Source organism: Phyllobates terribilis, unplaced genomic scaffold (assembly GCF_046119375.1).
Source record: "Phyllobates terribilis strain yellow unplaced genomic scaffold, ASM4611937v1 Scaffold_2__4_contigs__length_985480577, whole genome shotgun sequence".
Classification (NCBI taxonomy): domain Eukaryota; kingdom Metazoa; phylum Chordata; class Amphibia; order Anura; family Dendrobatidae; genus Phyllobates; species Phyllobates terribilis.
This window is the reverse complement of record NW_027362762.1, coordinates 154,059,793-154,131,881: the sequence shown is the minus strand read 5'-3', so window position 1 is coordinate 154,131,881 and position 72,089 is coordinate 154,059,793.

Here is a 72,089-nt window from a genome sequence, read left to right as displayed (position 1 = left end):
TTACTCTCAAGGTCTGTGAATTTCCTCTCACTATTAATGGTGTTCACCATGAGAAATTGGATTTGGTAGTGTTGAATAACTTGCCTTCTCCAGTAATATTGGGATTGCCCTGGTTAAAATTTCACAATCCTGTACTGGATTGGTCTACCAGTGAAATTAAATCCTGGAGCCATAAATGTTATGACAAGTGTTGTAATGGGCGTATTGCAGCTTTGGATAGGGGAGAATTGCCTGTTCCTATTCAGGATTTTTGGAGAGTTTTTTCTGAGAAGGATTCGCAGGTTTTGCCTCCCCATAGAGACTATGATTGTTCTATTGAATTTGTCCCTGGAGCGACTCTTCCTAAAAGTCGTTTATTTAACCTTACTATTCCTGAGAGGAAGGCTTTGGAGGAATACATACAGACAAGTTTGGCCGCCGGTCACATTAGGCCCTCTAAGTCTCCTGTGTCGGTTGGATTTTTTTTTGTAAAAAAAAAAGGACGGCGGTTTACGTCCTTGTCTGGATTTTCGTGAGATTAACAAAATTACTGTACGCATTCCTTACCCACTGCCATTGATTACTGATCTGTTTAACCAGTTAATGGGGGCCAAGTGGTTCTCTAAAATGGACCTTAAGGGGGCATACAATCTGTTGCGCATGAAGGAGGGTGACGAATGGAAGACTGCTTTTAACACTCCTGTGGGTCATTTTGAGAATCTGGTTATGCCTTTTGGTCTTACTAATGCTCCTGCATTTTTTCAGAATCTGATTAATGACATCCTTAGACCTTTGATCGGTAAAAATGTGGTTGTGTATTTGGATGACATTTTGATTTATTCGCCAGATCTGGAGTCTCATTGGCGGAGCGTGCGTGAGGTATTACAGTTATTAATGGACAATTCGCTTTTTGCTAAGCTGGAGAAATGTGAGTTCGCTGTACAGAGAATTAGTTTTTTGGGCTACATTATCTCCAGCAAAGGTTTTGAGATGGATCCGGTTAAGGTTCAGGCTGTGCAGGAATGGCCTAGGCCTATTGGTTTGAAATCGATACAGAGGTTTTTGGGTTTCGCCAATTACTACAGAAAATTCATAAAAAATTTTTCTAGTATTGTCAAACCTCTGACTGATCTCACCAGGAAAGGTGCTGATGCGGTTCAGTGGTCTTCTGAGGCCATTGAAGCTTTTGTGTATCTCAAGGAGAGGTTCACCTCTGCTCCCATCCTTATGCAGCCTGATGTTACTAGGCCGTTTTTGGTTGAGGTTGATGCTTCCTCTGTGGGGGTTGGCGCAGTATTGTCTCAGGATAACGGGGATGGATTACATCCCTGTGCCTTTTTTTCAAAAAAATTTTCGGAGACTGAACTGAATTACGATATTGGTAATCGGGAATTATTGGCTATTAAACTCGCATTTGAACACTGGCGCCACTTCTTGGAAGGTGCGGAATTTCCCGTTCAGGTTCTTACGGATCATAAAAATCTGATATATCTTGATGCTGCCAAGCGCCTGAATGCCCGTCAGGCTAGGTGGGCACTGTTTTTCTCGCGGTTTAATTTCTCCGTTACTTACATCCCTGGTACTAAGAATGTTAAGGCGGATGCCTTGTCTCGCAGTTTTTCTCCCATAGTCGGTGCTGAGAAAGAGGAGAACATTTTACAAGAAGGTGTTGTGATAGCTGCTTTGGACTCCGTTTTGGAAAATGAGATTCTTAAAGCACAGGAGAATGCCCCTTCTAACACTCCTCATTTGAGGTTGTTTGTGCCTGGGACCTTTAGGAGAGATTTGTTTGTTGAGTGTCACGAATCTCGGTTGGCAGGTCATCCCGGAATCTCTGAGACCAAGAGACTGGTGGGTCGCAGTTTTTGGTGGCCTGGATGGCAGAAGGAAGTCATTAAGTGGGTGCGTCAATGTACTATATGTGCTAGATCTAAGTCCTCACATACTCCTGCTGCGGGGTTGCTTTGTCCTTTGGAGGTTCCCAGTGCTCCTTGGACACATTTGGCTATGGACTTTATAACTGACCTTCCCCCCTCTGAGGGTTTTACTGTCATCTGGGTGGTCGTGGACCGTTTTAGCAAGATGTGTCACCTGGTTCCTTTCGTCAAACTGCCCTGCGCTAAAACTCTCGCTAAGGCCTTTGTCAAGGAAATTGTCAGACTTCATGGCGTTCCTACTGACATTGTTTCTGATAGGGGTCCTCAGTTCGTGGCTCGTTTTTGGCGTGCCTTTTGTGATAGGTTGGGAGTTCATTTGTCGTTCTCGTCCGGATATCATCCTGAATCTAATGGCCAGACAGAAAGGAAAAACCAGGATGTTGAGCAGTTCTTGCGTTGTTTTGTGGCAGACAATCAAGAGGGGTGGTCTGAGTTTCTGCCACTTGCTGAATTTGCTCTGAACAATCATACATCTTCTGCTGGTTGTTCGCCTTTTTTTTGTTGTTCTGGGAGACATCCGTCGTTTGGGTCGTTCTCCAAGTTGGGATCTGCCGTGCCTGAGGAGGAGAATTTTTCCGGTGATTTGGAGAGAGTTTGGACGGATGTGTGTGGTAATCTTCAGGAGGCCAACAGAAAATCTAAAGACTACTTTGATAGGAAACGACAGGAGGTTTTATTCGCTGTTGGTGACATGGTTTGGTTGTCCTCTAGGAATCTGCGGTTGAGGATTCCTTCAAAGAAATTGGGTCCCAAGTTTGTAGGGCCCTTTAAGGTGCTTCAGGTTGTCAACCAATCTGCTGTTAGGTTGGAGGTTCCTACCTCCTGGAGAATTAATCCGGTATTTCATGTCTCTCTGTTGAAAAAAGCTGTTGTATCGGATTGTGACGCCTCTGCCTCTGTTCCTCCGGTGGTGGAGGACGGGGAATATGAAATTTCTCGCATCCTTAACTCTAGACGGTATAGAGGTAGTTTGCAGTATCTTGTGGCCTGGAAAGGTTTCGGTCCCGAGGATAACTCTTGGGTGAGGTCGGATGATGTTTCCGCGTCCAGACTTATCAGAGCGTTTCACAGGAGATTTCCTGATAAGCCTGGTCCTAGGGGATCCGGAGGATCCTCTTAGAAGGGGGGGTACTGTTAGAACCTTGCTCTTAGGTCTTTTTTCCTTTGCTGGTCACATGACCTTGTTGGCCTATTTAATCCTGCTCCGCCCTTCTGGCTTTGCTGGACTTCATTGTATATCTACTTTCTAGCTAGCCTGTGCTCTGTGTCTTGCTCTGTTAGTTTGCTTTGTCTACTGACCTCTATGTTCTATATATTTTGTTTGTTCGTCTGTCTGCTACTATTTCTGTTAGGAGGTGTCCCATATTCCTCCCAGTCCTTAGTACTTGTAGGGATTCCTTCCCCACATCTATAGGTCTCCGTACAGACTAGCTTAGGACTTTAGCAGGTCTGATCGCAGGATCAGGTCCCCTGTTACATCGTAGGGATTAAGCTGAGTTCTATCGTAGGGACAGATCTCCTCTCTTTCCTTAGCTCTGGTAGCAGAACATAACAAGAACATAGTTGTTGATCAATAATAAAAATAATCCTCTAAAATACAACTTGCCTAATAATTCTGCACAAAGTGTAGTTGGGGTTAGAGAAAATGTGTAAAATCTTATTTTTTTTTCTTTTTCTTAAGCACCACTCCAGCATTTTTTTTTTATTGCACCGCTGGAGTTGTGCTTTAAATGTATTGTAAGTCCTCTGCCCCATGTCTCATACTCATCTGCCGTCACCTCCATCCGTTTCCAGCATCGCTCCCTTCGGTCTCCAGTGACCAGCTCACATCTCCAATGTCTGCTGGAGCACGTCAGAGGTCACTTTTTAATATAAGTCTATAAAAGCCATGTTCTGGCCTTGTTCTGGCTCTCATAGACTTGTATTGAGAGCGTGTGACGTTGCTTTTGACTTCCGGCCAGTCAGAAGCTATTGTCACAAGATGGCGTTGCTGGACCGTAGTGACACCGAAAAAACTATGAAGACGCTGGAGGGTGAGTATATAATCGGGGGTAGGGGACTGAGATTTAAAGCGCCACTCCAGCACTGAAAGAAAAACAAAACGCTTGGGTGGTGCTATGATTTGACACTTTTTTTTATATTTGAGACGGTCTCCTATAGGTTTTATGACTCTTACAGAATACGTGATGAGAGGTGCGGCGCTGTGGAAGAGCGCAGTGCAGCAACAGTGCAGTCTTTATCATTTCAGTTGCTGCCTATGCAGGACGCAGCAGTCGAGATGAGTATCTGACCTGCTGTTGTGCATCGACAGTGTCAAAGTTTGTGGCACCCTGCTACTACAGGTACCTCAGGACCCAAACGGGTGCACGAATGGACTTCTCCACAAGAGGCACTCACTACATGCAGACACCTCCACCCTTCCACCGCAGACCACCAGAGGGAGCCTGTTAGGGATATATAAACTGGGGGGTGGAGTCAGTCAGTTAGTCAGTCAGAGAGCAGTGAAGACGCAGTACGTCTGCTGCTGTTCTGAGGGCCCCGAGTGTGGCCGAGGTAAGGAGAGAGAAGAGAGGAGTTAAGGGGGCAGAGGAGTGTCTGAAGCTCACCCCAAGACACAAGCTGGACACCGGGTCCGCGCCTACAGGGTTCTCTACACCCAGTAGGAACAACCGGCATACCAGGAGGCTTCCAGACCCCTGGTCATCCTGAAGCGACCATCAATTACAGGACTAGGAACCACGAAGGCCCCGGCGTCCAGGGATAGTGGTTGCCAGAGAAAAGTCCTACTACCAAGTAGATCGGGCGAGAGAGCAAAACAACATAGAAGCTAGGCCAAGTTCCAGGCTGGCCAGAAGCTTAGAGAAAGGAAGACACGGACCAGGAGGCCTACAACCCGCTCACTGAGGAGAGTTCTGAAGTGCACCCTTCCTATTAAGTATCCTGGACCCTACCTGCCATTACACCAATAAAGGTACAGAAGCGAATCCCCTGTGTGCGTGTCCGTCATTCCCCCTGACCCGACCAGGCCACCTCTCACCTGCATCCCTTCCATCAACCCTGCCCCAGGGGCCCGCTCCGCCTGTGGGGAGCAGAAACATCCCAGCTGCCATCCCATCACCCCCGGAGGTCTGCAGCAGCGCCGGTATTCATTACCGGGAACCACAGGTGGTGTCACGAGACAAACTGTTAACAAAAAAACCCTTTTTAAAGAGTGACCCCAGAGGACGGGCCCGGGAGCTGACGCGCCCCCTGGGCCATGGGGTACTCTGCAGCCGGGCCTCTTATGGGTGCCGGTATGGGGAATATCACGGTGGCTGGCCCGTTTTATAGGGGATTTGGAAAGTTCGTGACGCCACCTGTGGAATGCGGCTAGAAGGTGCCGCCGCTGCGAAGCAGTCCTCTGGAGCTGTTGTTACGGCAGCAAGGATGGTGTGGTTCTCCACATGTAGAGCTAGCTCAAGGGCAGTGTAGGGGTAGATGGTGGATGCTGGGGAGAGACGGCAGGATGGTCCCGGCGGAAAGACGGGGGTAAGCTTCAGTACCTTTACTGGTGATGATGCAGGCACGGTCCAGGGTACTCCGGACGAAGGGCGCACTTTTGGACTCTCCTGAGTGAGCGGGTATAGGGCCTCCTGATCCATGGCTTTACTCGCTAAGCTTCTGGCCTGCCTGGAACTAGGCCTAGCTTGGTACTGTCTCTCTCCTTGCACCTGCTGACCTTCTGGTAGGGCCTTCTTTTGGAGATCACTCTCCCTGGATGCTGGGGCCTCCGTGACTCCTAGCCCTGATACTGTAGTCAGCATTTGGTAAACCTGGGACCTGTAGTCCTCCAGGGGTTCCGGTGGTCCCTACTGGGTATAAATGTCCCTGTAGGCGCGGACCCGGTGTCTGGTATATATCTCGGGGAGAGCCTGGTATGCTCCTCTGCCCCCTCGCTACTTCTTCCTTCTCCTCTTGCCTTCGGCCACAATCAAGGCCCTCACACGTGCTGTAGGCCTTAGCTCGCCTAAGCACAGCAGCCAGAGCGCTGCCTCTTCGCTGCTCTCTGAGCGTCAGCACGCTCCCTGCTCACTCTCACTGAGCTAACTTCTCACTGTCTGAGCTGCCTGGCTCCACCCTCCCTATATATATCCCTAACAGGCTCCCTCTGCTGGTCTGAGGTGGTAGGGTGACGGTGTGTGAATATGCGAGGGCCTCTTGTGGAGAAGTCCATCCATGCACCCTTCTGGGTTCTGTGGCACCAATGCGCAGCATGGCGCCACAGAGCCGACTGCCGTGACATCCTACAAAGAAGGTAAAGGCCCGGGTACCGAGTCCCCCATATCCGCCTGGGCAAGTCAAGTTCACTTTATCATAATGAGAGCTTTGTTACCACTGTCTATGCTGCTGCACACTGTGGTGCCAACCCTAGATGTCAAAGCATTCTCTGGCTGATTTAATCATCTAGTTTGCCGGCTGCTGGGCAGGCACTCACTACGATACACCACCGTTCCAAGACTAAGTGGAAGTGGAGGCAGTCGGCAAAAATGTTTCACCCCCATAGAATTTGTCACCCAGGACAATTGCCTCCATGTGGCCTCCCCCACTGTACGTCATTGATGGAAAGCAGTGTCACCCATTTTAAAAACAAGGAGTATTTGACATGTGGTGTCAAGTTCCAATAATTGAAAAAGTATTTTAATGTTTATTATTGTGTTCTACTGCTGAGTTTTTACATGATCTGTCACACCAAATGTAAAGTTAAAGGGGTGGTCCGAAGACCAATTAATTTTGCTCCTAACTCCCTATCTATTTATTCCCATAATCTAAGTTATTTTCTAATATACTTGCTTTAAAAATTTCCTACTGTTCCCTAACTACACTTGTCTAACAGCTATTGTAGTTTTATTTTCTATTTCCAGTCTGATGACTATTTGTTTCACTATCATCAGTGCATGCTCCCTGAAGCAAAGCATCATCAGTGACACTCGTTTCAGGGTCAGTGCTGTCCCTGCTCTGTCCCTGCTCTGTCCCTGCTCTGTCCCTGCTCTGTCCCTGCTCTGTCCCTGCTCTGTCCCTGCTCTGTCCCTGCTCTGTCCCTGCTCTGTCCCTGCTCTGTCTTTTATGTGCACAGTATCTGCTCTGTTGTTTTAGGATTAGTTATAAGCCGGCAACAGCAAGGTGTCACTATAGCCGGCAGAGACCACTGACGTCATCTGAGGGGGCAGAAATAGTCTCCTGGACCACCGGGTATAGTGACGCCGCTCTGCTGCTGGCTTATTACTATTCATGAACCGACAACAGAGTGGACGCTGTGCACAGGTGAGACTGCGCAGGGACAGAGTAGGGACAGCGCTGTGCACAGGGGAGACAGGGCAGTGACAGAGTAGGGACAGCGCTGTGCACAGGGGAGACAGCGCAGGGACAGAGTAGGGACAGCGCTGTGCACAGGGGAGACAGCGCAGGGACAGAGTAGGGACAGCGCTGTGCACAGGGGAGACAGGGCAGTGACAGAGTAGGGACAGCGCTGTGCACAGGTGAGACTGCGCAGGGACAGAGTAGGGACAGCGCTGTGCACAGGGGAGACAGGGCAGTGACAGAGTAGGGACAGCGCTGTGCACAGGGGAGACAGCGCAGGGACAGAGTAGGGATAGTGCTGTGCACAGGGGAGACAGGGCAGGGACAGCGCTGTGCACACTTGAGACAGCGCAGGGACAGAGGAGGGAGAATGCTGTGCACAGGTGAGACAGGGCAGGGACAGAGTAGGGACAGTGCTGTGCACAGGGGAGACAGTGCATGGACAGAGTAGGGACAGCGCTGTGCACAGGTGAGACAGCGCAGGGACAGAGGAGGGACAGTGCTGTGCACAGGTGAGACAGCGCAGGGACAGAGTAGGGACAGTGCTGTGCACAGGTGAGACAGGGCAGGGACAGAGTAAGGACAGCGCTGTGCACAGGCGAGACAGCGCAGGGGCAGAGTAGGGACAGTGCTGTGCACAGACAAGACAGCGCAGGGACAGTGCTGTGTGTGGCTCCCCTGACGGTTCGGTCGCCACAAGGGGGGATACTGCAGCCTGTCAGCAGGTGTAGTGTCTCCTCACCCAGGTAAGGAAGATGCACTGGTCAGGACCCTGAATCTACATTCAACACTTCAAGTTAGGGGAACCATGTAGTCTGTGAAGGGTAGAACACAGTTTTAGTTTGCACACATAGTTTCATATATAATACCCAGCCATCTTAAGCACAAGGTTCTTTGATTGTGGTCTTTGCAGCTGACAGTGGCCTTGTGTAGGAGCCTGCAGTGTGCTGAAGATGCACGGTCCTCGTGCTCTGACCTTGACACGAGGAGCGGGTATGAGTTAACAGTGTCTCTATCCCGGTCAAGTTCCCTTGCTTAAGAAGGTCTGGAGCGTTAGTGACAGCTCCACAAGCAAAGGGATCCCAGGGAGCACGGACGGAGCGGCGTACGCCACCTGTACTCTCCATTCTGGCCCTGCCAGAGGGACTCCTGCTGCAAGAGGGGTACCGGCCCCCGACATCTGACTTTGCAACTTCACGTCTCTGTCAGAGAAGCCCGGTAGGCTACAGTGGATCCCGTCGGGTGACAGGCGGAGCGGAATTGCCGCCTTACCCTATATCTGTTCATAGTCCAGAGGGAGACCCAGCCTTTGCACGCACACACACAGGAGAGGTTCAAAGGGGACTGTTGGGAACACTCGGAGGGTCCTGATCGAAGTACCTGAATTCCTTGGGTGCGCTGAACCCTCATCCCTGGTGGCCGCAGTGATCCGTGAGGAGCAGGGAGAAGCCTTGCCGCTGCTTAAAAGAACTGTGAGTAAAAGACCTGGAAGACTATCCCTATGGCCTCTGGTTCCTTCATTTCTGCACTGCACCACACAGCACCTGAGTGACCAGGACTACTCTCCCCATCCTCCTGTCACATCTGCCCTGAGGCCCAGCTCCGCCTGTGGGGAGTTTTAACATCGCCTGCTGCCACAACATCCAGCCTCAGAGGACTGCTAGCAGCGCTGGTGGCGCATCACCAGACACCACAGGTGGCGTAGTCGATAATACCACTCAACCCTGATAGCCCATTACTTTTTAATGTGACGGCCCTGGGCACGGAACGGGTCCAGGCCACGACTGCCTCCCCAACATCTGACCCGGCTCAGAGTACCCCATTTCCCAGGGAGGGCTGTGAGCGTCACACTGTGCACAGGTGAGACAGGGCAGGGACAGAGTAGGGACAGTGCTGTGCACAGGTGAGACAGGTCAGGGACAGAGTAGGGACAGTACTGTGCACAGGGCAGACAGCGCAGGGACAGAGTAGGGACAGTGCTGTGCACAGGGGAGACAGCGCAGGGACAGAGTAGGGACAGTGCTGTGCACAGGTGAGACAGCGCAGGGACAGAGTAGGGACAGTGCTGTGCACAGGGGAGATAGCGCAGGGACAGAGTAGGGACAGTGCTGTGCACAGGTGAGACAGTGCAGCAACAGAGCAGGTACAGTGCTGTGCACAGCCGAGACAGCGGAGGGACAGAGTAGGGACAGGGACAGCACAGCCCCTGAAACGAGGGAGTATGGGCTGCAGCAGTGACGGCTGCTTCTGCCCCTGATGACCCTTCGTTTGAGTATCCCAGCATGCACTTGTAGTATGACGTGCCCCCCTGGGCCGTGGGGTACTCGGTAACGGGGCTGGTCGGTGCTGGGGGTGTCACGGTAACAGTGACCCGGTCCGTGACCCAGGGCGGTCAATAAAAGGGGAATAAAGAAAAGGGAATAAAGTTTTTATATATAATGTTCGTGACGCCACCTGTGGTATGCGGCTATATGGAGCCGCTGCTGCGGTGCAGATCCTCTGGAGCTGAAGGTGACGCAGCAGAGTTGATTCAGCTCTCCACAGGCAGAGCTTGGCTCCAGGGCAGTAAGTGATGGTTAATGAGGAAGATGTTGCTGTGCAGTGTAGTGCAGGTTATGGTGCAGATAATAATTCTAGGACACAGTGGAGTTCAGTCTTCAGATTTACTCACAGTTGTTGGACTCCAGGTTCCCAGTACCAGGGTAACCTCCCACGCCGTCCAGTGTTTACCAAGGCAGGGGTTCAGCAAACCCCCAGGTGTTTCAGGAATACATAACGGTACCCCATTCTGTGTGCCTTCCTTGGTCGTCTTCCTGCGCTGGCTCTCACCCTCCTGCCCTGCGCCTCGCAACCAGTGTCCCAAGTCGGATTTTAGCGGGCAACCTGCAGTCCCCTGAATCCTATGCGGCTACCTTTTTAGCGATTTAGTTGCGGTTGTGAGCAGCTGCACCCTGAAAGTACAGAAGCCTCCGGTTTCTAGCTCAGCCTTGTAGTTCTCCACTAGTTAGGGGCCGTTCCCCTTTGCGGCCTGATCCCTCCACGATCCTGTAGATTCGGGCGCACAGGTGGCTTCCCCACTCGCCGTGCCCCTGGGATCCCCTCACTTCTGGAGCCTTCCCTCTGCTCTCGTCCTCTTCCAGCCTGTCCTCCTGGGCCTCTCACTTTAGGCCCGCTTCTCTCTCCTTTCCTCCTGAGCAGCACTCGTCAAGAGCGCCTGCTCCCAACACTCTCCTCTGAGTGTCTCCTCAGACTGGACTGTCTCCCTTAAGATGGTTCCCTCTTTATACTCCTACTGAAGTGCTCCCCTGTACTGCTTCCTCCACCCACACCCACTACATGGTTCTCCCTCTCTCGGTTCCCCCGACTTCCAACCAGGGACAGGGCTCAGCATAAATGCCAGTGCATCTTGCTCCGCCTACTGGTCTGGAAGGGTGTAGTGTTGGATGCTGGTGGGTGGGTCCCGGGCAGTACTCCGTCCTTACCTGAGAGTGGGGTACCACACCTCTGGGTGAGATGCAGTACCTCTGTGGCGACTGAACCCGCAGGGGCTCCACAGATACTCAAATAAATAGCCATCAGACAGGAAATAGACAAAAAATACAATAGCTGTTATACAGTGTAGTTAGGGAACAGTAGGGAATTTTTAAAGTGAGTATATTAGAAAATAGCTTAGATTATGACACTAAATAGATAGGGAGTTAGGAGCAAAATGACTTTGCCTTTGGACCACCCCTTTAAAGAAAGAGGAAGAAAGCTGTTTTAAGACCCTTTTATACTGGCTGACGATTGGGGACCCACCTGTCATGAGAACACTTGCTCCCAATTGCTGCCCAGTGTAATAAACATCTCCTGCACTCACCCAACAAACAAGCAAATGATAATTCATGAACTCGAATATACTGTGTAAAGATAGGTGGCCTGACAACAATGTCGGGAGAGGGCACGAATGACATGATCATTGATAGATGATAATGGTCATTAAAGATCACTGATCAAAGTTCTATATGGTCGATTACAAACCACTTCACTCTTCGGTGAGTCTTCAATTTTATGCTTCCATTTTTTTTCTCACTTTCTTCCATGAGCCATATTTTTTTAAATTTTTCTGCCAACATATCTGTATCAGGGCTATGTTATTTTGTGGGATGAGTTGTAGTTTTCAAATGCTACTTTTTATTTTGCTATACAATGTACTGGAAAATGTGAAACTGCATAAAAAAAGTGATTCTGCCGTTTTTTGGGAGGTGGTGGTGGGGGAGTGTTTTTACAGTATTCATTGTGCAGTAAAAATTACTTGCCAATATGATTATCCAGGACAGTATGATTACAGTGATACCAAACATGTTTAATGTGTTTTCTTTAGTTTTGTTTTTATTTTTTTTTCAGAAATCATTAGTACACATGAAAATAAGAAACTTTATAATATATCTTATAAGTGAAATCTGCTTCTTTCTCCTCTTTCACCAATCATTAAAATTTTCAAGGATAAAATCTGTATTCGGTAAAAGACAGATTGTTACATTGCTGAGATAGCAGATGGGAGTTACTGATAAGATTCTGTGTAGAAGGAAGGAGGAGCTGGAGGCAGATTTTCACCCATCTCCTCATCAGAAAATATATGTCAAAATAGGCACAACTTAACAGAAAAATCTGATGCAAAACAAAAATCAATCTTAAAAGGGGAAAAACTAGACAATATAAGAGCATATGAAATAATAATTGATCGCAGTCATTAATCCCCTTCACGCTGAAGCCAGTTTTCACCTTCCTGATCAAGCCAAATCTTCAACTGTGTCCCTTTTTGTGGTTATAACTCAGGAATGATTCTACATATCACAGTGAATTCCGAATTTCCAAAAATTTACAAAACCTATATTTTTTAGGGACTTCTTCAATTTTGACATTTCACAGCAGTAACCAAGGAAAATGGAGACCAGAATTTGTTATGCAATTTCTGATGTTCGGGCACACTTCAGGGCTCTGAAAGGAAGGAGCGTTAGGCTATGTGCCCACGATGCAGAAATGCTCCGGATTTTTCCTGAGCGTTTCTGCATCTCCCTGGCAGAAAAAACGCATGCGGATTGTACATGCGGATTGTACATGCGTTTTTCCTGCCATGGACATGCGGATGTAAAGCGTTCTTCACATGCATTTCCGCATGCGGGTGGACAAGCGCTTTCCAAGCGATTTTAGTATCACTTGGAAAGTGCTTGTCAACTTGGTCACACTATATAAATCCATGCATACGGCATGGATTTTTATAGTGTGACCCCAAAGAATGGTTAAAAATAAAAAAATAAATCTATACTTACCTTCCGATGGCCCCCGGAGTCTTGCTTCGCTCCGTCCTGGCTGCCGGCAGATTGCGGTACACTGAAGGACCTGCCGTCACATGACTATGACGTCAGCACAGGTCCTTCAGTCCATCGCGAGCTGCCGGCATGGGAGGACGAGCGCAGCGGGGGCCATCAGAAGGTAAATATAACATTTTATTTTATTCTTTTTTTCACAGGTTCTATGGTACCCGGGTCCGGAGGAGAGTCTCCTGTCCTCCACACCCGGGTACCATCTGCACATTGGAACGCATGGAATGAGCATCTGCATATACAGTGATGCATAATCCATGCGTTCCAATGCAAGTCAATGGCGGCGAACACGCAGCGCTTCCGCAAAATTAATGGACATGCTGCGTTTTTTTCCGCAATGATAATCCGCAGTGGAAATTTCCGCAGCATGTGCACAGCACATGCGGATTATCATTGGGGAACATGGCAGGCCTTCTACCATGCGTTTTTTAAGCGTTTCTGCAGCGTTTTTGCCGCTGCGGAAACGCTTAAAAAACGCATCGTGGGCACACAGCCTTATTTAACTTTTGCCGTGTAATTTTAACTGGGATAGATTGCATGTTACATTTGAAGAGCCCCAGAGGTGCAAAATGGCAGAAACCTCCCAAAAATTACTCTGTTTTGGAAGATAGAGCCCTCAAGGAATTCATCTAGTAGGCTAGTATGCATCATGAACTCGGAGGTGATTCACTGAATCTTATAACACTGTGCGCTATACTGACCACTTCCGTCTGGGTTTTCACAGGGTTTCATCATGTGGTATAATTTATTAGACGGCTTTATTCTTTGGGTTATTTTTTGCTTTTGTTTTTTGCAATAAAATAATTTTTTGCACTGCCATGGTCTGAGAGTTATAACTTCTCTTTCTTTTTATACTCAGCGCTGTATGGGGGATTGCACTTTGCTGAATGAGTTGAAGTTTTTATTGGTACAATTTTGGGGTTCATAATATTTTTTAATTGATTTCTACAGTATTCCCATTTTTGGACGGCAGAATGAACAAAAACAGCAATTTAGGAATTGTTTTTACATAATGCGGCAAAATTGAGAACACTGCTTTTATTGTTCAGGTCAATATGATTACAGCGATACCAGATTTACAGTATATATAGTGTGACATGCAGAAGTAGTGCTGTTGCTTTAAATGCATTCAACAACTATTAGAAGTAACACAAGCACAGGAGACAGGAAGTGTTGTGCTCCAGAAGCATCCAGCAACTAGAGGGGTTAACAGAGTCACAGGAGAAGGGGAGTGTTTTAGCAGAGCCCCAGGGGGATTGTGGGGAAGTTGTTTACTGTCTGGCTGGAGCCGAAGAGAAAGGTGGTGTGTGTTCTGTATCTCACAGAAGCGCCCCTGCAAGTGAAAAGGATTCAAGTCAGGAGTGAAGCTAAGCACAGGTCAGGTAGAGTTCCTGAACTAACAGTGCAGAGTATTGTCAGGCAGAAAGATAAGGACTGGAAGAAATGGTGTCACAGGGATCATCTCCCTCAGCAAACCCTCCCCCCTCCTCCATCTCACTGTGCTCTAAGGAATGTTATGTTCATTAATGTGCCTTTGCATTATAACTGTGCTGTCCTGTACTACTGGGAAGACTGTGAACTGCTGTGCTACTAAGGAAACTGTACTGTTTGTCACTGAAGCATATTGCTCATAAGACTTAACTTGCACTGGCTGTGCGGCTTCTTATTAAATGCTACTGTTCTACCGTTTATGAGGACTCTTGTCAAGTGTGTCTGGTCAGCAAGTGAAACAACCTACGTGTTTGTGCCTGAGGGTCAATACCCCTGTGTGCCTGAGAGAAGCTGCAGCACCTGGTCTATGGTCGCCCTGAGTAATGGTTCTCCCAGGATTCCAAAGAATTCATGTAACCTGTCTCGCCCCTATCTGAACCTAGTGGCGTGCGTGTAACAATAAGCTTTTAGGTTTTTTGCTTCTTTTACTCACTAAAACCATATTTTCCAGAAAAGCATTTACTTTTGCATCAAAATATTCTGAGACAAATATCTGCTCACTGCATTTCATGGTTTTAGACCTAGCAGAGAACATGTTAGACCTTGTTAGCGGTAGGACCTAACAGGCTACCATGCTAGGCATACTCAGAGGTCATTGTACCATCTCTAAGTGCCATGACAATCCTCTGCTCCCTGTGATCCTATCACCCAATGAGGTGAGGGAGGGAGTCCCTCACTCTCACAACCCTCTAGATGCCGCAATTAATAGCAATCACGGCATCCAGAGGGTTATACAGCTTGGGGGGTGCTGGCACCAGACTTGGCTGTTACAGGAGGAACTCTGCTATCCGTAAACTGAGCTCCCACAGTGATCGCGACGGGCACTGCTCCTATGCTCACATATTTACAGGACAAACTAATATGTCCATTTGCAGGAACTACTCAGAAAATAAGACATACTAGTATTATATGCAAGATGACTTCACACTGGTGCCATTTTCCATTTTTTCGTTTTAGTTTTTTCCTCCCCTTCTTCCAAGAGCCATAACTTTTTTTATATTTTCGTCAATGTGACTGATTGAGGGCTTGATTTTTTACGGGACGAGTTGTACTTTTGAATGACACCACTGATTTTACCATATAGTGTACTGGAAAATGGCAAAAAAATTCCAAGTGCATTGAAATTGCAAAAAAAAAGTGCAATTCCACAATTTCTTATTTACCATGTTCAGGATATGGTAAAACTGACCTGGTAATATGATCCCAAAGGCAAATTCGAGTATGCAGATACCAAACATGTATAGTTTATTTTCTATTTAAGTAGTGAAAAAATTCTGAAATTTTAATGAAAAAAGTTTTTGCATTCATTATCATTTTCCGAGACCCATAGTGTTTCCTTTTTCCTGGATCTGGGGCTGGATGAGTGCTTATTTTTTGCACCCTGACATTTTTATTGATAACATTTTGGGGTAGATATGATGTTTTGATCACCTGTTATTGCTTTTTTTTGCAACGTTGTGGCGCCCAAAAAAAGGTTTGACTTTTTTTCTCGTTACATTGTTTACCTATCTGATTAATTTATGTTATATTTTGATCGATTGGACTTTTACGAACTCAGCGATATCAAATATGTGTATATATTTTTTTTCAATGAGGCAAAAGGGGGGGTGATTAGAACTTGTTTATTTTTATTATTTTTTTCATATTTTTTAAAAAATTTTTTACTTTATTGAATAGTCCCCTTAGGAGACTTGAAGCTGCGATCATCCAATCGCTTGTGCTATACATAGTAGTGCTTTAACACTGATATGTATAACTGAAATGACGATCTTCTATGAACGCCGGCCATGAGCCGACATTCACATGAGGATCGTAATGACAGGCACGGGGTTCTTCTGCAGAGACCCGGCTGTCATGACATCTCATCGGCGCCCCCATTTATGCGACAGGAGCGTCGATGGCTGGGATTAATGAGGAGTGTTAAATCCCGCTGTCAGAGATTAACACCAGGATTTAACTGTTTAATTAGCAGTTGTGGGTTGAGCTCCGATCTACCCACGGCTGGTAAAGGCACATGACAGCTGTCATATGCAGGGAAAGAAGCAGGCTCAGCGTCGGAGCCTGCATCAAAGTCAGGGACACGACATATGATGTAAATAGGTCATATGTCGTGAAAGGGTTAAATGGACTGTTTAGACACACATGATCGTTCTGTATACATAGAAATGTTTACCCAGGAAAATGTGCTGTCAAGAAAGATGATTTTTAAGCATACTCATAAATAATCTCACCCAATGACCAAGCATTTTGCTCCTTGGTTGGTTGATTGGCTGCCTGTTTAGACTGGCCATTAATTGGGAAATGAGCGTTCCTAGAGATGATTGCTTCTATCGGTCTAATAGACCCATAGAAAACAACTCAGCGCCCCTTGACTCCATCAGTGGATATTTAGAGGAGAAAAGAAGACATGGTAGTGACTTCTAGCAATGTTGATGCTCAGAAAAGTCCACTATTATTTTTTACTCAACTCTTTTATGTGGTTGCAAACGACAAAACCTCTTCGGGATATACCATTGAATCTTATTAATTGCAGTGGCAGCAAAAAAACGGACCTTTATCCAGAATTATATATAGATTTCACATAGAAACTGATATCATAAGTGTTTACTTATAGAGAGTTCACGTCTTGATATATCAAGTAAAACTCCTGCGTTAGTACTTTTAAGTGGAACTGACACACTGGAGTAAGAGATTTTTTCCTGCAGAGATGACGATGTTAGAGACGGCAATATGCCTGAAGGTCAATGTGAAAGGTTTTGCGTTACGGATCTAAACAGGGAAAATCAATCAAGATATTGACTTGGAGCGAGAGAAAAGCGGATAAGTGTAATGTGAGAATGAAGACAGACTTATGCTATATCAGGCACATCTTCCAGTGCACACACAGCACCCTGGCAAGCAAATTGAGAAAATGTTATGTATTATCGAGGTAATTGGCTCCCTTGGAAAGATTCAATAACCCTTATAGTAACAGTTTTCATTCGTGCAACCTGTTCAAAATAAAGTGATTACGGACCCATTTACATTCTCCTGGATCCATGCTGGGCTGATCATTATGTTTACTGCTTCATTTCCAATTACGTCATTCATAACTTCATCAAAATAGTACAATATTGATGGGAAACATCCAGCGAAATGAAAATTGCTGACACTGGGACTCCATGGAAAACACATGCTGCTATTATTGATAATGGTACTACAAAGCTACTGGATGGGATTGCATGCAAGGGAAAAATAAGGAAATTATCCTTAGGAAACACTTCCAAGCTTTAATATATTTATTTGTATAATATGTCTGTTCCGATAGGGCACATTACTACTGAAGGGGGGCAACTGGACTTGATGACCTGGGAACGCAGAGTTTGCACCCCAGATCTATAGAAAGCAACTACATGCCCACATTCATTAGTCGGTTAGTATTCTTTTGGGCACTTTTTGCAGTACTATTTGGGCATTGTATGGTTATTTGTACTCATCATAAGGAAGTTAGTAATGACATCCTAATGTCCAGTGGACTGAATCAATGTGAGGAAGGATGAATCCCACTGACGGAGCAGCAAATAATATTTTGATTGAGGAGCGTTCTAGCCGATCGCGCTCACTCAGTTGAAAGTGGCCTGTGCTTTCCACACGAAGGTTCAGAGTGAGGTCACTATGATGCTACGGTTCGGAGCATGGACCTGACGCGCCCCTGGGCCTGTGTCGCGCTGCGTTGCGCACGCGGGAGCTTACCCGGAGCCGGATCTCTTGAGGGTTGTAGTCTCGTGGCGGTGACCCGGTCCGTGCCCAGGGAGTCAAACTGAGCGGCGATGTAACAGCGGTAGATGCAGGACGACTACGCCACCCGTTGAATGCAGCTATGGAGCTGCCGCTGCAGGACAGTCCGCTGAGGCCGGTGGATGGATGGTGCAGCGTAGATGGTATAACCCCCAACGGGAGGGGTATGGCCTCAGGGCAGCAGATGTGGATGATGGGGGTAGCAGGAACCACTCAGAGACGGTGTGGTGTAATTCAGGGTCTTTACTGGTAACAACGATAGACCCTCCCGGAGTACTTGCTGGTGAACGGGGCCTGGTCAGTCCTTGAGCAGATGGGATCTCCCCTGGCCAGGCGGAGTTGTAGGCCTCCCAAACTGACTGTACTCTTCTGGCTACCTTGCTAGAAGCGGATATAAGTAGCCCACGTCCCTGAGTGTACCGTGTGGTGCTCACCCGTATGGCCGGTGACTCGGGGCCTTCTAATGGCTTCCGCTCCACGATGGCGGTGCTGGTCCCACGCGTGTGACCGTGCCTTCGGGTTTCTGGGCCTGAGGACCTGAAATCCCCTGCCGGTCGGCTTCTGCTGCTGGGTAAGAGTTAGTCCCCACAGCCTCGGACGCCGGGTCCGGTAAGAAAGCTTCTCAGTCAGGGCGAGCTCTGCAGCTGCCAGCCCCTGACTCGTAGTAGTATTGCTTCTGCTGTTTCTTGTCTCTACTCTCCTTGACTGCTAACCCTGCTTCAGCCCCGGGTTTATATAGGGGAAGTTCTTCCCCTCCCAAGACTGGGCAGGAGGTGTGGCATGCACAGGATCCCTGACCAAAGGACCTCCCACCTGCTCTCAGACATAACATTACATTACTGTGGAAACCAGACCCCTGGGGTGCCACATTCCCCCCTAGTAAAATTTAGTACTCCGGGACTAAACACATTTTAGAAAAACATAACAAGATATAACAATAACAATACAATAAGAAACACATAAAGGTGGTCACGGCATGTCCGTAACCGGGTGCAGTCTTTGAAGAAAGCAAGGTGTCCATTTCACCAAAACAGGGAGACGTAACCAGGTAGGGGTCTGTCCTACCCCGAGTCCTTAACAGTCTCTAGTCCATCCTGGGTTACGCTCCAACTAATTGTACAAGGATTCCCGGTAGATCCACCAAGGATTCCTAAAAATAACTGGAAACACAAAATTATACACAAGCAACAATACACAGATAAACATAAATAAAACAATTTATACACTTCAAATCCTCCAGCGTGCGGGTAACTGGCCTCTAGTGGCCCTAGTGGACCTACGGAGCTGACTGTCTGGCCCTGAACTACAGGGTGTAGGAGCTGTCAAGGGTAAACTGGGCAGCTGTCTACCGGCTCTTTGTCTCACTAGGGGTACGGCAGGCTCACTATAAGCAGAGGGTTGATCCTCCTGTTCTGCTTGTGTGGAGTCTTCTGCCTCCTGGACCGGCTGTTCTTCCAGCTCTACCTGTTGCTCCGTAGGTGCTTGAGATGCTGGTTGGAGGAAGGTGAGTACGGGTACCACAACTGCACCATTGACTTGAGTCCAAGACCGAGGGAAGTCCCCGAGCACAGTACTAACCATATCTTCCCTTTCCTCTACGGGTCGATGGTCTTCTTGTTCCTCTTCAGGGTTCCCCAGTTGTTCGGGACACTTCTTCAGGTGGTCCCGGGATACAATGGCTGTGGTTTCCCCTCCGTCTTTACTGATGGTACAAACCTTCGGGTTCTCGTGGCTTGAGGGCAGTACGGTGTACGGGTCCTTCTCCCACTGGTCGTCCAACTTGTGGAGCCGTCTCTTCCTCTTCAAGACCTGCTCTCCGGGTACCAGGGGAACAGCGGGAGCATACTGGTTGTAAGTTTTCTCTTGTCTTTCCCTAGCCTGACAGAGACTTCGCTCCACGCTCTCCTGTACTCTCCGGTACTGCTGCTGCCTCTCTGTGTCCCAGTCTGTTTCTGGTGAAGTGTCCTCGGGTGTCAGGACTCCCATTTCCAGGTCAACAGGTAACTTACCAGGTCTTGCCCTCATTAGGTAAGCCGGGGTACAGTTGGTGGAACCTACCGGGATGTGGTTGTATAGGTCCACCAGATCGGGCAACTTCTCAGGCCACAGACTGCGTTCTTCCAGGGGCAACGTTTTTAGAAGATCCATTACCACCTGGTTCATTTTCTCACAAAGTCCATTAGTTTGCGGATGGTAGGGTGTCGTCCTTATCTTCCGGCAGCCATACAGATTGCAGAATTCCTGGAAGACCTCCGCTTCAAAGGCAGGTCCCTGGTCCGTCAGCACTTGGTCCGGGTACCCGTGTGGACGGCAAAAGTGCTGCTGGAAGGCTCTAGCTGCTGTTTGAGCCATTAAGTCCTTGACGGGGACGACAACCAGAAACCGGGAGTAATGATCCACGATGGTTAACGCGTAGACGTAGCCACTTCTGCTTGGGGTCAGTTTTACATGATCCAAGGCTACCAGTTCCAACGGTTGCCGGGTGACGATGGACTGCAGGGGAGTCTTCTGGCTGGCACGGTCCTTCCTTCTCAGGTTGCACGGGCCACAGTCTCTGCACCACTTCTCGATGGTTCCCCTAATGCCTACCCAGTGGAACCGCTCGCGCAGCAGGAACTCCAGCTTCTTCCACCCGAAGTGTCCAGCTCCGTCGTGGTATGCCTCCATCACCATGGCTGCGTCTCTTCGTGGCACCACTACTTGCCAGAGTAATTCATGCGTCCGGGAGTTAACCATTCTGCGGCACAACTTCCCTTTGTAAAGGAACAGTCGACTCTTCTCTGCCCATAGTTGTTTGGCTTCCTCCGGAGCGTCTGGTTCAAGGCGAGCCTCCGGCCGAGTCAGCATCTCCTTCACCAGTCGGACGGCAGGGTTGCTGTCTTGCGTTTCCGCCCAGTTGTAGTGGGGTAAGGGGTTCAACGTAGCAGCCTGCTTACTCCTTACCCGGTGGGAATACTGGATAGTCCCATGACGGTGGAACGCAGGGAGTTCAACTTCTTCCAGTCCCTCCGGATCTTCTCCTCCGTCCGGCAGGTTGGGCATCCTGGACAGGGCGTCCGCGTTGGTATTGGAGCGCCCTGCCCGGTATTTGATTGTGAACTCGTAGTTGGACAGACGGGCCATCCACCTCTGCTCCAGGGCACCGAGTCTTGCCGTGTCCAGGTGTGTCAACGGGTTGTTATCCGTGTACACGGTGAACCGGGAAGAAGCGAGGTAATGCTTAAAGCGCTCGGTGACTGCCCATACTACGGCCAGGAACTCTAGCTTAAATGAGCTGTAATTCTCGGGGTTCCTTTCGGTGGGTCGCAGTTTTCGGCTGGCGTAGGCGATTACTCGTTCCTTCCCCTGCTGGATCTGGGACAGTACGGCTCCTAGCCCGATGTTACTGGCGTCGGTGTAGAGGATAAAGGGCTGGCTATAATCCGGGTACGCCAGGATTTCGTCCCCCGTGAGGGCCATCTTCAGCTGGCGGAAGGACTCTTCTTCCAGCTCTTCCCATTTGAAGGGCGGCTTCTGGTTCTTGGCCTTCCGGGACTGGCCTATCAGGAGGTCCTGCATAGGTGCTGCCTTTTTGGTGAAACCGGGAATAAACCTTCGGTAGTAGCCTACCAACCCGAGGAACTGCCGCACTTCTTTTACGCTGGAGGGGCTTGGCCATTCCTTAATTGCGGTGATCTTATCAGGGTCGGGAGCCACTCCGTCAGCGCTCACCACGTGTCCCAGGTACTGCACCTTTGGTTTCAGGAGGTGACACTTGGAGGGTTTCACCTTTAGGCCGTAACTTGCCAGAGCTTCGAACACTTCCGCCAGGTGTTTCAGGTGGTCCTCATACGTCTTGGAATATACGATGACATCGTCCAGGTACAACAGGACCGTCTCGAAGTTTCTGTGGCCCAGACAACACTCCATTAGTCGTTGGAAGGTTCCCGGTGCGTTGCAGAGTCCGAACGGCATGCAGGTGAACTCGCTAAGTCCCATCGGGGTGGTGAATGCGATCTTCTCCTGGTCCGCCTCTGCTACAGGAACCTGCCAGTACCCGCTAGTGAGATCCAAGGTAGAGAAGAAGTTAGCAGATCTTAAAGCAGCCAATGACTCCTCTATCCTTGGTAAGGGGTACGCATCCTTGTGTGTGATACGATTGATTTTCCGGTAATCTACACACATCCTCATGGTGTTGTCTTTCTTTCGGACTAAGACTAGTGGAGCTGCCCAGGGGCTACAGCTATCCCTGATCACCCCAGCCTCCTTCATGTCTCTAAGCATCCCCTTGGCGTGTTGGTAGTGGGCAGGGGGTACGGGTCGATACCTCTCTTTTATAGGAGGATGGTCTCCCGTGGGGATGTGGTGTTCTACCCCCTTGACTCGCCCGAAGTCTAACTGGTGTTTACTGAACACTCTCTCGTACTCCTGAACCACCCGATAGACTCCTTGTTTCTGGTGTGCGGGAGTGGAGTCAGTACCCAGATGTAGTTGCTGACACCAGTCCTCCATGTTTTTCTTAGAGCCGTTACCTTCCTCCGGGTGAGATGGAGGCAAGGGTTCCACAGATTGTATAGAATTTTGGTTAATGGTATATAATTTGGCTAGCGTGGCATACCGGGGCAGGTACACTTCCCTCTCCCCGATATTTAATATGCGAACGGGCACCCTCCCATGGCGTACATCAACCACCCCCCGTGCTGTCAAAATGGTGGGCCTACTGTCCGAGTAAACTGGTTCTACCATTGCCTGGTAATCTCTACCTCTCAGACCAATAGCTGCCCGGCACCAAATCATCATTTCACTTTTTGGGGGCATGGCAATAGGAAAAGGGTCACACATTCTTACGCTACCAATCTCACCGCCGGAGAGTTCCACCTGTTGCCGTCGCATCAGTGCCCGGATCTCTTTCTGGAGCACCCGCTGCTCGCCGGAGCTGGCGTTCTTGGCAACCTGCTGTAAAAGGAAAATCACCTCTGCAAGACAATTTTCAATTACATTAGTTCCTAGAGTTATTTTTGGGTGACTCTCATGTTTGTCAATATCTACAATGATCAGTCCCTGTGCTGCCAGTTCGACTCTACAGATTTTGATGGTCACCTCTTTAAATCCGATCTGTGGCATGGGCTGGCCATTGCTGGCGATGATACTCAAGTCGTCGTCAGGGTAGCGGGTAATATCCGAGTCATTCCAGTACTGCTTAAAGAGCACGTACGGGATGGTGGTGACCTGTGACCCGGTGTCTAGTAGGGCACTCATGGGAATGCCATCCAGTACCACAGGCAAGACTGGACGTCCTCCCACATATCTGTCGCGCCAGTTCGATGGGCCTGGTGATCTTTTTCCTGGGGGTTGGCCCTCTACCCCAGGTTGTGCCCGTTTAAAGAACAGTACCTTGCCATATGTCCAGGTTGATTGCAGCGGCGGCAGATGGGTCGTCCGTCCTCGCTGTATCGGTCACTGGGTCTTCCTCTGGCCGGTGGGGTCCTCCTTGGTCGACGCCACGGGATGTCCTCCGGTCCGGATGCCAGCTGGATCTTCCCTGGGGTGGAAGCCTGTAAAGACTGCACAGTTCGGGTTAGCGCAGCATCGCTCTTAGCTAGCTCTTGGACCTGATGGTGTAGGTCTGGAGCCGGGTCATTGTCTAAAGCCTGCGCATCAGCTCCCACAGGCCCTGCCGACAAGGGCGCCGCCTCCTGGTGGTAAGTGATAGCAGGGCGCTTGTGGGTCACAACGCCACCCGGTGCCGGTTCTCGGAGCACCCGGATGGCTCTGTCCTTGAACTGTGCAAAGCCCAGATGGGGATCCTGTAAGGCCATTGCCCGCAACTGGGTTCGGTGGGTATTACAATACAGTCCCTCTATAAACTGTTCGGTCAACAGCCTGTCCTCGTTTCCCACTCCATCAGGGTCGGTCTGCTTAATGGCCCTCAGGGCCTCTTGTAGGTTTAGTGCATAGTCCCTTATACTCTCATGCGCTCGCTGCTTGCACCCGTAGAATCTAAGCTTAATCTCGGCTGAGGTGCGGGTATCAAAGGTGTCCTTCAGCCGGGTTAGTATCCCTGCGACAGTCTTCCTCCCAGGTGGCCAGGATTTTACTTCCCTTTTGGCTGCCCCGGTTAGTTGGGCCACCAGGATGCTCACTTTTTGCTCTTCTATGAGGGGGTACACCTGGAAGAGGCTATCCAGCTTTTCTCTAAAGTCATGCAGGGTATGTGACTCCCCTGAGTACTGGGGTAGCCAAGCTGCTCCCAGGATATAGGGCATGGTGAAGGGCATAACTGCAGCAGCGGTAGCGCTGGCGGGGGTTGAGGCAGTGAAGCTCTCCTCCGTATCCGACATCTTCCTCCCCCCTAGTGGACCGTGGCCTACCTTGCGATGATCCTCTTCCGTAGGCCGCGGCTCCGCAGTGGATCGTCAGGGTTGAGGACCTTCCGTCGCGCTCCTGTGACGTCGGCGTCTGCTGGGCTCCTTCCAGGACCTTACGCAACGTCCGGACGTGAGGCGGGGCTTCAGTTCTCGCGCGCTTTCGGAGTCCACGCCCCTCTTCTTCCCGCGCGGCGTCCTCAAGATGGCGTCCAATGGCGGGAAAACTCCACGGATGGCGGGAAGAAGGCAGAAGATGGCGCCGGATGGCGGGAAACTTCACCGATGGCGGGAAGAAGGCTGAAGATGGCGCCGGATGGCGGGAATCTTCACCACAGGTAAGTTTGAAAAGTCTCTTTTTCAGGCACGCAGTACCCGGTGGTTGCGGGCACGAAATCCTGCCGACTACGCCAAAGTTGACGCGCCCCTGGGCCTGTGTCGCGCTGCGTTGCGCACGCGGGAGCTTACCCGGAGCCGGATCTCTTGAGGGTTGTAGTCTCGTGGCGGTGACCCGGTCCATGCCCAGGGAGTCAAACTGAGCGGCGATGTAACAGCGGTAGATGCAGGACGACTACGCCACCCGTTGAATGCAGCTATGGAGCTGCCGCTGCAGGACAGTCCGCTGAGGCCGGTGGATGGATGGTGCAGCGTAGATGGTATAACCCCCAGCGGGAGGGGTATGGCCTCAGGGCAGCAGATGTGGATGATGGGGGTAGCAGGAACCACTCAGAGACGGTGCGGTGTAATTCAGGGTCTTTACTGGTAACAACGATAGACCCTCCCGGAGTACTTGCTGGTGAACGGGGCCTGGTCAGTCCTTGAGCAGATGGGATCTCCCCTGGCCAGGCGGAGTTGTAGGCCTCCCAAACTGACTGTACTCTTCTGGCTACCTTGCTAGAAGCGGATATAAGTAGCCCACGTCCCTGAGTGTACCGTGTGGTGCTCACCCGTATGGCCGGTGACTCGGGGCCTTCTAATGGCTTCCGCTCCACGATGGCGGTGCTGGTCCCACGCGTGTGACCGTGCCTTCGGGTTTCTGGGCCTGAGGACCTGAAATCCCCTGCCGGTCGGCTTCTGCTGCTGGGTAAGAGTTAGTCCCCACAGCCTCGGACGCCGGGTCCGGTAAGAAAGCTTCTCAGTCAGGGCGAGCTCTGCAGCTGCCAGCCCCTGACTCGTAGTAGTATTGCTTCTGCTGTTTCTTGTCTCTACTCTCCTTGACTGCTAACCCTGCTTCAGCCCCGGGTTTATATAGGGGAAGTTCTTCCCCTCCCAAGACTGGGCAGGAGGTGTGGCATGCACAGGATCCCTGACCAAAGGACCTCCCACCTGCTCTCAGACATAACATTACATTACTGTGGAAACCAGACCCCTGGGGTGCCACAGACCAATATTCTTTACTACTCTTTTCGGAAAACATGGTTTCCTTCCTCAGGGATGGCTATGGCCCATGTAATGTTGTCTTGTATAGCAAGCTTCCTTTTACCCTCTTGAAGCTGGTACTTATTCATTTCAAAGGCAAATAATTTGATTTCATTATTCAAGCATTTTGGTGCCAATTATTGATGAGCGAACTCTAACTTAAAAGTTCAGGATTTGTACCAGACAGTGTCCGGTGCTAAACGTCGAACACCGAACTTTGCTCCGGACTTCTGGGAGGAGTCAGAGTTCCGGGGGAAGTCCATTGGAGAGAGAGATGGTGAGAAAGAAAACTTTACAGCTCAAAAGTTCGGGTTCCCATTGTTTTCAATGGGGTTTGGGTTCTGGTTCAAGTTCGGGTACAGTTCTGGAACCCGAACTGAACTTTGGAATAAAGTTCGGGTCAGGTACCAGAACCCGGATTTCCACTGGTCTGCTCATCACTAGTGCCAAGGTATCCATTGCAAATACTCTCAGTATATGACATTTTTTTTTTATAAATAATAAGTTTGAGGGACACCCTTTGTCCGGACATTATGCAAGCAAACATTGAGAACAATTTGTTGATTCAGTATTTTGAGGGTATACAGATTGTGAAAAAGGACTGGCATGGTGGAGATTACATAAAACAAATGTTATATACCAAGAGTAGATGGATATTTGAATGGATGCCTTAGGACCAAAAGGCTTGAATAATGAAGGAATCTTGCTATAAAAGACAACATTACATGGACCATAGTCATTACTCCTAAAGGAAACCGTGTTTTCTTAAACGTGTGCCGTGTGGATTAGTTAGTGTGTCATTACTCACCTGATTGGGATTCTTCATTTATCAGTCGTGCCATTAATTTAATATTGCCTATTATCCTAATATTTATGCAGATTTTCTTCTTGTCACATATGTGTAACACCAGCAGACACCCTGGCTGAGGATTGTTTCTGTCTCCCCGGACATTACAGAAAAATGGGGATCATGTCTGGGTGTGTGAGCTTTTACATTACGATATGACTTTACAGACCGTATGCTGACACTTGACATGGCAGGCCAGGAGCCAAAGAAATAGAGGTGAATAAGGGAGACCAGAGTGTAAAAATAAACTTTTCTTTACAGAATAATCTGGTGAAATGTATGTACATCAGACAGCAGGCATGACACATGAAGACCATGTCTCCTGCACAATACGAAGGCAGGAACTTCATAGTTAATCGTGGCAGGACATTACCTCTGTTACATGTTATCCCAAACGACCAGATCACAATGGGCGCCTCCATCTTCCAATGTAAAGGCCAATTGCAGCAATTGATGTGGGTCACACAACCCCTGGTGTGACACTGCATCTTCATATCTGTTAAATTCCACTTAGGGCAACACATGTCCTAGCCTGGCCATCTTCTCTATGACCCTCAGGTCTGGCTACACTTCCACTTTTTACCTTAGTCAAGTGGTGGCCTACAGCAAGCGTTATCTAAACTAGATAAAGAATTCTTCTGCCACTTGATACTTGTTCACTCTAGAACTTGCTATCTGAGTATGGTCTCCCTTCTTCACACACAGCACCCTTTTCGATGCAAGTCTGCTGGACCATAGGTAGTTCCCTTTTCAGTAATTTCCACTAACTGACTCACAAACAGGAAACTGAATTTCTTATGTCCACTTAACTTCTCCCTCCGTGGTTTGGCCTAAATAGCTAACCCTGTCCACTAGCTAACTTAGTACTGCAGGCCATAAAATAGATAAAAACAACATATCAAACGTGACATGTACAGCTTCTCTACTCCTCTACATATGCACATATATTTGCATTTAGCTGAACAGTGTATTGATAAGGCACTATATGGTGCACAGTATATATTGCCAGTTTCACTGGAGTACACTGTACACAGTAGTATCCAATATAAGGCCATAAGGCATTAACTCTTGCATGAGTAATATTTGTAATATCAACAATTTCATACAGCATATGCATTACAGAGTCGTTATATATGGATTATAGAAATGCCTGCAATGTATCTTCCCCATATGAAGATACTTGTCCCACATCTACCCCTGATAATGAGATAATAGTTTGCTTAGTTATTAATTGCTTAGTAATAGCTTTTTTTGTTAATAGCATAAAAAAAAATCAAAATTGTTGCTTTACAAAATGGGAACAATTTTCTATGGGGACAATATTTTAGCATAAAAGCAAATATCTTTAAAAATATGTCCCTTTCCCCAGTAAGTGTGTACCCCAATAGCAATCAATATGGGTGCACTCATTATCTCAATGATGGAGGTGATCCTTGAACTGACAACCGTTAACTGCAATTTCCATATTTTTCACAGTATCTATTCATCCATTGAACTGTGGCTGAGAGGATACAATAATCCTCTACAAGAGAGACACACTTGAGAAAGTCATGGGTTCATCTTAATTGAATGTGTCTAATGTGTCCATTTCCAGGGTCTCCATGTTGAATGATGTTTCTCAACACTATGTTGAGACCAGTTTAAATTACAGGGGTCAATGGAGGAATGAACGGCATGAGATCCTTTCCTTCTATTACCATGGTGTGTGAACAATGGCATATCAGGATGCAAATGTAATTATGGTACGCATCTTCCTGATGCTTGCTGGCTCAGTAAATCTTATATGTTATTTCTGCCTCATTTTCCTAAACATCTATTATTTGTAATTGGCCGGATGTGATATCAGTGCTGCTAGCAAATTACTCTCCGGAGAAGTCCTTCTCTTAATCATCACTACCACATATGATGCTTGCAGATGCAGAGTAACATTATATATATATATATATCAGTACAGACCAAAAGTTTGGACACGCCTTCTCATTTAAAGATTTTCCTGTATTTTCATGACTATGAAAATGGTACATTCACACTAAAGGCATCAAAACTATGAATTAACACATGTGGAATTATATACTTTACAAAAAAGTGTGAAACAACTGAAAATATGTCTGATATTCTAGGTTCTTCAAAGTAGCCACCTTTTGCTTTGATGACTGCTCTGCACACTCTTGGCATTCTCTTGATGAGCTTCAAGAGGTAGTCCCCGGAAATGGTCTTCCAACAATCTTGAAGGAGTTCCCAGAGATGCTTAGCACTTGTTGGCCCTTTTGCCTTCACTCTGCGGTCCAGCTCACCCCAAACCATCTCGATTGGGTTCAGGTCTGGTGACTGTGGAGGCCAGGTCATCTGGCGTAGCACCCCATCACTCTCCTTCTTGGTCAAATAACCCTTACACAGCCTGGAGGTGTGTTTGGAGTCATTGTCCTGATGAAAAATAAATGATGGTCCAACTAAACGCAAACCGCATGGAATAGCATGCCGCTGCAAGATGTTGTGGTAGCCATGCTGGTTCAGTATGCCTTCAGTTTTGAATAAATCCCCAACAGTGTCACCAGCAAAGCACCCTCACACCATCACACCTCCTCCTCCATGCTTCACGGTGGGAACCAGGCATGTAGAGTCCATCCGTTCACCTTTTCTGTGTCGCACAAAGACACGGTGGTTGGAACCAAAGATCTCAAATTTGGACGTCCATTCCTTGTGTTCTTTAGCCAAAACAAGTCTCTTCTGCTTGTTGCCTGTCCTTAGCAGTAGTTTCCTAGCCGCTATTCTACCATGAAGGCCTGCTGCGCAAAGTCTCCTCTTAACAGTTGTTGTAGAGATGTGTCTGCTGCTAGAACTCTGTGTGGCATTGACCTGGTCTCTAATCTGAGCTGCTGTTAACCTGCGATTTCTGAGGCTGGTGACTCGGATAAACTTATCCTCAGAAGCAGAGGTGACTCTTGGTCTTCCTTTCATGGGGCGGTCCTCATGTGAGCCAGTTTCTTTGTAGCGCTTGATGGTTTTTGCAACTGCACTTGGGGACACTTTCAAAGTATGCCCAATTTTTTGGACTGACTGACCTTCATTTCTTAAAGTAACGATGGCCACTCGTTTTTCTTTACTTAGCTGCTTTTTTCTTGCCATAATACAAATTCTAACAGTCTATTCAGTAGGACTATCGGCTGTGTATCCACCTGACTTCTGCACAACACAACTGATGGTCCCAATCCCATTTATAAGGCAAGAAATCCCACTTATTAAACCTGACAGGGCACACCTGTGAAGTGAAAACCATTTCCGTTGACTACCTCTTGAAGCTCATCAAGAGAATGGCAAGAGTATGCAAAGCAGTCATCAAAGCAAAAGGTGGTTACTTTGTAGAACCTAGAATATAAGACATATTTTCAGTTGTTTCACACTTTTTTGTTAAGTATATAATTACACATGTGTTAATTCATAGTTTTGATGCCTTCAGTGTGAATGTACAATTTTCATAATCATGAAAATACAGAAAAATCTTTAAATGAGAAGGTGTGTCCAAACTTTTGGTCTGTACTATATATATATATATATATATATATATATATAAGTATTTGATCTCTTGCTGTTTTTGTAAGGGTAGGTTAATTTTAAGATTGAGAGATAGAATATCCCCCAAAAAATGAAGAAAATCACATTGTATAAATTAGATAAATTTATTTGCATTTTGCAGTGGGAAATAAGTATTTGATTCCTCTCGCAAACAGCACTTAATACTTGGTGGCAAATCCCTTGTTGGCAAGCACAGCAGTCAGACTTTTTTTGTAGTTGATGATCAGGTTTGCGCACATGTCAGGAGGAATTTTGGTCAACTCCTCTTTGCAGATCATCTCTAAATCATTCAGATTTTGAGGCTGTCACTTGGCAACTCAGAGCTTCAACTCCCTCCATTTTCTATGGGATTAAGGTCTGGAGACTGGCTAGGCCACTCCATGACCTTAATGTGCTTCTTTTTGAGCCACTCCTTTGTTGCCTTGGCTGTATGTTTTGGATCATTGTCTTGCTGGAAGACCCAGCCACGACCCATTTTTAATGTCCTGGCTGTTATGATCTGCTACAGAGACTAAGGAAAGACAGGAGATCTGTCCCTGCAATAGTACTAAACTAGATCCCTACGATGTAACGGGGAACCTGATCCTGCGATCAGACCCGCTAAAGTCCTCGGCTAGTCTGTACGAAGACCTATAGATGTGAGGGAGGGATCCCTACAAGAACTAGGGACTGGGATAAGTTGGACACCTCCTAGCAGAAATAGTAGCAGTCAAAGACAAACACACAACAAAAAGCATAGAGGTCAGAAGACCTAGCAAAACTAACAGAGAACAGCAACAGAGCACAAAGCTATCTCAAGAGTAGTAAATACAATGAAGTCCAGCAAGGCCAGGAGGGCGGAGCCGGATTAAATAGGCAAAAATGGTCATGTGACCAGCAAACTAAAAAAAACCTAGCAGGAGAGTTCTAACAGTACCCCCCTCTTCTAAGATGATCCTCCTGATCCCCTAGGCCCAGGCTTACCAGGAAACCTCCTGTGAAACGCTCTGACAAGTCTGGAAGCAGAAACATCATCCGCCCTCACACATGAGTTATCCTCAGGTCCGAAACCCTTCCAAGCAACGAGATACTGCAAACTCCCTCTATACCGTCTAGAATTTAGGATGCGGGAAATTTCATATTCCCCGTCCTCCACCACCGGAGGAACAGTGGCAGAGGCGTCACCATCCGACACATCAGCTTTTTTCAACAGAGAAACCTGAAACACCGGGTTAATCTTCCAGGACGTAGGAACCTCCAACCTAACAGCAGATTGGTTAACTATCTGAAGCACCTTAAAGGGCCCTACGAACTTGGGACCCAATTTTTTAGAAAGAATCCTCAATCGCAGATTCTTAGAGGACAACCAAACCATGTCACCAACAGCAAACAAAACCTCTTGCCGTTTCCTATCAAAGTACCTCTTAGATTTTTTGTTAGCCTCCTGAAGATTACCACGCACATCCGTCCAAACTCTCTCCAAATCACCGGAAAAACTCTCCTCCTCAGGCACAGCCGAAACCAATTTGGGGAATGACCCAAAAGACGGATGTCTCCCAGAACAACAAAAAAAAGGCGAACACCCAGCAGAAGAGGATGTATGGTTGTTAAGAGCAAATTCAGCAAGTGGCAGAAACTCAGACCACCCCTCTTGATTGTCTGCCACAAAACAACGCAAGAACTGCTCAACATCCTGGTTCTTCCTTTCTGTCTGGCCATTAGACTCAGGATGATATCCGGATGAAAACGACAAATGAACTCCCAACCTGTCACAAAAGGCACGCCAAAAACGAGCCACGAACTGAGGTCCCCTATCAGAAACAATGTCAGTAGGAACACCATGTAGTCTGACAATTTCCTTGACAAAGGCCTTAGCGAGTGTTTTAGCGCAAGGCAGTTTGATGAAGGGAACCAAGTGACACATCTTGCTAAAACGGTCCACGACTACCCAGATGACCGTGAAACCTTCAGAGGGGGGAAGGTCAGTAATAAAGTCCATAGCCAGATGTGTCCAAGGTGCACTAGGAACCTCCAGAGGGCAAAGCAACCCCGCAGCAGGAGCATGCGAAGACTTGGATCTTGCACACACAGTACATAGGCGCACCCACTTAATAACTTCCTTCTGCCATCCAGGCCACCAAAAACTGCGACCCACAAGTCTCTTGGTCTCAGAAATTCCTGGATGACCTGCCAACCGAGACTCATGACACTCAACAAACAAATCTCCCTAAAGGTCCTAGGCACAAACAACCTCCCATGGAGAGTGTTAGATGGGGCATTCTCCTGAGCTTTAAGAATCTCATCCTCCAAAACGGAGTCCAAAGCAGCAATCACAACACCTTCTTGTAAAATGGTCTCCTCTTCCTCCTCAACACCGACCATGGGAGAAAAGCTGCGAGTCAAAGCATCCGCTTTAACATTCTTGGTACCCGGGATGTAAGTAACGGAAAAATTAAACCGCGAGAAAAAAAGTGCCCACCTAGCCTGACGGGCATTCAAGCGCATGGCAGCATCAAGATAGATCAGATTTTTATGATCAGTGAAAACCTGAATGGGAAATTCAGCACCTTCCAAGAGGTGACGCCAGTGTTCAAATGCGAGTTTAATCGCCAGCAATTCCCGATTACCAATATCGTAATTAAGTTCAGTCTCAGAAAATTTTTTTGAAAAAAAGGCACAGGGATGTACTCCATCCTTGTTTTCCTGAGACAACACCGCACCGACCCCCACCGAAGAAGCATTAACCTCAACCAAAAACGGCTTAGTCACATCAGGCTGCATAAGGATGGGAGCAGAGGTGAACCTCTCCTTTAGAAACACAAAAGCTTCAATGGCCTCAGTAGTCCACTGAACCGCATTAGCACCTTTCCTGGTGAGATCGGTCAGCGGTTTGACAATAATAGAAAAATTTTTTATGAATTTTCTGTAATAATTGGCGAAACCCAAAAACCTCTGTATCGATTTCAAACCAATAGGCCTAGGCCATTCCTGCACAGCTTGAACTTAACCGGGTCCATCTCAAAGCCCTCGCTGGAGATAATGTAGCCCAAAAAACTAATTCTCTTAACAGCGAACTCACATTTCTCCAGCTTAGCAAAAAGCGAATTGTCCATTAATAACTGTAATACCTCACGTACGCTCCGCCAATGAGACTCCAGATCAGGCGAATAAATCAGAATGTCATCCAAATACACAACCACATTTTTGCCGATTAAAGGTCTAAGGATGTCATTAATAAGATTCTGAAAAAATGCTGGAGCATTGGTGAGACCAAAAGGCATAACCAGGTTCTCAAAATGACCCACGGGAGTGTTAAAAGCAGTCTTCCATTCATCACCCTCCTTCATGCGCAACAAATTGTATGCCCCCCGGAGATCAATTTTAGAGAACCACTTGGCCCCCACTAACTGGTTAAATAAATCAGGAATCAATGGCAGTGGGTAAGGATTGCGTACAGTAATTTTATTAATCTCACGAAAGTCCAGACAAGGACGTAAACCGCCATCTTTTTTTTTTTACAAAAAAAAATCCAACAGCCACAGGAGACTTGGAAGGCCTAATGTGACCGGCGGCCAAGCTTGTCTGTATGTATTCCTCCAAAGCCTTTCTCTCAGGAATAGTAAGATTAAATAAACGACTTTTAGGAAGAGTCGCTCCAGGGACAAATTCAATGGTACAATCATAATCTCTATGGGGAGGCAAAATTTGTGACTCCTCCTCAGAAAAAACTCTCCAAAAATCCTGAATAGGTACAGGTAATTCCCCTTTTTCCACAGCAGCAATGCGCCCGTTACAACACTTGTCATAACACTTAGGGCTCCAGGACTTAATTTCATTGGTAGACCAATCCAGTACAGGATTGTGCAATTTTAACCAGGGTAACCCCAATATTACTGGAGAAGGCAAATTATCCAATACCACCAAATCCAAATTCTCTTGATGAATACCATTAATAATGAGGGGAAATTCACAGACCTTGTGAGTAACACTCTTCAAGGGAGAGCCATCAACAGAAACCACAGCAATAGGGGATGACAAAGTTTTAGGTTCTAATCTAAGTTTTTCCAAGAATCCCCCATCAATCACATTCAGAGTAGAACCACAATCCACAAATACCCGAAATTCAATTAATTCATCCTGAGCAGCAGTAGTGGCAGATAGGAAGACTCCCTTAGAATTTAAACAGGCAATACGGGCATGACTGACCATTTTTTTTTCTTTCTTCATACGAAGCACACAGTTCTTAATAAAATTACCAGAATTTCCGCAATAGAAGCACAAGCCTTCAGAAAGCCTGCGGTCTTTTTCCTGAGAGCGGGGTGCCATCGCCCCAATCTCCATCGGCTCTCCATTGTCAGCACAGACCTCAGGACTCGGAGCTGACATAGCAGAGGATTTGCTCTCATTAACCCTTGCACGCAGTCTCCTGTCCACCCGTATAGCTAATTGCATTGCCTCCTGCAAGTTTCCAGGTGTGGGATAAGCAATCAGTAAATCCTTAACCCTTTCACCTAGCCCTGCAAGAAACGAGCTTTTCAAAGCTGAATCGTTCCACCCCACCTGGGCAGACCACCGACAGAAGTGAGAACAATATTTTTCCACATTACCCGATCCCTGCCTCAAACGTCTTAATTCAGACTCAGCAGATGAGACACGATCAGGATCATCATACAACAAACCCAAAGCAGAAAAAAAACTATCCACTGATCTAAAGCACGGATCACTAGGTTGGAGAGAGAAGGCCCATCCCTGAGGATCTTTGCGCAAAAGTGACATTATGAACCCTATGCGCTGTGATTCATCACCAGAGGATCCGGGTCTCAAACGAAAATACAATAAACAAGCATTTTTAAAAGAAAAAAAATCTTCTTGTTCGCCAAAAAATAAATCAGGCAGACGTACCTTTGGTTCCACAAAATGTGCTCCAGAACAGCTACTCACGTGTTGTTGGAGCTTGGCCACCTCCAGAGAGAGTCCCTGCAAGCGTTGAGCCAAATCTTGAACCGAGACCATGATGGAAAACTGGAGGTCTTTCCTTAGAGAAATTTTTTTTTTTTTTTCTTTTAGGGCTGGACTTACTGTTATGATCTGCTACAGAGACTAAGGAAAGACAGGAGATCTGTCCCTACAATAGAACTAAACTAGATCCCTACGATGTAACGGGGAACCTGATCCTGCGATCAGACCCGCTAAAGTCCTCGGTTAGTCTGTACGAAGACCTATAGATGTGAGGGAGGGATCCCTACAAGAACTAGGGACTGGGATAAGTTGGACACCTCCTAGCAGAAATAGTAGCAGTCAAAGACCAACACACAACAAAAAGCATAGAGGTCAGAAGACCTAGCAAAACTAACAGAGAACGGCAACAGAGCACAAAGCTAGCTCAAGAGTAGTAAATACAATGAAGTCCAGCAAGGCCAGGAGGGCGGAGCCGGATTAAATAGGCAAAAATGGTCATGTGACCAGCAAACTAAAAAAAACCTAACAGGAGAGTTCTAACACTGGCGGAGTGAAGGAGGTTGTCACTCAGGATTTTCGCTACATGGCTCCATCCTGTCTACCATTGAAGCGGTGAAGTAGTCCTGTGCCCTTAGCAGAGAAACAGCCCCAAAACATAATGTTTCCACCTCCATGCTTGACAGTGGGGACGGTGTTCTTTGGGTCATAGGCAGCATTTCTCTTCCTCCAAACACGAGTTGAGTTAATGCCAAAGAGCTCAATTTTTGTCTCATCTGACCACAGCACCTTCTCCCAATAACTCACAGAATCATCCAGGTGTTCATTGGCAAACTTCAGACGGGCCTGCACATGTGCCTTCTTGGGCAGGGGGACCTTGCGGGCACTGCAGGATTTTAAACCTTTAAGGTGTAATGTGTTACCAATGGTTTTCTTGATGACTGTGGTCCCAGCTGCCTTGAGGGCATTAAAAAGTTCCCCCCCGTGTAGTTTTAGGCTGATCTCTCACCTTCCCCATGATCAAGGATACCCCACGAGGTGAGATTTTGCATGGTGCCCAAGATCGATGTCGATTGACAGTCATTTTGTATTTCTTCCATTTTCTTACTATTGCACCAACAGTTGTCTCCTTCTCACCCAGCGTCTTACTTATGGTTTTGTAGCCCTTTCCAGATTTGTGCAGGTCTATGATTTTGTTCCTGGCATCCTTAAAAAGCCCTTTGGTCTTGCCCATGTTGTAGAGGCCAGAGACTGACTGATTAATTGAGTCTGTGGACAGGAGTCTTTTATACAAGTGACTATGCAAGACAGCTGTCTTTAATGCAGGTAACGAGTTGATTGGGAGCGTCTAACTGGTCCGTAGGAGCCAGAACTCATAATGGTTTGTAGGGGATCAAATACTTATTTCTCACTGCAAAATGCAAATAAATGTATCTATTTTATAAAATGTGATTTTCTTGATTTTTTTTTGGATATTCTATCTCTCAATGTTAAAATTAACCTACCCTTAAAATTATAGACTGTTCATGTCTTTGTCAGTGGGCAAGCTTACAAAAACAGCAAAGGATCAAATACTTATTTCCTTCACTGTGTGTATATATACATATACAGTACAGACCAAAAGTTTGGACACACCTTCTCATTTAAAGATTTTTCTGTATTTTCATGACTATGAAAATTGTACATTCACACTGAACGCATCAAAACTATGAATTAACACATGTGGAATTATATACTTAAAACAGTGTGAAATAACTGAAAATATGTCTTATATTCTAGGTTCTTCAAAGTAGCCACCTTTTGTTTTGATGACTGCTTTGCACACTCTTGGCATTCTCTTGATGAGCTTCAAGAGGTAGTCACCGGAAATGGTCTTCCAACAATCTTGAGGGAGTTCCTAGAGATGCTAAGCACTTGTTGGCCCTTTAGCCTTCACTCTGCAGTACAGCTCACCCCAAACCATCTCGATTGGGTTCAGGTCTGGTGACTGTGGAGGCCAGGTCATCTGGCGTAGCACCCCATCACTCTCCCTCTTGGTCAAATAGCCCTTACACAGTCTGGAGGTGTGTTTGGGGTCATTGTCCTGTTGAAAAATAAATGATGGTCCAGCTAAACGCAAACCGGATGGAATAGCATGTCGCTGCAAGATGCTGTGGTAGCCATGCTGGTTCAGTATGCCTTCAATTTTGAATAAATCCCCAACAGTGTCACCAGCAAAGCACCCCCACACCATCACACCTCCTCCTCCATGCTTCACAGTGGGAACCAGGCATGTAGAGTCCATCCGTTCACCTTTTCTGCGTCGCACAAAGACACGGTGGTTGGAACGAAAGATCTCAAATTTGGACTCATCAGACCAAAGCACAGATTTCCATTGGTCTAATGTCCATTCCTTGTGTTCTTTAGCCCAAACAATTCTCTTCTGCTTGTTGCCTGTCCTTAGCAGTGGTTTCCTAGCAGCTATTTTACCATGAAGGCCTGCTGCACAAAGTCTCCTCTTAACAGTTGTTGTAGAGATGTGTCTGCTGCTAGAACTCTGTGTGGCATTGACCTGGTCTCTAATCTGTGCTGCTGTTAACCTGCGATTTCTGAGGCTGGTGACTCGGATAAACTTATCCTCAGAAGCAGAGGTGACTCTTGGTCTTCCTTTCCTGGGGCGGTCCTCATGTGAGCCAGTTTCTTTGTAGCGCTTGATGGTTTTTGCAACTGCACTTGGGGACACTTTCAAAGTTTGCCCAGTTTTTCGGACTAACTGACCTTCATTTCTTAAAGTAATGATGGCCACTCGTTTTTCTTTACTTTGCTGCTTTTTTCTTGCCATAATACAAATTCTAACAGTCTATTCAGTAGGACTATCAGCTGTGTATCCACCAGACTTCTGCACAACACAACTGATGGTCCCAACCCCATTTATAAGGCAAGAAATCCCACTTATTAAACGTGACAGGGCACACCTGTGCGGTGAAAACCATTTCCGGCGACTACCTCTTGAAGCTCATCAAGAGAATGCCAAGAGTGTGCAAAGCAGTCATCAAAGCAAAAGGTGGCTACTTTGAATAACCTAGAATATAAGACATATTTTCAGTTGTTTCACACTTTTTTGTTAAGTATATAATTCAACATGTGTTAATTCATAGTTTTGATGCCTTCAGTGTGAATGTACAATTTTCATAGTCATGAAAATACAGAAAAATCTTTAAATGAGAAGGTGTGTCCAAACTTTTGGTCTGTACTGTATATATATAAAAAAAACAACAACATGCTGTATGTTAAATGTGACAACTGGGGAACAAGTTAACTCATGGGACCGACATTTTCTCTATTAGATTGTTGTCACAAGATGAACCTTCATTCGCAGTGGTTTACAAATGGTTGCAACTGGCTTTAATATCCTATCACATGGCAAAAAAGCATTGACAGTCAAAATATATAGAAAAAGTTCAGTAAGGGTGACTTTCCTTAGCTAGCCTACAAGGTTTTTTTTGTCTCTCTGGTCCGGTCTGCATTAGGCCTTCTTCACACGTCTGTATAAAACACATATGTGAAAAAACAGTACCTGTGCTATTGGTGTTTTCCATCAGGGTTTGGTCCATTTCTACCATGAGTGTGTCATCAGTGTTTGAACCGTTTTTACCATCAGTGTGTCATCAGTGTTTTTCCAGTATAGATAAAGAAATAAATTACAAAGATTCTCCCATACTTTGCAATGTTAAACACGGACAGCACATGGATGCTATGCGTGTGCTGTACGTGTTTTTGGAAACACGGAAGTGTGAAGGAGGCCTTACACACAAACTCCTTGGTTATGTTTCCACGTTCAGTATTTAACGCCAAAGCCATGCCTGGATCATAAACAGAAGACATCTGTAAAGAGAATATTGAGACTTCTTTTTTTCTCTCGCCTATGGATTCCAGATTACTGTAGAAGTGCTGTATACAGCGTAATAGGAAGCACTAACAGCACTTCTTCCTCCTGACCCAGTGGTCATGGGATTGCTGGGCCTGTTGAGGGAGCATGAACTGCTGGGTCCTAAGAGACCAAGTCAGCTCTGCTATGAAGCCAGAAGGCTGGATTTCTCATGTAACTGGGGCTAATATACCAGCCCCAGTTACAGGGGAAATCAGATTAAAAAAAAGAAAGTATTTAAATCATGAAATGCCCCCCAAAGGTCTTTTATGACCTTATGTTGGCTTGAAATGTGAAATAAATGAAAAGAAAATAATTATATAAATAAAAAGCAGTAAAAAAAAATACATTAAATAAAGCTGTTACCAATCCAAATAGCTGATACTGGCCCCACCCCTATCTGAAAAAAAAAACATGTCCAGTATATAAAAATAATTGTTATGGAAATGGGAACATAATATAAAAAGCATTTTAGTGGTCTTTTTATGGTTACAAAAAAAATGTGAAAAACACAGGTATTTACTTTATTTTCCCACCGATATTACCAAATATCAGAAAGAAAAAAAAAAGGAAGAGCGTATGAAAATAACAAAAAAAAAACACCCCATGAACAAAAAAAGATGCAAAAATTATTTGAATATCTGAAAGAGAAAACGCTTTACAGCTCTTTAAACTGCATGTGTTAAAAAACAAAACCAAAATGTGCCTGGTAAGAAACGTGAAAAATTGCCATGTCTTGAACTGGTTAAGGTTACTTTGCACATTGTTTTGGAGTGTCTTTACATCATACACTTTCCTGAATGTTGCACACCTTAATAATTCATAGAATGTAATACAGAGTTATTATTTCATCTTATCTCATGTGTGTTCCATAGTTGGCTGCTAGAGGGCGCCAATACACCTTGAAAACATTTTTTCGACAAACTGAATGTGGACCACCTGCACTAAGAAAACTGATCTGGTCATTGAGCAAGGGGTGTGAAATTGTTATGCTAGGAATTAAAATAGCAGCGTAAAGAATTGCCTGAATGTCTGTGTGTTTGTATGTATTTATGTGTTTCCATTTCTACAATTACTGGACGATTGTGTAGGTTACAATAGGCAATGATTTCTGCTTGTAGCATTCATATTTTCCATTGACACTTGTTTTCATTGCACCCACTGTATAGTCATATGAGATAGGACATGCATGCAAGGAGCTTATGTCCCTACCATAAGAACAGGTTCAAGAATAGTATATGGCCCTTTTGCAGTCTAATAGCTCATCATAATGCACAATTACACCTGATTTGGAGGTGGAAGGGGGACCCCCTTACCATTGGGGCCCTTATACGGTTGCACTAATGGTATGTCTGTTCGTGACCCCTACTGCATCCACCACACAAACAATCCAAGTGCAAACTCTAATACTGTAGTATACACCCAAATATAGGATATACCCAAATATACAACCCCAAAAACTACATGCACTACATAATGGTGCATTTAAAGGGGTTGTCCACTACTTTCACATTGATGCCCTATCCATAGAAGTATAGCTTTTATATTTTCTTAGAGCCTCAGCATATGACATCACAACTTGTCATTTGCACATAGTTACTTGTTATGTAGAAAGAATGGACTACTGTAGATCCATTAAATGTTCAGTTTCTCCGAATACTTGACAATAACCTAAATTGTACTTTGAGCTAAAACTTTTCTCTACACTTGACTCCTTACATGCAGCAACTAAAGTCTGTGTTCCCCTATTACAGGGAGGGAAGGCTTCTGCTTCAGCCAGTTGTCTGGCAACAGGATTGTGAGTAAAATAAAGGAGGGGAATGACTGATTTCTTGGGGATCATAAAGAAGCCTCTTCAAATATTTCCCAGTTTTAATTTTAATATAATGGAATGATAAAACACTGTATTTTTCTTCTGAAGAGTTTTTTTTTGACGGTGTTTTTCTTTTTAGTGTTCTTTCAACATTTTTTGGCTGTTGCATTACTTTTTAAAAAAAAACACGTTGACAAAATGCTCAGACGCCCGGGGGTCTTTTTAGCCTTCCCATTGACTTCTATTGTAAAGTATTGGTGAAGTAAAATCTAGAGAAAAAATACTGTGCCATATGCTGACAAAGGGATCAGTGCAACTTTGAAATGTGTTGATATACGTTTTAATAAAGCTTTCAGATGGGAACACTGATCTTCTGCATCTTCTACTAGCAGTGAGGCACTATGTAACCTTCACCTTTATCACCTACGGAAATGGAACGTATTGGGCATCTTCCTAGAAGAAAATGCGAGAAGAATGGACATGTTACACCTTCTAAAAACTTTTGGCGCCTTCATAAGCTTGAAGCATTTCATAGACATTCAAAATCCTGAACATATGCACAGCTAGTTGTTTTCTCATACAAATTAATAGACCATTCTTTTGATCATGTTAATAATGTTGGAAAAAGACGCAATATTAACATACCCTAAGAGCAAACAGGATGAAAAGAGAGACCTGTGAAGTTACCACTCTGCCTTGGCAGTGACAATAAAAAGAAAGGAAAGTTTGCAATGCCAGGGTGCACTTAATTAACCTTTGCTTCCTGGTAGTGTGGTGTAATGTGGTGCACTCCAAATAGTCCAGAAAACAGGGAGGACACAGGGGCAGTTGTAAGTAGTTACTTGTAAGAATACACTGATACATCCAGCTTATTGGTTACTGTATGGTTGCTCAATCTTTATGCTGCAAACACCGTTACTATCCAGTGAGGTGGTTGTTGATAGACAAGACCCTGTTGCATATTAGGTGCAGTGAATCATCAGCTCCTCTTATCTGCATGCATACACAATCCTTGTCCACACAATTGTCTGCAGCAGAAACCTTGGTTCCTCATGTATGGGAGCTATGGCCGCTCTCCTACCTGTTTCCTCAGCTTCTCCAGAGCGACTCCTTGTATCCTGTCTCCTTCCCTTCACTACTAGGCCCAGAAGCAGGTTGTGTGGTTAAACCATGTGACCCTATGGCCATATATGGAACGCAGAGCTGTTTCATTAACTCTTTACTACGACCTAATGGTAGAACATAAATACATTACTTTCTACTTTACCTGCAAATGGAAACATTAACCCCTTCATGACATATGATGTATAGTTAACTCATGTCGTGTCCCTGCCTTTGATGCGGGCTTAGACGCTGAACCCGCATCTTTCCCGGCACATGATGACTGAGTTAATTAGTCATCATGTGCCTTTAACAGCCGCAGGTGGAGCGGTGCTCTGATTGCAGCTATTAACCAGTAAATTCCCACTGTCAATCACTGACAGCGAGATTTAACATGCGCCGGCCAGATGAGTGTCATTCATCCCCCCCCATTGGTGCCTCTTTCATGTGATCGCAGAGTGCTGATGGGTTCTCATTGATCGTGGGCACTGGCACCGGGCTTCCTTGATTCACGGGTCTTATAGCGCACCGGTGTCCCCGACGGCGAGTGGGCCCCGCCGCTTGCTCAGGGCCCCAGCACTTGCCTGGGTGTGCCGGATGGTGATGCCGGCCCTGCCTGAACCGATCACAATGGTAGCGCTCTCAGCAGATTACCACTACAGAATCACCTCACAATTTAACATTTATATATGAACTATGTCCACTCAATGTTTTGTTATACAAAATATTGGAATGAACCTAAATTGTACTTCAAGCTAAAACTTGTGTCTGCTCCTTAATCCTTACTTGAAACAGCTTTTAAAAGTCTTTCTTGTCCTATTACAGACAGGGCAGAGAGGGAGGCCTCTGCTTCAGCCAGTCATCTTACAGTCAGACAAAGGATTGTGAGGAATATAAAGGGGGGCTTGACTGATCCCATGAGGTACAATACAGGCCAAAAGTTTGGACACACCTTCTCATTTAAAGATTTGTCTGTATTTTCATGACTATGAAAATTGTACATTCACACTGAAGGTATCAAAACTATGAATTAACACCTGAAATTATATACTTAACAAAAAAGTGTGAAACAACTGAAAATATGTCTTATATTCTAGGTTCTTCAAAGTAGCCACCTTTTGCTTTGATGTTGCTTTGCACACTCTTGGCATTCTCTTGATGAGCTTCAAGAGGTAGTCACCGGAAATGGTTTTCACTTCACAGGTGTGCCCTGTCAGGTTTAATAAGAGGGATTTCTTGCCTTATAAATGGGATTGGGACCATCAGTTGTGTTGTGCAGAAGTCTGGTGGATACACAGCTGATAGTCGTACTGAATAGACTGTTAGCTGCTTTTTTCTTGCCATAATACAAATTCTAAGTAAAGAAAAACGAGTGGCCATCATTACTTTAAGAAATGAAGGTCAGTCAGTGCGAAAAATTGGGAAAACTTTGAAAGTGTCCCCAAGTGCAGTTGCAAAAACCATCAAGCGCTACAAAGAAACTGGCTCACATGAGGACCGCCCCATGAAAGGAAGACCAAGAGTCACCTCAGCTTCTGAGGATAAGTTTATCCGAGTCACCAGCCTCAGAAATCGCAGGTTAACAGCAGCTCAGATTAGAGACTAGGTCAATGCCACACAGAGTTCTAGCAGCAGACACATCTCTACAACAACTGTTAAGAGGAGACTTTGTGCAGCAGGCCTTCATGGTAAAATAGCTGCTAGGAAACCACTGCTAAGGACAGGCAACAAGCAGAAGAGACTTGTTTGGGCTAAAGAACACAAGGAATGGACATTAGACTAGTGGAAATCTGTGCTTTGGTCTGAAGAGTCCAAATTTGAGATCTTTGGTTCCAACCACCGTGTCTTTGTGCGACGCAGAAAAGGTGAACGGATGGACTCTACATGCCTGGTTCCCACCGTGAAGCATGGAGGAGGAGGTGTGATGGTGTGGGGGTGCTTTGCTGGTGGCACTGTTGGGGATTTATTCAAAATTGAAGGCATACTAAACCTGCTTGGCTACCACAGCATCTTGCAGCGGCATGCTAATTCCATCCGGTTTGTGTTTAGTTGGACCATCATTTATTTTTCAACATGACAATGACCCAAAACACACCTCCAGGCTGTGTAAGGGCTATTTGACCAAGAAGGAGAGTGATGGGGTTCTACGCCAGATGACCTGGCCTCCACAGTCACCAGACCTGAGCCCAATCGATATAGTTTGGGGTGAGCTAGACCGCAGACTGAAGGCAAAATGGCCAATGTAACATACCTGGCGGTGTTCTTGCATAGGGCACCATCTCCCACTATGCAAGATCGCAAACTTGGTAATCAGTCCAGTCTGCTAGCCTGGCTTCTTTCCATGCTGTCTGCTTGCCTCTGTTCTGGCTGCTTAGGGCGGCGGCCCGGTCACTTCCTGTTTCTTGTAGCTGCTGTGGGCACACCCCTAATGCGTCCTCAGCCTATTGCTGTCAGTCACTGGATATTTAAACCAGCTTCACCTGGAAGCTGGTGCCTGAGCAACTTTATCATTCAGTGTGCTCCTTGACTCTGAATGTGCCAGGTCCTGTTCTGTTTCTCCTGCCTGTCTGCCTTCCTGGAGGCTGTATTTCCAGGCCGGTCTGAACACGCTCCTAGCCTGTTCATCCCGCCTTCTAGGGGCCGCATACCTAGATCTGTTATCTGTGTTTCTTGCCTGTCTGTCCGCCTTCCTGGAGGCTGTATTTCCTGGCCAGTCTGAACACGCTCCTAGCCTGTTCGTCCTGCCCTCTGGGGGCCGCATACCCAGACTCGCTCCTGTATCTCGCTGCAGTGTCAGTTCCTGTCTGAACACTCTCCTAGCCTGTTTTCTTGTTTTTCTCTATGTCCGTACCTTCCCTTTTTCTGCAGAGTCTGAACCTGCACCTAACTCCTACTCGTTGTCGCTGTACTTCCGTTTGTGAGTTTAGAGTCCACTCGCTACTTCATTGCAAGTATCTTGTGTGTATCTGGTTCTGCCTTTCCCTTCCAGTCTGTTCCGTGTGAACAGAGCCCTGTCCCCTCTGCCCTGCCTTGCTCACTGCTCCGGCGGTTCTTCCCTGCTCTGCCTTGCCCACCGCTCCGGTGGATCTTGCTCTGCCTGCTCTGCCTTGCTCACCGCTCCGGTGGATCTTGCTCTGCCTTTGCTCACCGCTCCAGGCGGCCTTGCTCTGCTCTGCCTTTGCTCACCGCTCCAGGCGGTCTTGCTCTGCTCTGCCTTTGCTCACTGCTCCAAGCGGTCTCGCTCTGTCCTGCCTTTGCTCACCGCTCCAGGCGGTCTCGCCCTGCTCTGCTCTTGCTCACCGCTCCGACGGCCTCGCCCTGCTCCGCTCTTGTTCACCGCTTCGGCGGCCTCGCTCTGCTCTGCTTGTCTACCGCATCTGCGGTTCTGTTCCTGAGTCCCAGTCTGTACTGGACCTTATCCAGTCTGTGCTCCAACCTGCTAGTGCCTCCCTGTCGCCACTCCAGCCGTGCTTGCCAGTACTCCCTGCCTGCATACCAGTCGTGCTTACCAGTGCCCGCCTGTCTGCATACCTGCCTATACCCACCAGTCAGTGTGCCAGCCTAACCTGCCTGTCCCTGTATTCTCTGGTGTGGGTCAACAGCCGTGTCCGGGGTCTGACCTGGAGTAGCATCTGGTCCCTCTGCTCGGTTCCTCCCTGGTGCACTGGCGTCGTTAGCCGTCGTGCGACCTTGGTCAGATCGGGTAGATACTTAGTTATGCCCCTCCAGGCACTCTCCGGTTCATGGTCCAGTGGGACCACTAAACATGCACACGCCAGTCAGTCCGGGCGTGTGCATAACTGTTTGCTCAGGCCATGGTTCCCGTTGAGCCCCACGGCCCTTCGCTCTCTGAGACATTTTGAATCCGTTTCCAGCGAATACGTGCATTAAAATTAAATAATAAAAAAAATTTTTTTCTCTAGCTATGGCCCAGGCGATGTACGCACCAGTTCAAATGGAGCTTTCTGCACCCGTTCCTGCGGATCCGCCACGGTACTATGGGGATCCTAAACAAAACGTGCGTTTGTGGAGCAATGCATGCTGCATTTCAAGTTCTACCCTCTCTATTTTCCTACTGATTGGTCTAAAGTGGCATTTATGTTATCCTACCTAGCGGGTGATGCCTTGAAATGGGTCACCCCCCTATGGGAAGCATGGGATCCTATCGTCCTTGACCTGCAGGCCTTCCTGGTGGCCTTTCTAATGGTCTTTGATGACCCTAATCCTGGGGACTCTGCTGAAGCTGCCCTTCCCAGTGTCCCGGAGCAGCCCCGATGGGTGATGTGTGTGGGTAGCGCACCAGTTCTCCTGCCCAAAGAGACTGCTGCCCACCCAGAAACCAGACTGAAGATGGTCCGTAAGCAGGGACTCTCCATCTTTAATGAATCTGGTGATGCCTCTATCGAGGCGGAGGATACTCCCAAGTCTCTGCACTCCTCTAACCTGGCGGAGGACCTCCAGTTGCTTCCTGAATCCTCCGGGGTGCTACCTGTTAACGAATGGAGAGAGACTTTCCTACACTCTGTACCGGATACCTCGCCCACTTCATCCAGTGAGCTTGACCAAGTGTACTCCGAAACAGTGGTTACCCCCGAGTCTCTGCACCCCTCCAACCAGGCAGAGGACCTCCAGTTGCCTCCTGATTCCTCCGGGGTGCTGCCTGTTAACGAATGGAGAGAGACTTTCCTGCACCCTGTATCGGATACTTCGCCCACTTCTTCCAGTGAGTTTGACCAAGTGTACTCCGAAGCAGTGGTTACCCCCGAGTCCCTGCACCCTTCCGGCCAGGCGGAGGACCTCCAGTTGTCTCCTGTATTCCCCGGGGTGCTACCTGGTAACAGTTGCAGTGAGACTTTCTTACACCCTGTACCTGGTACTGCGCCTACTTCATCTAGTAAGCTTGGCAAAATGTATTTCGAAGCAGTAATGACCCCCGAGTCTCCGCACCCCTCTAACCAGGCGGAGGACCTCCAGTTGTCTCCAGAATCCACCGGGATGTTATCTGATAATAAATGGACAGAGACTTTCCTGTGTGCTGTTCCTGGTACTTCACCCACTTCTTCTGTTGCTGAGGATGGCTTGATGGGAGGAAGCATCGTAGTTACCAAGATGATGAGATCAGTTTCGTTTCCTCTAGTGGACAGAAGAGGTAGTCCTCTTGAAGAGAAGGATTGGCCTCCAAATTCTCTGCGGAACACTCTTGCAGGCATGAAGAAGAGGGGGCGTAAAAGGGGGGGGGTACTGTAACATACCTGGCGGCGTTCTTGCATAGGGCACCATCTCCCACTATGCAAGATCGCAAACTTGGTCATCAGTCCAGTCTGCTAGCCTGGCTTCTTTCCATGCTATCTGCTTGCCTCTGTTCTGGCTGCTTAGGGCGGCGGCCCGGTCACTTCCTGTTTCTTGTAGCTGCTGTGGGCACACCCCGAATGCGTCCTCAGCCTATTGCTGTCAGTCACTGGATATTTAAAGCAGCTTCACCTGGAAGCTGGTGCCTGAGCAACTTTATCATTCAGTGTGCTCCTTGACTCTGAATGTGCCAGGTCCTGTTCTGTTTCTCCTGCCTGTCTGCCTTCCTGGAGGCTGTATTTCCAGGCCTGTCTGAACACGCTCCTAGCCTGTTCGTCCCGCCCTCTGGGGGCCGCATACCCAGACTCGCTCCTGTATCTCGCTGCAGTGTCAGTTCCTTTCTGAACACTCAGTTCCTGTCTGAACACTCTCCTAGCCTGTTTTCCTGTTTTTCTCTATGTCCGTACCTTCCCTTTTTCTGCAGAGTCTGAACCTGCACCTAACTCCTATTCGTTGTCGCTGTACTTCCGTTTGTGAGTTTAGAGTCCACTCGCTACTTCATTGCAAGTATCTTGTGTGTATCTGGTTCTGCCTTTCCCTTCCAGTCTGTTCCGTGTGAACAGAGCCCTGTCCCCTCTGCTCTGCCTTTGCTCACCGATCCGGCGGTTCCTGCCTGCTCTGCCTTTGCTCACCGCTCCGGCAGTTCTTGCCTGCTCTGCCTTGCTCACCGCTCCGGCGGTTCTTGCCTGCTCTGCCTTGCTCACCGCTCCGGCGGTTCTTGCCTGCTCTGCCTTGCTCACCGCTCTGGCGGTTCTTGCCTGCTCTGCCTTGCTCACCGCTCCGGCGGTTCTTGCCTGCTCTGCCTTGCCCACCGCTCCGGCGGTTCTTGCCTGCTCTGCCTTGCTCACCGCTCTGGCGGTTCTTGCCTGCTCTGCCTTGCCCACCGCTCCAGCGGTTCTTGCCTGCTCTGCCTTCCTCACCGCTCCAGCGGTTCTTGCCTGCTCTGCCTTGCTCACCGCTCCAGCGGTTCTTGCCTGCTCTGCCTTGCTCACCGCTCCGGCTGTTCTTGTCTGCTTTGCCTTGCTCACCGCGCCGGCGGTTCTTGCCTGCTCTGCCTTGCTCACCGCTCCGGCGGTTCCTGCTCGCTCTGCCTTGCCCACCGCTCCGGCGGTTTCTCTCTGCTCTGCCTTGCTCACCGCTCCGGCGGTTCCTGCCTGCTCTGCCTTGCTCACTGCTCTGGCGGATCTCGCTCTGCTCTGCCTTTGCTCACCGCTCCAGGCGGCCTCGCTCTGCTCTGCCTTTTCTCACTGCTCCAGGCGGCCTCGCTCTGCCCTGCCTTTGCTCACCGCTCTAGGCGGTCTCGCTCTGCTCTGCCTTTGCTCTCCGCTCCAAGCGGTCTCGCTGTGTCCTGCCTTTGCTCACCGCTCCAGGCGGCCTCGCTCTGCTCTGCCTTTGCTCACCGCTCCAGGCGGCCTCGCTCTGCCCTGCCTTTGCTCACCGCTCCAGGCGGTCTCGCTCTGCTCTGCCTTTGCTCACCGCTCCAAGCGGTCTCACTCTGTCCTGCCTTTGCTCACCGCTCCAGGTGGTCTCGCCCAGCTCTGCTCTTGCTCAACCCTCTGGCGGCCTCGCCCTGCTCTGCTCTTGTTCACCGCTCCTCGCTCTGCTCTGCTTGTATACCGCATCTGCGGTTCTGTTCCTGAGTCCCAGTCTGTACTGGACCTTATCCAGTCTGTGCTCCAACCTGCTAGTGCCTCCCTGTCGGCACTCCAGCCGTGCTTGTGTGGCACCCCAGGGGTCTGGTTCCCACAGTGATAGCAATATTACGTCTGTGAGCAGGTGGGAGGTTTCCTGGTCAGACATCCTATGCATGCCACACCTCCTGCCCAGTCCTGGGAGGGGAAGAACTTCCCCTATATAAAGCTGGGGCTGAGGCAGGGTTAGTGAGTAGAGAAAGAGCAGAGAACACAGACAGAGACACAGTCTGGTCTGTAGTGGAGCAGCTATAGGAAAGAAAGATCAGGAGCTCTGTGGGAGCTGTGCTAAAAGAGGTCAGGGGCTGGAAGCTGTAGAGCTCGCCCTGATTGAAGAGTTCTTACCGGACCCGGAGTCCGAGGCTGTGGGGACTAATCCTTACCCAGCAGCAGAAACCGCCCGGCAGGGGATTTCAGGTCCTCTGGCCAAGAAACCCGAAAGCACGGTCACACGCAAGGGACCAGCACCGCGACGTGGAGCGGAAGCTACCAAAAGGCCCCGAGTCACCGGCCATACGGGTGAGCACCACACGGTACACTCAGGGACGTGGGCTACTTTTACCCGCCTCTAGCAAGGTAGCCAGAAGAGTACGATTAGTTGGGGAGGCCTACAACTCCGCCTGGCCAGGGGAGATCCCATCAGCTCACGGACTGACCAGGCCCCGATCGCTAGCCAGTACTCCGGGAGGGTCTACTTTGTCACCAGTAAAGACCCAGAACTACACCGCACCGTCTCTGAGTGGTTCCTGCTAACCCCATCATTCACGTCGGCTGCCCTGAGGCCATACCCCTCCCGTTGGGGGTTATACCATCCACGCTGCAAATCCGTACCACCGGCCTCAGCGGTCTGCCCTGCAGCGGCGGCCTCATAGCCGCATTCAACGGGTGGCGTAGTCGAACACTGTACCATCTTCTGCTAAACTCTGCCACTCAGCTTGACTCCCTGGGCACGGACCGGGTCACTGCCACGAGACTACTACCCCTATCAGATCCGGCTCCGGGTAGGCTCCCGCGTGCGCAACGCTACTCAGCACAGGCCCAGGGGCGTGTCAACTTTGGCGTAGTCGGCAGGATTCCGTGCCCGCAACCACCGGGTACTGCGTGCCTGAAAAAGAGACTTTTAAACTTACCTGTGGTGAAGATTCCCGCCATCCGACGCCATCTTCTACCTCCTTCCCGCCATCCGTGGAGTTTTCCCGCCGTTGGACGCCATCTTCTGCCTTCTTCCCGCCATCCGTGGAGTTTTCCCGCCGTTGGACGCCGTCTTGAAGACGCCGCGCGGGAAGAAGAGGGGCGTGGACTCCGAAAAGCCCGCGAGAACTGAAGCCCCGCCTCACGTCCGGACGTTGCGTAAGGTCCTGGAAGGAGCCCAGCAGACGCCGACGTCATAGGAGCGCGACGGAAGGTCCTCGACCCTGACGATCCACTGCGGAGCCGCGGCCTACGGAAGAGGATCATCGCAAGGTAGGCCATGGTCCACTAGGGGGGAGGAAGATGTCGGATACGGAGGAGAGCTTCACTGCCGCAGCCACCGCCAGCGCCACCGCTGCTGCGGTCATGCCTTTCACTATGCCCTATATCCCGGGGGCAGCCTGGCTACCCCAGTACTCAGGCGAGTCACATACCCTGAATGACTTTAGAGAAAGGCTGGATAGCCTCTTCCAGTTGTACCCCCTCACAGAAGAGCAAAAAGTGAGCATCCTGGTGGCCCAACTAACCGGGGCAGCCCAAAGGGAGGTAAAGTCCTGGCCACCTGGGAGGAGGACTGTCGCAGGGATATTAACCCGGCTGAAGGACACCTTTGATACCCGCACCTCAGCCGAGATTAAGCTTAGATTCTACGGGTGCAAACAGCGAGCACATGAGAGTATAAGAGACTATGCTTTAAACCTACAAGAGGCCCTGAGAGCCATTAAGCAGACCGACCCTGACGGCGTGGGAAACGAGGACAGGCTGTTGACCGAACAATTTATAGAGGGACTATATTGCAATGCCCACCGAACCCAGTTGCGGGCAATGGCCTTACAGGATCCTCATCTGGACTTTGCACAGTTCAAGGACAGAGCCATCCGGGTGCTCCGAGAACCGGCACCGGGTGGCGTTGTGACCCACAGGCGCCCTACTACCGCTTACCACCAGGAGGCGGTGCCCTTGTTGGCAGGGCCTGTGGGAGCTGATGCGCAGGCTTTGAACAATGACCCGGCTCCAGACCTGCACCATCAGGTCCAAGAGCTAGCTAAAAGCATTGCCGCGCTAACCCGAACTGTGCAGTCTTTACAGGTTGCTGCTCCAGGGAAGATCCAGCTGGCATCCGGACCGGAGGACATCCTGTGGCGTCGACCAAGGAGGACCCCACCGGCCAGAGGAAGACCCAGCGACCGATACAACGAGGACGGACAACCCATCTGCCGCCGCTGCAATCAACCCGGACATATGGCAAGGTACTGTCCTTTAAACTGGCACAACCTGGGGTAGAGGGCCGACCCCTAGGAATAAGATCACCAGGCCCATCGAACTGGCGTGACAAATATGTGGGAGGACGTCCAGTCTTGCCTGTGGTACTGGATGGCATTCCTATGAGTGCCCTACTTGACACCGGGTCACAGGTCACCACCATCCCGTACGTGCTCTTCAAGCAGTACTGGAATGACTCGGATATAACCCGCTACCCTGACGACGACTTGAGTATCATCGCCAGCAATGGTCAACCCGTGCCACAGATCGGATTCAAAGAGATGACCATTAAAATCGGTAGAGTCGAACTGGCAGCACAGGGACTGATCATTGTAGACATTGACAAGCGCGAGAGTCACCCAAAGATAACGCTAGGAACTAATGTAATTGAAAATTGTCTTGCAGAGGTGATTTTCATTTTACAGCAGGTTGCCAAGAACGCCAGCTCCGGCCAGCAGCGAGTGCTCCAAAAAGAGATCCGGGCACTGATGCGACGGCAACAGGTGGAACTCTCCGGTGGTGAGATTGGAAGCGTGAGAATGTGTGACCCTTTCCCTATTGCCATGCCCCCAAAAAGTGAAATGATGATTTGGTGCCGGGCAGCTATTGGTCTAAGAGGTAGAGACTACCAAGCAATGGTAGAACCCGTCTACTCAGACAGTAGGCCCACCATTTTGACAGCACGGGGGGTGGTTGATGTACGCCATGGGAGGGTGCCCGTTCGCATAATAAACATCGGGAAGAGAGAAGTACACCTGCCCCGGTATGCCACGCTAGCTAAATTGTTCACCATAAACCAGAATTCTGTACAGGCCGTGGAACCCTTGCCTCCATCTCAACCAGAGGAAGGTAACGGCTCTAAGAAACCAATGGAGGACTGGTGTCAGCAACTACATCTGGGTACTGACTCCACTCCCTCACACCAGAAACAAGGAGTCTATCGGGTGGTTCAAGAGTACGAGAGAGTGTTTAGTAAACACCTGTTAGACTTCGGGCGAGTAAAGGGGGTAGAACACCACATCCCCACGGGAGACCATCCTCCCATAAAGGAGAGATACCGACCCGTACCCCCTGCACACTACCAACACGCCAAGGGGATGCTTAGAGACATGAAGGAGGCTGGGGTAATCAGGGATAGCTGTAGCCCCTGGGCAGCTCCACTAGTCTTGGTTAAAAAGAAGGACAACACCATGAGAATGTGTGTAGATTACCGGAAAATCAACCGTATCACACACAAAGATGCGTACCCCTTACCAAGGATAGAGGAGTCTTTGGCTGCTTTAAAATCTGCTAACTTCTTCTCCACTTTGGATCTCACTAGCGGGTACTGGCAGGTTCCTGTAGCAGAGGCGGACCGGGAGAAGACCGCATTCACCACCCCGATGGGACTTAGCGAGTTTACCTGCATGCCGTTCGGACTCTGCAACGCACCAGGAACCTTCCAACGGTTGATGGAATGCTGTCTAGGACACCGAAACTTCGAGACGGTCCTGTTATACCTGGACGATGTCATCGTCTACTCCAAGACCTACGAGGACCACCTGAAACACCTGGCAGAAGTGTTCGAAGCCCTGGCAAACTACGGCCTAAAGGTGAAACCCTCCAAGTGTCACCTCCTGAAACCAAAGGTGCAGTACCTGGGACACGTGGTGAGTGCTGACGGAGTGGCTCCCGACCCTGATAAGATCACCGCAATTAAGGAATGGCCAAGCCCCTCCAGCGTAAAGGAAGTGCGGCAGTTCCTCGGGTTGGTAGGCTACTACCGAAGATTCATTCCCGGTTTCACCAAAAAGGCAGCTCCCATGCAGGACCTCCTGATAGGCCAGTCCAGGAAGGCCAAGAACCAGAAGCCGCCCTTCAGATGGGAGAAGCTGGAAGAAGAGTCCTTCCGCCAGCTGAAGATGGCCCTCACGGGGGATGAAATCCTGGCGTACCCGGATTACAGCCAGCCCTTTATCCTCTACACCGACGTAAGTAACATCGGGCTAGGAGCCGTACTGTCCCAGATCCAGCAGGGGAAAGAACGAGTAATTGCTTACACCAGCCGAAAACTGTGACCCACCGAAAGAAACCCTGAGAATTACAGCTCATTCAAGCTAGAGTTCCTGGCAGTGGTGTGGGCAGTCACCGAACGCTTTAAGCACTACCTCGCCTCTTCCCGGTTCACCGTGTACACGGATAACAACCCGTTGACACACCTGGACACAGCAAGACTCGGTGCCCTGGAGCAGAGATGGATGGCCCGCCTGTCCAACTTTGAGTTCACAATCAAATACCGGGCAGGACGCTCCAATACCAACGCGGATGCCTTGTCCAGAATGCCAAACCTACCGGACGTGGGGGAAGATCCAGAGGAACTGGAGGAGGTTGAACTTCCCGCGTTCCACCGTCATGGGACTATCCAGTATTCCCACCGTGTAAGGGGTAAGCAATCTGCTACGTTCAACCCCTTACCTCATTACAACTGGGCGGAAACGCAAGACAGTGACCCCGCCGTCCGACTGGTGAAGGAGATGCTGACTCAGCCAGATGCCCGCCTTGACCCAGACGCTCCGGAGGAGGCCAAGCAACTGTGGGTTGAGAAGAGTCGACTGTTCCTTTACAAGGGGAAGTTGTGAGGCAGAATGGTTAACTCCCGGACGCATGAACTGATCTGGCAAGTAGTGGTGCCAAGAAGAGACGCGGCTATGGTACTGGAGGCATACCACAACGGAGCTGGGCACTTCGGATGGAAGAAGCTGGAGTTCCTGCTGCGCGGGCGGTTCCACTGGGTAGGCATGAGGGGAACCATCGAGAGGTGGTGCAGAGACTGTTGACCGTGCCACCTAAGAAGGAAGGACCGTGCCAGCCAGAAGACTCCCTTGCAGCCCATCATCACCCGACAGCCACTGGAACTGGTAGCCCTGGACCATGTGAAACTGGCTCCAAGCAGATCTGGGTATGTCTACGCCCTCACAATCGTAGATCATTACTCCCGGTTCCTGGTGGTGGTCCCGGTCAAGGACTTAACGGCTCAAACAGCAGCTAGAGCCTTCCAGCAGCACTTCTGCCATCCACACGGATACCCGGAGCAGGTGCTGACGGACCAGGGACCTGCCTTTGAAGCGGAAGTCTTCCAGGAGTTCTGTACTCTGTATGGCTGCCGGAAGATAAGAACAACACCCTATCATCCGCAAACCAATGGGCTCTGCGAGAAAATGAACCAGGTGGTGATAGATCTTCTGAAAACATTGCCCCTGGAGGAACGCAGTCTGTGGCCTGAGAAACTGCCTGATCTGGTGGACCTATACAACCACATCCCGGTAGGTTCTACCAACTGTACCCCGGCTTACCTAATGAGAGCAAGACCTGGTAAGCTTCCTGTTGATCTGGAGATGGGAGTCCTGACACCCGAGGACACTTCACCAGAAGCAGACTGGGACACAGAAAGGCAGCAGCAGTACCGGAAAGTACAGGAGAGCGTGGAGCGAAGTCTCTGTCAAGCTAGAGAAAGACAGGAGAAGACTTACAACCAGTATGCTCCCGCTGTTCCCCTGGTACCTTGAGAGCAGGTCTTGAAGAGGAAGAGACGCCTCCACAAGTTGGACGACCAGTGGGAGAAGGACCCGTACACCGTACTGCCCTCAAGCCATGAGAACCCGAAAGTCTGCATAATCAGTAAGGATGGAGGAGAAACCACAGCCATTGTATCCCGAGATCACCTGAAGAAGTGTCCCGAACAGCTACGAAGCCCTGAAGAAGAACAAGAAGACCCTCGACCCGCAGAGGAAAGGGAAGATATGGTTAGTACTGTGCTCGGAGACTTCCCTCGGTCTTGGACTCAAGTCAATGGCGCAGTTGTGGTACCCGTCCTGACCTTCCTCCAACCAGCATCTCAAGTACCTACGGAGAAACAGGTAGAGCTGGAAGAGCAGCCGGTCCAGGAGGCAGAAGACCCCACACAAGCAGACCAGGAGGATCAACCCTCTGCTTATAGTGAGCCTGCCGTACCCCTAGTGAGCCAAAGAGCCCGTAGACAGCTGCCCAGTTTATCTTTGACAGCTCCTACACCCCGTAGCTCAGGACCAGTCAGTCAGCTCCGTAGGTCCACTAGAGCCACTAGAGGCCAGTTACCCGTACGTTGGAGGATCTAAGTGTTTAGACTGTTTATTTGTATTTACTTGTTTTCTGTTACCTGTAAATAATTGTGTATTTTTAGTTATTTTATAGGTGTCGTTTATGGATTATCCGGAATCCTTTGTACATATGTTGGAGCGTAACCCAGGAAAGGACTAAAGACTGTTAAGGACTCGGGGTAGGACAGACCCCTACCTGGTTACGGCTCCCTGTTTCTTGGTGAAATGGACACCTTTGTTTTCTTCAAAGACTGCACCCGGTTGCGGACATGCCGTGACCATTCTAATGTGTTTTTCTTTATTGTACTGTTTCTGTTTTTACTTGTTATGTTTTACAAAAATATGTTTAGTCCCGGAGTACTAAATTTCACTAGGGGGGAATGTGGCACCCCAGGGGTCTGGTTCCCACAGTGATAGCAATATTACGTCTGTGAGCAGGTGGGAGGTTTCCTGGTCAGACATCCTATGCATGCCACACCTCCTGCCCAGTCCTGGGAGGGGAAGAACTTCCCCTATATAAAGCTGGGGCTGAGGCAGGGTTAGTGAGTAGAGAAAGAGCAGAGAACACAGACAGAGACACAGTCTGGTCTGTAGTGGAGCAGCTATAGGAAAGAAAGATCAGGAGCTCTGTGGGAGCTGTGCTAAAAGAGGTCAGGGGCTGGAAGCTGTAGAGCTCGCCCTGATTGAAGAGTTCTTACCGGACCCGGAGTCCGAGGCTGTGGGGACTAATCCTTACCCAGCAGCAGAAACCGCCCGGCAGGGGATTTCAGGTCCTCTGGCCAAGAAACACGAAGGCACGGTCACACGCAAGGGACCAGCACCGCGACGTGGAGCGGAAGCTACCAAAAGGCCCCGAGTCACCGGCCATACGGGTGAGCACCACACGGTACACTCAGGGATGTGGGCTACTTTTACCCGCCTCTAGCAAGGTAGCCAGAAGAGTACGATTAGTTGGGGAGGCCTACAACTCCGCCTGGCCAGGGGAGATCCCATCAGCTCACGGACTGACCAGGCCCCGATCGCTAGCCAGTACTCCGGGAGGGTCTACTTTGTCACCAGTAAAGACCCAGAACTACACCGCACCGTCTCTGAGTGGTTCCTGCTAACCCCATCATTCACGTCGGCTGCCCTGAGGCCATACCCCTCCCATTGGGGGTTATACCATCCACGCTGCACATCCGTACCACCGGCCTCAGCGGTCTGCCCTGCAGCGGCGGCCTCATAGCCGCATTCAACGGGTGGCGTAGTCGAACACCGTACCATCTTCTGCTAAACTCTGCCACTCAGCTTGACTCCCTGGGCACGGACCGGGTCACCGCCACGAGACTACTACCCCTATCAGATCCGGCTCCGGGTAGGCTCCCGCGTGCGCAACGCTACTCAGCACAGGCCCAGGGGCGCGTCACTTGCCAGTACTCCCTGCCTGCATACCAGTCGTGCTTACCAGTGCCCGCCTGTCTGCATACCTGCCGTGCCTGCCTATACCCACCAGTCAGTGTGCCAGCCTAACCTGCCTGTCCCTGTATTCTCCGGTGTGGGTCAACAGCCGTGTCCGGGGTCTGACCTGGAGTAGCACCTGGTCCCTCTGCTCGGTTCCTCCCTGGTGCACTGGCGTCGTTAGCCGTCGTGCAGCCTTGGTCGGATCGGGTAGATACTTAGTTACGCCCCACCAGGCACTCTCCGGTTCATGGTCCAGTGGGATCACTAAACACGCACACGCCAGTCAGTCTGGGCGTGTGCATAACAGCCAACAAGTGCTAAGCATCTCTGGGAACTCCTTCAAGATTGTTGGAAGACCATTTCCGGTGACTACCTCTTGAAGCTCATCAAGAGAATGCCAAGAGTGTGCAAAGCAGTCATCAAAGCAAAAGGTGGCTCCTTTGAAGAACCTAGAATATAAGACATATTTTCAGTTGTTTCACACTTTTTTCTAAAGTATATAATTCCACATGTGTTAATTCATAGTTTTGATGCCTTCAGTGTGAATGTGCCATTTTCATAGTCATGAAAATACAGAAAAATCTTTAAATGAGAAGGCGTGTCCAAACTTTTGGTCTGTACTGTACATGAAGAAAATTTCTTCACAAATTGCAATATAAAACCGAATAGGGAGACAAAAGAGACCTAAAGGAAAAAGATGAAATGCGGGTTTTTTTTTATTATTATTTTTTGTACATTTTCTATGCTTAGTGTTCCTTTGAGAGACAACATGGTCTCGCTGAGCAGAGTCATGCTTTATCAAATCTAATAATTTTTCTATGTAAATTTTTAGGGCATAAAATGGCAGATCTTGCGGCACAAGCCATTTTACCCCCAAATTTGTGATTTTTTTTCCCCCCATCTCATCACTTTTTTAAATTGGTGGGTAAAGTAGCCAGTATTTAGCAGAAAGTGAGATGACTCACCCAAGTTCGACAAATTTGCTATCTTTCTGGGCTACAACAGTCTGGACATACTTCCAAAACCAAGCTTAGTTATCTGAACAAGTCAAAGTAATCCTGTGTTCTGAGTTCCACTGAACGCAAGGTAGTACTCCCAGCAGATTGCACTCACAGTAAGATTGTATAAATCATATATAAATGTGCCAGATTTTAGTTATTAGTTTTGGTAGTAGGCCTGAAATATGAGGCTAAATCTGGAACTTTGATACTGATTAGTGATGAGCGAGCATGCTCGCCACTGCTCGGTACTCGCCCGAGCATCTCAGTACTCGAGATGCTCAGAGCTCGCCGAGTACTTTCGAGATGCTCGGGCGGGAGCTCGGGTCCCCATCCTGCATGTTTGGCGCTCTTTAGAGCACCAATCATGCAGGGATTGTCTGCCATTCACTGTAATGCCGCAGCCATGGTGGTTGTGGCATTACAGTGGTTGCCCAAATCGATGGGAACAGTGCTCACAGTGAAACATGAAAAGCCGGCAATTCATTAGTGGCATACACCGGTACCCGACAATTTAGAACAGAAAGAATAGAGCATCACACATAGATTAGATAGATAGAAACATGTCAGTCACATATATAATAAGTGCAGTGATAGTGTTGATTACTGTACTTGTCATTTAGTGTTAAAATAAAGGATTTATTAAAAAAAAAAATTGGCTTCTATGAGCGCGCCATTTTCTGGGGCGGCTGCGGACTCCAATTTGCAGCGGGGGGGGGGGGGGGCAGAAAGCTTGGGCCTCCCTGCGCTGCGGATTCCCGCCCCCAGCTGCCTAGTTGTACCTGGCTGGACACAAAAATAGGGTGAAGCCCCACGTCAATTTTTTTTAATTATTTCATGAAATTCATGAAATAATAAAAAAAAAAGGGCTTCCCTATATTGTTGTGTCCGGCAAGGTACAAATAGGCAGCTGGTGGTTGGGGGCAGCCCGTTGCTGCCTGCTGTACCTAGCTGGACACAAAAATAGGGCGAAGCCCCCACGTCAATTTTTTTTTAATTATTTCATGAATTTCAGAATTGTGTGTTTATTTCAATTAAAGGACTTTATTCTGGGTGTTTGTGTTTTTTTTTTAACTTTGACTATGGGGTTAGTAATGGGGGTGTCTTATAGACGCCTCTCCATTACTAACCTGGGCTTGATGTCAGCTGGCATTATAAGCTGACATCAACCCAAGCCCTATTACCCCACTGCCACCGCTACAGGGCAGTGGGAAGAGCGAGGCTAAGTGCCAGAATTGGCGCATCCTATGGATGTGCCATTTCTGGGGCGGCTGACGGCTGGTGTTTCTAGCCTGGGAGGGGGCCAATATTCATGGCACCCTTCCTGGGCTATTAATATCAGCTTCCAGCTGTCTGCCTAGCCTTTGCTAGCTATTAAAAAAGGGGGGATCCCACGTCATTTTTTTTTGGGTCCCCCATTTTAATAGCTAGTAAAGGCTAGGTATTCAGCTGGGGGCTGATATTAGTAGCCTGGGAAGCTCCGTGGGTATTACCCCCTTCCCAGGCTTCAAACATCTGCCTCAGCCGTCTGCTTAACCGCCGCTAGAGACTAAACTTACGGGGAACCCCACGCCAATTTTTTTTAATAAATCCTTTATTTTAACACTAAATAACAAGTACAGTAACCAACACTGTCACTATACTTATTATATATGTGACTGACATGTTTCTATCTATCTAATCTATGTGTGATGCTCTATTCTTTATGTTCTAAATTGTCGGGTACCGGTGTATGCCGCTGATGAATTGCCGGCCGGCTTTTTTAAAGAGACGGGTGCATGAAAATCGGAGAGCACTAGTGGGTTCCAAGTGCCCTGCTATGTTTTTCATGCACCCTCCTATATACCCTGCCTGCCTGTCTGCCTATATATTCTGCCTGACTGATGTTTAATTGAGCACCATTCCCATTGATTTGGGCAATTTTTGACCTTCTGCAGACCGCCGGGGGGAACCACCAGAAAAATGCTCGAGTTTCCATAGACTTACATTGGGCTCGTTGCTCGGGTCGAGCACCCGAGTATTCCAATGTGCTCGACCCGAGCTTCGAGCACCCGAGCATTTTAGTGCTCGCTCATCACTAATACTGATACTTTGCACTGTGAACACATGAACACAGGACTGTAACTTTTGTTCTTGTGGCTCCTGTTCTTCACTTAGGCAGCTGATCCACATGTCAGCTCGTGTACAAAAAAACAAACCACTTTTCTTCAGTGTTCTGAATCCTATTTCCATCTGTTTTTGATCCATGTGTCCAATTTTATTAAATGGAAAAAAAACTGATAGAAATTTCCCAAGCTTATGCTAGCAACCAGTCAGTAAAAAGTGGACAGCACCTGGACCCACTCACATGAAGTGTGAGTTTGGTCTGCATATTGGACAAAAATTGGACAATCCTGACTCCATAACTAGGCTGTAAGTATGAAGCTCCGGAGACAGTCTCAAAGTGCATGAATGCATTGAATTGGTACTGGCACCAAGAAATTTTGACAGGTAGTGTCAACTCTGCTGAAGAGGCATTCTAGCTGAAATACTCAGGGACTGTAGTAAGATTTGTGACGTGAGGAATGCCACCGCTTGTCATGAATTTGACGATTGGGGGTTGCCACACCCCCTTCCCACCCCAAATCCGCCTACCTTGCTGGCAAAAATGGCGTAAAAATGCCAAAAGTCACAATATTTTTGCACAACCACGCATATCACAAAACTTTTATGACTTTTCAAAGTTTTTTACGCCAGTTTTATGGCATAAAATCTTTACTGAATAGAAGCCAAAGCCTACTTTTCAAAGTATATTTTCTCTGTAACACCGCAGCCTTCCAAAGTCAAACGGCTGCAATCATGAATCTGATAACAAGCTCCTTTTGAATTTAATTTTTTTTCAGCTTTTGCATTGTACAAAAAAAAGGGTATAAGGTTTTACTGATTTCTAGCATTCTAGAACAGAACCAGGACTCTTTTATTAGGCTTGATAGGTAGGATTCAAGTATCTGCACCTGTCGCATCACAGGATCTGAATGGTATTCAGATATTATGATCTAGAATGTGTTTCTTAAGTTTGGGATATAATAGGAGGTTAAGCTATATGCTGCACAAATGTAAGGTCTGGAGCCAAGTGTAAGCAAAAGCAGTGTGCTCCCAGTTAAGTATGCCGTGTATATATGCGTACATCACTTACAGGCAAATATGTGATAGGGACAGAGACTGCTAACAATCTCTATACACTAATGCTGAATATGTTGGTTCTATACAAGCAATGGGAAATAATGAAAACGAGGAATTGAGTAAATGAGCAGTGATTTACTCAAAGCCTTATCTAAAAACTCTCAAAAATATAAAAGCTGGCGCGAGAGAAAAGAATAATACATATCGTTGTTTCTGTTCTTTCTGCTTCATATGAACAAATACGTCTCTTTATATTGTAATTCCTGCATTTCTTGACATCAAAGAAGAATGTCTCCATATTCATCCCTAAAAAAAAGCAAAAAAAAAATACCTTATTGAAACACTGTCATCATAAAACAAAGATTTTCAGCCTGAAAGCGAGAATAGATTTTTCTCTTTAAACAAAAATGCCAACGTATGCAGAAGTTTTCGTAGAAATCAGAGATTATTATAAGTGATAGCGGAATAAATATAGTATATTGCTGTAGAAAAAGATCATAACATGACTTTTCCCTTCGTAAGATTTATGCGCTTTAGTTTTTTTTCTCAAGTCTGTGCAGATTACACCATAGATAATAATAAGATTGTGGAACATGTTTTAGAATACACTAGGTTCCCAGGAGCATTCAATGTAATGGTTGGGGAGTGATACAAACAGTTCTCATTATTAATATGTATTACCTATCATATATATGTGATAAATGTAATCTGTTTCTTGACCTACAGATGGCTACTGAGGAAAAGACATGTATAGCCTTGTTAGGTAAGAGGCGGTATGGAGTGAAGTCCGAATGTATGCTCAGCATCCCACTGTGCCTATCAATAGTGGAAATATAAGGCCCGCAGAAAGCAAAATGCCAAGTAAAACGACTGGAAACAAGGCGTAAACATTTAAGTGTGAGCCCAACTAAAATATGTGTTAAACCTTTGATACCTTAGGCTGTGTGCCCACGATGCGTCTTTTAAGCGTTTCCGCAGCGGCAAAAACGCTGCAGAAACGCTTAAAAAACGCATGGTAGAAGGCCTGCCATGTTCCCCAATGATAATCCGCATGTGCTGTCCACATGCTGCGGAAATTTCCACTGCGGATTATCATTGCGAAAAAAAACGCAGCACTACCAATTATTTTTGCGAAAGTGCCGCGTTTTCGCCGCCATTGACTTGCATTAGACCGCATGGATTACGCATCACTGCATATGTAGATGCGCATTCCATGCGTTCTAATGTGCAGATGGTACCCGGGTGTGGAGGACAGGAGGCTCTTCTCCGGACCTGGGTACCATTGAAAACTGTAAAAAATAGAATAAAATAAAAAGTAAATATATACTTACCTTCTGGCGGCCCGCGGTGCGCTCCTCCTTGCTTGGCAGCAGTTCGCGATGGAATGAAGGACCTGCGCTGACGTCAGAGTGATGTGACGGGTCACGCGACGCTGACGTCGGCAGGTCCTTCACTCTACCGCTGCCGGCAGCCGGGATGGAGGAAATCAAGACTGCGGGGGCCATCGGAAGGTAAGTATATATTTATTTTTTTATTTTTTGACATTCTCTCGGGTCACAGTATATAAATCCATGCCGTTTGCATGGATTTATATAGTGTGACCAAGTTGACAAGCAATTTTCAAGTGATGCTAAAATCGCTTGGAAAGCGCTTGTCAACCCGCATGCAGAAATGCAAGTGAAGAACGCTTCACTTCTGCATGTCCCTGGCAGGAAAACGCATGTACAATCCGCATGTACAATCCGCATGCGTTTTTTCTGCCAGGGAGATGCAGAAACGATCAGGAAAAAATCCTGAGCATTTCTGCATCGTGGGCACATAGCCTTAGAGTACCCCCTTTTACTCTGGTGACAGGTTTATATCCCATTGACATCTCAAGCAGCTTCATCAAGTATTCATCTGGAATGCTTCCATTGTAGAGATACATGTGCATCTCACTAAATTAGAATATCATCAAAAAGTTAATTTATTTCAGTTCTTCAATACAAAAAGTGAAACTCATATATTATATAGTCATTACAAACAGAGTGATCTATTTCAAGTGTTTATTCTGTTAATGCTGATGATTATGGCTTACAGCCAATGGAAACACCAAAGTCATTATCTCAGTAAATTAGAATACTTTATAACAACAGCTTGTAAAATGTTTTTAAAATCCGAAATGTTGACCTACTGAAATGTATGTTCAGTAAATGCACTCAGTACTTGGTCACGGCTCCTTTTGCATCAATTACAGCATCAATGCCGTGTGTCACGGAGGCGATCAGCCTGTGGCACTGCTGAGGTGTTAAGGAAGCCCAGGTTGCTTTGATAGCAGCCTTCAGCTCGTCTGCATTGTTGGGTCTGGTGTCTCTCATCTTCCTCTTGACAATACCCCGTGGATTCTCTATGGGGTTAAGCTCAGGCGAGTTTGCTGGTCAATCAAGCACAGTGATACTGTTGTTTTTAAACCAGGTATTGGTACTTTTGGCAGTGTGGACAGGTGCCAAGTCCTGCTGGAGAATTAAATTTCCATCTCCAAAAAGCTTGTCGGCAGAGGGAAGCATGAAGTGCTATAAAATTTCCTGGTAGACGGCTGCGCTGACTTTGGTCTTGATAAAACACAGTGGACCTACACCAACAAATGACATGGCTCCCCAAACCATCACTGATTGTGGAAACTTCACACTAGACCTCAAGCAGCTTGGATTGTGTCCTCTCCACTCTTCCTCCAGACTCTGGGACCTTGATTTCCAAATGAAATGCAAAATTTACTTTGCATTTACTTAGTGTAAATGACTGTGACGCGCCCCCTGGGCCGTAGGGTACTCGGTGCCGGGTCGCTCTTTGCTAGGGGAGATGTCACAGTGGCGGTGACCTGGTCCGTGACCCAGGGTGGTCAATAAAAGGGGATTTTTATAGTAAAGGAATTATAGTTTTTATGAAATGTTCGTGATGCCACCTGTGGTATGCTGCTATATGGAGCTGCTGCTGCGGAGCAGGTCCTCTGGAGCTGATGTTAATGCAGCAGAGTTGGTTCAGCTCTCCATAGGTAGAGCTAAGTTCCAGGGCGGTTCGGTGATGGTAGATGATGAAGTAACTGTGGTTGTGCTGTGTGGTGCAGGGGATGTTGGTGCAGCAATGATTCACAGAGACAGTGGGGTGCAGTCTTCAGGGTTTACTCACAGTTCTCTTTTTGCTCCTGGTTACAACTGCAGATCATAACTTCCCACGTCGTGCTGTGTTCACCGGGCAGGGGTTCAGCAATCCCTCAGGTATTTCAAGAGTGCCTGACAGGATCCCGTTCTATATGCCCTTCTCAGCCATCTTCCTGCGCTGTCTCTCACCCTTCTTGCCCTGCGCCTCGCAAACAGTGTCCCAAGCCAGTATCCTCAGATTTTTCTGGGCAACCTGTAGTTCCCTGGATCCTATGTGGTTACCTTTTTGGCGACTTGAGTGCGGATGTGGCAACTGCAGCCTGAAAGTACAGAAGCCCCTGGTTTGTAGTTGAACTTTGTAATTCTCACTAGTTAGGGGCCGGTCCCCTCTGCGGCTCGATCCCTCCACCGCCTGGTAGATTCTGCTCCCGTTCCTTCCTCCTCTCCTTCTCCTGGGCCTCTCTCACTCAGGCCCACGCTTCCCTGAGCAGAGCTCCTGCTCCCAACTCTTCCTCTGACTCAATCTCCTCAGACCCAGACTCCCTTCTATAATGTTCCACCCTCTCTTTTATATCGCTTCTTATTGAGCTCCCCTGAACTACTTCCTCCACCCACACCCACTATATGGTTCCCCCTACTTTGGTTCCCCCCACTCCAGCCAGGGACAGGGCTCCGCAGGAGAGTGATGCATCTCGCCCCTTCTGCTCGTCTGGAGTAGTGTAATGTTGTTTTCTTTGTTAGGGTCCTGGGCAGCACTCTCTCCTTACCTGAGAGTGAGATACCACACCTCTGGGTGAGATGCAGTACCTCTGTGGCGACTGAATCCGCAGGGGCACCACAACTGCCTTCTGGACATCTGTCAAGTCAGCAGTCTTCCCCATGATTGTGGAGCCTACTGAAACAGATTAAGGGACCTTTTTAAATGCTTAGGAAGCCTTTGCAGGTGTTTTTGTTAATTTTTCTGATTTACTGAGTTAATGACTTTTTTGTTTTCATTGGCTGTAAGCCAATCATCAACATTAACAGAAATAAACACTTGAAATAAATCACTCTGTTTGTAATGACTATATATAATATATGAGTTTCACTTTTTGTATTGAAGAACTGAAATAAATTAACTTTTTGATGATATTCTAATTTAGTGAGATGCACCTGTACGTCTTGCCAAATGTTCATTTGTGGAATCACTGCCTTCAGAAAGTGTTTGTAATCATCATGTGTGTTTTCCAGAGGCAGTGCTGGTTCACCGTTTCATACAGTGCTGAACCCTATTACTGCTCTAAGCCGGAATGTGGCAAGAGCAACTAAACTATGTAAAAAACAATAACAGTCCATCAGTACTTTAAAACATGAAGGTCAGTTAGTCTAGAAAATTGCTAAAATCTTGAAGGTATCCTCAGATGCAGTCTTGAAAACCATTAATGTTTATGATGAAATTGCCTCGAGAAGTAGGCCTTTATGATCGAAGTGATGGAATGAAGTCAGCACTAAGGACCACAAGCAAGAACAAAATACTTGTTTGGGCCAAGCAACACAAAGACTTGAAAATAATGGAAATCAATACTGTGGTCTGATGAGACAAAATTTGAGATTTCTAGTACCAATCGCCATGTCTTTGTTAAATGCATAAAGGGTGACAGACGGTTTTGACATGTGTGGTGCCCACCATAAAGTCTGGAGGGGGAGGTGTGATGGTGTGGTGATGATAATCTCTATGACAGGCTTCCTTCCAGTCCTTATCTTCCTGGCCAATAATACTCCACACTGTTAGCTCAAGGAGTCTATCTGGCCTTTGTTTAGCTTCCCTCCTGACCTGAATTCTGTTCCGTTGCCTTCTGTGAGATACAGATCATAAGCCACCTTTCTCTTCGGCTCCGGCCAGACAGTAAACAACTTCCCCACAATCCCCCTGGGGCTCTGCTAAAACACTTCCCTTCTCCTGTGACTGTGTTACTTCTAATAGTTGCTGAATGCTTTTAAAGCAACAGCACTACTTCTGCATGTCACACATACCTATGGATTACATATCGGAGGACAGTTAGTCATACAGCCTTATGACTTTCAAAAACAACAAGGAGTAAGTTGAAGCTCTAGGGAATTAATGCACAATCTGTCACCCCCCAACTTTCATGTACTACTAATAATACAGGTGTGCTTTGGTGTGGCAGAGGGGTCTTTGGGCCTAATTCAAGCTTCAATTATTGCACCAAATGTGCAGAAATCAAGTTCTGATATCATGGGCTCAAAAGTGTCTCAGATTAATGTCTGAATACATCGCATACCAAAATTGAGTACCTAAGCTAGGACTAAAAATATAAATATAATGTCATGTAATGCTAAATATATGCATAGTGAAAGCCATCAATTCTTTGCACACAACTGGGCAGGACTGCTGTTACGTCCATATATATACCCTCAGGTAGATCTGCTGCTCAGGCTGATTTCTAGATTTTGATTCCACTGATCACCTGTCATGAGATACGGAGCAATGCATGAAAAATGACTACATGCATTGAGTCACTTGTCGCCATTCATTGCATTACTTGTCTGCTTAGTCCTATGAACTAGTTATTGAGGGATCTATTAAACCATATAATAATTTTCCTGCATCCTGGTCCCTGGATTACATGGACAGAATCTGACCTCTCAAGGTTGGGAAACGTAGGAACTCGATCGTACATGTTTCCGCATTCATCCTTGCCTCACTACGATAATAGCCGGATCTTGACATTCTGCTTTTCATAATCTCCTTTGGGACGCTGTGATATTTTTGTCAAGGAAAGATACGTAGTGACAGCGAAGGAGTCTGAGACCACTACTTGTCTTCTCACTCTGTCTTACCAGCTGGCGACTGTGGTTAGTAACAGGGATCCGGCACTCTTCTACTGTTACCCTCTTTATCCTCTTTACATCCATTAAAGTCGGTACTGGTGATGCTGACAATGGGGCAGGACAGCAAATTAGTAGAAAAGCTATTGAACACAACACTGACTCCTGTGAATTATTAATGGCCTCAGCAGCCTAATGAGTAAGAGGATATGTTGGGCAGCAAAGTGATAGCCCGACAAGGTCATAGGACCCAATGTGCAGTCCTGCCCAACCTCCTCTCAGGCAGATATGTATTTATATAAGTGCTATCTGCATCAATAGCTTTCAGGATGACGGCACATCCGCACCGGTTTAAATGGCAGGACATATCATTATTTTCAACAGAGAAGTAAACTCGAATCTCACGTTCTGTTTTATGCTGCTGTTTACTACACTTTATACCTATAAGTGTTCACTTATAATAGATCTATAGCCTTAACTACAAATATAGTCACATCTACAAAGAAATAGACACTAAGGTGAACAACAAAATAAAACGCACCTATACGCTTTTTGTGAAAAATTTAGACAATATATTGGAGAATATCACGCTGTTAATTCTTTTCCTGCACTGCACAATTAATAGTAATGTTTAATAGAGCAGAACCTATTTACTGTAGGCATCGTCCCCTCTCGAGGTCTCACTGATCCCTTTGTTTCGCAGTGCAGCTGCTTTGGTCGTCTGTTTGTGAGAGCTGCCATGTGAATGCACCAATTATATTTCAGAAAAATTACAGCGTTCATGAGAATCATCTGTTTTCACGAAAAATTCTAAAAAGTCGGGGTAACACCACCCGTATTACCATCATGACTGAATGGTAATGTATTGATAATATAAATAATTAACGGTTAACTTAACCCAAAATGTTTCTGTATATGATGAATTTTAAAGGTCAGTAGAGCAGAATTTGGAGATGATGGTGATACATTTCTACATAGACATGTCCTTTAAATTATTTGTCTAATTTAGACAAAACCTCCTTTTATGTAAGGAGTCCCTATCATAGAAGCCAATTATGGGAGGGCCCCAGTTCTGGAAAACCCCCAACCATTTGGTAGATGTAGAAATAATTTGTTGTTTTTTCTCAGAGCAGGTGTTTCAGGGAAAATAAAGTATTACGTGATCCTTACTGAAATCATCTTGGATCTTCAAAGCAGAGAGTTGTGTTTATTAACTAAATATTCTCTGCTAGGATGGAGGCCTTTAAATAAACTTGCTTCCTTAAAGAGTATTTCATCAAGTTAGATGGGTAAAATTGCAAAGTGCTTATAAAAACAATTAACTTTTCTTATGAAAAATCCTCTGTGTTGTGGATAATTTAGGTATTGTTTTAAATTTTAATATTTTCATTTTATTTTTCATTTTATAGTTTACTGCTCTTCTCCTAGGTTATCGACCACTGCTGAAGTCTATCAGCAGGGGCGTTTCTCCTATGAAAGGAGCACGGCGCTTAAAAGTTCTTTCCAATAGAGCTTGTAAGCACTGTTTTAAGACTGTCTGAATCGATGGATCCGATAATCTTCTTGCACTCCTCCAATACTGAGTGAGAAAAGTTCTCTCTGCTGCTTGCAGCATAGAGGAGCACACAGTTTGGGCCAGTGGCGTTGCCATGCTATTGGTCCAAACAGTCACGGAACGCCTTTATTTCTTTAAACGTGATAGCCTATTCTTAGGATAGCCAATTAATATTGCGGGGGTCTGATTCTCGGCAGTGTCTCTTATTGTCCTCTGTTATTTACCAGGTATCGCTCTGTACTTTAGGCAATGACTGCCCCATTAAACAGCTGGTCCCTCTGAACTCCACTGCTGTAATATTGATGCCCTATCTGAAGAATAGATCATGAGTTTTTAAGAAGTAAAAAATTATTTTAACAATTGGTACAATGGATGTGGAGAAGATTAGTTTTTTACCTGTCAGTCTTCTTACAAATTTCATGAAGAAAGCATCCTAAAAGAGAACCTGACAGCTGATACATGGTGCGCGATCCACAGATAGCATGTATCGGACACTGGCTGTATGATCTCAGCCAGATATGTTTGATTCTGAAACACTGTGGAGTTTCAGAAAAAAACATACTGTAGTTTAATAGCCACCGAGGACTGAGCTGCATAGGAGGCTAGTCAGACAGGCGGGTCCCCAGGGGCTTCTCCCCGCCCACTGCCTGAAGTGACAGGTCTCTCCCCATACATGCATGCAGGGAGAGACCTATTACACAAGGAGAACTTGCATGGTCACAGGTTCTCTTTAAGTTAACCCCTTAGTGACCGGACCCATTTTTTGAAATCTGAACAGTGTCACTTTATGTAGTAATAACTCTGGAATGCTTCAACATATCCCATTGATTTTGAGATTGTTTTTTGTGACACGTAATACTTTATAATAATGGTAAATTTAGGTTGATATTTTTTATAAATAAATGCAAAACATATCAGAAATTTTACAAAAATGTTTCAAAGATTGCAATTTTCAAACTTTGAATGACTATCCCTTTAATCCCAATAGTCATACTACACAAAAACATTAATAAATAAAATGTCCCTCATGACTGCTTTACGTCAGCATCAATTGTAAAGTGTTTAATTTTGTTTTAGAAGTAGTGATGAGCGAGCATGCTCGCCACTGCTCGGTACTCGCCCGTGCATCTCAGTACTCGAGATGCTCGGAGCTCGCTGAGTACTTTCGAGATGCTCGGGCGGGAGCTTGGGTCCCCGTCCTGCATGTTTGACGCTATTTAGAGCACCAATCATGCAGGGATTGTCTGCCACTCACTGTAATGCCGCAGCCATGGTGGTTGTGGCATTACAGTGATTGCCCAAATCGATGGGAACAGTGCTCACAGTGAAACATAAAAAGCCGGCAATTCATTAGCGGCATACACCGGTACCCGACAATTTAGAACAGAAAGAATAGAGCATCACACATAGATTAGATAGATAGATAGAAACATGTCAGTCACATATATAATAAGTACAGTGACAGTGTTGGTTACTGTACTTGTTATTTAGTGTTAAAATAAAGGATTTATTAAAAAAAAAAAAATAATAGTGTTTTCATGCACCCGTCTCTTTAAAAAAGCTGGCCGGCAATTCATCAGAGGCATACACCGGTAACCGACAATTTCGAACAGAAAGAATAGAGCATCACACATAGATTAGATAGATAGAAACATGTCAGTCACATATATAATAAGTACAGAGACAGTGTTGGTTACTGTACTTGTCATTTTGTGTTAAAATAAAGGATTTATAAAAAAAAAAAATGGCGTGGGGTTCCCGTAATTTTAGTCTCTAGCGGAGGTTAAGCAGACGGCTGGGGCAGATGTTTGAAGCCTGGGAAGGGGTAATACCCACGGAGCTTCACAGGCTACTAATATCAGCCCCCAGCTGAATACCTAACCTTACTAGCTATTAAAATGGGGGACCCAAAAAAAATGACGTGGGGTCCCCCATATTTTAATAGCTAGCAAAGGCTAGGCAGACAGCTGGGGCCTGATATTAATAGCCCAGGAAGGGTGCCGTGAATATTGGCCCCCTCCCAGGCTAGAAACACCAGCCGTCATCTGCCCCAGAAATGGCGCATCCATAGGATGCGGCAATTCTGGCACATAGCCTCCGCTCTTCCCACTGCCCTGTAGCGGTGGCAGTGGGGTAATATTGTTGGGGTTGATGTCAGCTTGTAATGCATCAAGCCCAGGTTAGTAATCCAGAGGCGTCTATAAGACACCCCCATTACTAACCCTATAGTGAAAGTTAAAAAACCCCACAAACCTCTGCTTAACCTCCGCTAGAGACTAAAATTACGGGGAACCCCACGCCAATTTTTTTTTAATAAATCCTTTATTTTAACACTAAATGACAAGTACAGTAACCAACACTGTCACTGTTCTTATTATATATGTGACTGACATGTTTCTATCTATCTAATCTATGTGTGATGCTCTATTCTTTCTGTTCCAAATTGTCGGGTACCGGTGTATGCCGCTGATGAATTGCCGGCCGGCTTTTTGAAAGAGACAAAAACACTATTATTTTTTTTTTTTATAAATCCTTTATTTTAACACTAAATAACAAGTACTGTAACCAACACTGTCACTATACTTATTATATATGTGACTGACATGTTTCTATCTATGTAATCTATGTGTGATGCTCTATTCTTTCTGTTCTAAATTGCCGGGTACCGGTATATGCCGCTGATGAATTGCCGGCCGACTTTTTTAAAGAGACGGGTGCATGGAAATCGGAGGGCACTAGTGTGTTCCAAGTGCCCTGCTATGTTTTTCATGCACCCTCCTATATACCCTGCCTGCCTGATGTTTAATTGAGCACTGTTCCCATCGATTTGGCCAATTTTTGACCTTCTGCAGACTGCAGGGGGGGACCGCCAGAAAAATGCTCGAGTTTCCCATAGACTTACATTGGGCTTGTTGCTCGGGTCGAGCACCCGAGTATTCAAATGTGCTCGACCCGAGCTTCGAGCACCCGAGCAATTTAGTGCTCGCTCATCACTATTGTCTGTCTTTTTGCAGCAAGTCTAACTAGGCCCACCTACCAGCGCCTTCATATATATTTTCTAGTCATTTGAATATATATGACATGTCTAGTGACATGATGTTCATTATAGTTAATTATTTATATATCATAAGTAGTGATGAGTGAGCGTGCTCGTTTAACCGTTTCGCCGAGCACGCTTGCGTGCTTTCCGAGTATCTTCGGCATGCTCATATATTAAGTTTGTGTCCCTGCGTCTGCATGATTTATGGCCGTTAGACTTCCTCAACACATGCAGAGATTGCCTGTTTGTTAGGGAATCCTCACATGTGTTGAGGCTGACTAACAGTCATAAAGACACAGGGACTCAAACTTAATATACGAGCACACCAAAGATACTCAGAAAGCACCTGAGCGTGCTCGGCGAAAGGGTTAAATGAACACGCTTGCTCATCACTAATCATAAGAGTCTTATATGGAACCTGTCATCAGATTCATGGTGCCTGAACCATTGGTAGCATGTATCAGACACGGGCTGTGTGGTTGCAGTGTAATAG